The 72,089-nt window shown below is 41.1% G+C and overlaps 1 protein-coding gene across 1 annotated transcript; it reads right to left on the bottom strand.

Annotated features, from left to right (window-relative positions):
* Positions 1-42,370: 42,370 nt before the first annotated feature.
* Nrep (neuronal regeneration related protein) lies at positions 42,371-68,462 on the bottom strand. The gene is made up of 3 exons (XM_035439055.1): positions 68,399-68,462; positions 48,639-48,716; positions 42,371-44,118 (listed from the first exon to the last, which is right to left on the bottom strand). The coding sequence occupies exons 1-3, from the start codon at positions 68,399-68,401 to the stop codon at positions 43,993-43,995; spliced, it is 207 nt and encodes a 68-aa protein (XP_035294946.1). The 5' UTR covers positions 68,402-68,462; the 3' UTR covers positions 42,371-43,992.
* Positions 68,463-72,089: the final 3,627 nt, after the last annotated feature.

Genomic DNA, 72,089 nt, shown 5'->3' with positions numbered 1-72,089 from the left:
AATCCCAGTGTAGAAAAGGGGATTTAGGCAAGAAGTCCCACCCATAATCAGGAAGCTATTTGTAATTAATACCTGCTGGGAGAGGAAATATCAATTTTCATTTGGCAGAATTGTAGTAGTAAGGTTCAAATTATACTATTGAGCTATAGCAATAAACACAGCGTGATACTGGTATAAAATGCCTTTTGATCAATGAATTAAAATTGAAGGCTCACATATAAGCTCACACATCTATAACCATTGATTTCATAGTGAAGTGGTTCCCAATACTGAGTTCTGGATTTTTCAAGTCAGAAACAGTTTAGTTGACAAGGGCTTATTCATCTAATGTGCTGATTTTCCAATTTTTTTGTTTGTTTTTTTGAGACAGGGTTTCTCTGTGTAGCTTTGGAGCCTATCCTGGCACTCGCTCTGGAGATCAGGCTGGCCTCGAACTCACAGAGATCTGCCTGCCTCTGCCTCCCGAGTGCTGGGATTAAAGGTGTGCACCACCAACGCCCGGCCCTATTTTCCAATATTAACCACAAAAGTTGATAGTTAACACATTTGTTTTGCCTTACCTCCCAAAGTTCATGATCTTATACTGCAACATTCCCTACTATCACCTGGATGCTCCGTGGTTTCCTTAACTGAAGATGACTCCTGAGGGTTTGATTCAGCAATAGTCAGGACCACAAGAATCTGCTTAGAGACTAGGGAGGTGACTCACTCAGGAAAGTGCTTATTGCACAAGCATAGGAACCTGACTTTGATTCCCTGGCACTCAGGTTAAAGAAACCAGGCACAGCAGTTCATGTTTGTGATGCTTTTATCCTCAGGGTTAGAGATAACAGGATCCCTTCAGTTTGCTGGGGAGTCATCCTAGCCTGCTCTAGGGACTCCATGATCATGTAGAAACCTTGTCTCAAAAAAAGGGGGAACGGAAGATAAAGATGGAGGAAAGACATGCCACTAACCTCTACTTTCATATTCAACACCCATGAGAGCAAGCGTGAGAGCAATGGGGAGAGAACTTTATTAAGTCTAGGAAGGCTGAAAGCAGCACTGGCATGGGAATGATTTCCTAGAGAGGAAAGAAAGGGTTTTCCTTGTCACCATCTGAAGAAAGGCTTTCCTTTGTCAAAGCCCATCCCCCACCAATGCCTCAACTTGACTTTACTCCAAATCTTACCCAATCTCCTGTCTCATCCCCAGTGTCAACATTTTCTAAGAAAATACACAAACCAAACTCTTGAAAGTGACCTTGAGTCATCCTTGAGATGTTTATATCCAAGATTAGTCATGGCCACATTTGAAGAGCACTTAGCCTATGGCTAATACAAAAATTCTTGTTTGTTGATGACTGATATGGTCAGTCCTCTAAAACTTGGCAATTAGCGTTGGTCATAAATGGGAATTTCTAGGGTAATTCCTCCACAGGGTTTTTTGTTATTGCCATTTTGGTTTGGTTTTGAGGTCCATTTATTTTTCTACTACTGTGTGAGAATTTTAACTGATTGTTCACTTTATGCTATTTGTTTATCATTTTACTATGTTTCTGTATGGGTGGACCACCACATTTTGCTGTATGCCTCTTTTTTTTTTTTTTCATCTCAGTTTCTGTTTTCCTTCAGTTTCTAAGTCTTCAGCAAAACCCACATTCTAAAACACCCTCCACACAACAGTGTCCTCTATCCCACCTGGCTACTTAGCACTGCTATCTGTTGGTGCTGGCTCTGAACTTTCCTCCCAGTTGGTCTGTTGTACCAAATGACTGTATGGTTGGTTAGCAGTCTGCTATTTGCAAAGAAACTAAAGCTTACAGTCACTTAAGAATGGGTGATTGAGGAAAGAATTGGGCTTGTAAAACCCAATCCATGTGGAAATGTTTCCAGAATACTACAGAAATATATCTCCACCACATTAAAACTATGCCTTATCTCACTCAGTAAGGGAAGAGTCTGAGAACCATAGATGACATACGTGATGCTCATTGCAGAAAACTGTGGAACCCAGGTTCCTGGCTACCAGTAGCCCAGTGTTACATTATACTCTGGCTCTCAGGTATCGTTCTGATATTCTGCACATCCCACAATGCTTTCCTACTTCAGAACCTTACGAGTCAGCTCTATGAGTGGCAATCAAATTTTTTAGGGATGTGCACCTATTTTACTCATCTGCCAGCCCCTGAGGCAGGTGGATGGCAGTCTACAGGGAGCACAGAAACACACACAGCATGCTGCCTTATCAGCCTCTTCCAATTCCTCCAGTGTTGCCCTGTGGAAGTTCAGGCACCTTGGCTCAGTGCCATATTCTTGCCCCCTTCGCACTGCATTGCTCTCAGAGAGCAAGTCCTTCCCGTTCTACCTCACAGGACTCTAGTTGAGTCTTTGAGAGCAAAGCCTCTTTCCTGGCTTTGCCGATGAGTGACCTCCTTGGCTTTCACTCCGAAGCCATCTATAGTCAATGTGTGCTTAAAGTCGGGTTTTGTTTTTGTATGTCTCTGCTTCCTGGGATCCTCCTTTTGTAATGGCTGCTGTACTTTTAAAAACTTTTAAAAACCTTGTCTTTTCTCACCTCTGTGCCTTTTTCCTTGCTTTCCTGTTGCCTGCAAGCCCATTTTGCATATCTACCTACAGAATCCTGTGAATACATCAAGCAAAGTGCCCCTAAAATCCATTCCTTAACCATCTCTAATCTTCTTATTCATTTTCTGTTATAATAAATCATAAGTGTAGTGGTATAAAATATGTTTATTAGTGTATAACTACGGAAAATTCAAAATTAGAGAAAAATCATTGCTAGCCATACATGTGACAGTGGAATAATGTCTAGTATTCACATAGAACTGAAAAACTAAATAATAAGAAATAAAAGACCCAACCAATAAATAAGCTAATGAAATGAGCACACAATTTTTAAAAGGTACAGCATGGCCAATAAGAATTTAAAAATATATACATCCTTAGTCATCACAGAAAAGATGAAAAACTACCTTGAACCGGGCATGGTAGCAAACACCTTCAGTCTCAGCACTCAGGAGGCAGAGGCAGCTGGATTTCCAAGTTTGAAGCCAGCTTGGTCTACAGAATGAGTTTCAGGACAGCCAAAAAAGGGGGATGAAATATGCCACCAGTTGCAGGAAAATGAATGAAACTGAAGATGATGAGACAAAGCAAATTTAGTCAGTCTCAGAAAGGTGCTGTTGCATGCTTCTCTCACTTGTGGATCTTAGACATTATAGACACATATCAATATATATGTACTGATGATATGAAAGGAGAGATGAAGCTGTCTGAGGAACAACAGGAATGTTAAGAGAGAGAGCAGCAAAGAATAGGGGAGAACATGCTTCAGATTCATGAAAACCGTGTGAAAATGACTTTATGTAGTGTTGTATAAGAAAAACTAAAATCTAAAATGGCTTTTAGTGGTTTAGCATCCAAGCAAGCATATCTGTGCTTCCTCCAAAAGTTATAGAGGAGAGATCATCTCCCAGTTTTTCCATTTTCTAGAGTTCATCTTCATTCTTTGCTTAATGGCCCCTCTCGACCTTTAAACTTAACAGGGAAATATCTTTAAGTATCACTCTTTTTCCATAGTCTATGCCTCCCTACCCCACTCCCACCCCATTCCCCCTACCTTCCTATTTCAGGGGCTCCAGCAATTATGCTGGCCTCAGACAGACAGTCCAAGGACTCCCCCTCTTTCAAAATCCTTAATGGTGTCTAGAAATCCATTTTGCATTTCAAGTAACATATTCACAGACTCCAGGAGTTAAACCACAGACATTTTAGGGGATCATGACTGGGTCTACCATATCACATAATAGTGAATTTACCATTCTTTCCATTACCTCATAGCATTATTCCTGTATGTAGTTCAGAGATCACCAGGGAATGGTTCAAGTCTGTCTGCTTCCCTGTAGCAGGACAAGCTCTGTGAGGGCAGGAACTGACCGTCTTGTCTTTCTGGTCCTACAACAGGGCAGGTTTCTTATGTTGAACAACAGTAGTTTTCTATGCTTTGCTGTGTCTTTAAAGATGACCACTGGAGAGAAAGTGTCCACACGATATATGGAAATGAGGGTGTAGTGAGGAAAGAATGTCTGGCTGCCATTGGTGATGAACTTCAAAAGTCAGTTTGAGATATAGTTCCATCTCTTTCACTTCATCTAGCACAATGCCTAGCACATATCAGTCTAGAGAGTGTTTTTTTAGATGAGTGTGGATAAGTGAATGAATGCAAAAGGTTTAGAGGCTATTTGTGTATGTGTGTGTCTCAAAGAGTTTGGAATGTGAAAGTCAATTAAGTTAGTTACATTGCCCAGGGATGCTCAGTCATGACCTAAACAAAGCATAAAACTTCAGTTTCTGGTTTGCTAGAGTAGATCACATCACACTCTATCATACCCTCTTCCATCTGAGAAACAGCCTCCTTCTCCTGATATGCCAACTTTGGTAGCTCACCATAGATTTGAAATGGGTCTAAAGACTCTGAGTCAAAGCTGGGAGTTAGCTAGTGGAGCACTACTGCTAAGAAATACCCTTCATTAGTGGAACTGCATATTGCTGTGATGAAATAACTGACAGGAAACAATTTAAGAGAGGAAAGATGGCTTGGCTCAACGTTTGAGAGGTTCCAGTCCATCATGATGGCCAAGGCACGGTAGCAGTATCACTAGACTGCTTGCTCCCATCTGAGTGGATCAAGAAGCAGAGAGAGGTGAATGGTGACATTTGCGTGTGGGTGTGTGTGCACACGCACACACACACCCCCACACACACCTGCCCATTGTACATAGTCTAGAATACCCACCTTCAAGGTGGATCTTCTGTCCTCAGTTAAACCTCTCTGGAAATGTTGTTGAAGACATGCACAGGGCTATGTCTCCTTGGTGATCCCAAATCCCATCCAGTTAGCAATGAAAATGAACTATAATACCACAAGCTGCTGTTGACTTGAAAGCCTTGCCAAAGAAATATTTCTCCCCTAATTCCCTACCCCATTTTCAGCTGACTGCCTTGTGTACAGCTGGTATGTATATGGGGTCCTAGGAAATCAGTGGGCAAAGATTTAACTCCATATGTCATGATATTATCCTATAGCATCACAGCTACCAACGGCTCAGCCCAGTGTACCTACACGAGATGCTCATGCAACAGCTTAGCCCAGTCTACCTTCTTGAGATGCCCATGAAATTGGCTTAGCCCAGTCTACCTACATGAGAGGCCCATTCAATGGCTTAGCCCAGTCTACTTACACAAGGTGCCTAAGCCCTTATGCTTGCTGCTGCTGGTGGTAGTATAAACTTCTCAATCTTTCTGGGAGGTAGTTTAATAAAAGGCTTGAAAACTGATTTTTTTTCTGTTCTTATCTATACAATTTCATTTTAAGAAACAGCCTAATTTCCCTCCCCACTGCAACATCCCAAATGGACACAAAGAACATTTATACTACTATATTTGTTGTAAAATTATTCATAATTAATAATTGGAAATAATTAAAGGTCTATCAATGAGGCACTAGCAGTTAAATTGTACAATATAAAACCTCAGAATACTGAACATGAATTTTTAAAAAAGAAAGAGATTTATAACCTGGCATGGAGAAATTGTCTCTATATGTTGCCAAGTTAAAAAATAACAACAAAAGGCAAACTGCATTTCATACATCTGAAACAAGCTGACTTTTGAAGATAAAATTATAAGATAATTCATGTCATCAGGGAGATTTGCAAGACAAAGACATCACCCCTTGGCTATGTGATTTGGGGGATATTTTCTTCTTTGAACATTTGAACTTGTTTTTTTCCGTTGCATTTTGTTTTTCTAGCTGGAAAAAGAAAGAGGAAAACCCTATTTCTGAAAATATAGCAACAGTTGCTACGTGAATTCTGGAAATGAGGGAGGTCAATGTGAGCATTTGGTAAGAGACCAGAACACAAAGCATTTTTCTCTTAGAGGAAATTGCAAGCTGAGAAGGAGTTAGCAACCCCTGTTAACTTTATTGAAATTAATTCCTTCATATTTCATGTCCACAAAGTAACAGCAGTCACATAAAAATAAGCGACAATGACATCTTCAATGCCAAGAGTCTACTGATGCATGCATCTGGCTCTCCCAGGGTGTCTTCAGCTGCTCTTTTACGGAAATGAAGACAGGAGCATGAGTATTGAACAAAAGGATATTTTAAAAGTGGATTTAATTAGTCTGCTTAGAGTTAGAATTTTTTTTTAAAGGGTCCCATTCATGAATGCAGCAGGGTTTAAAAAAGGCTTCTCCATTTTCCTTAAGTCCATACGTCCCAGTATGTGTTTTTCTTCTAATTTTCTACTAATCAACTGAGACTTCTTTTTGCATGCCAATTCTTTGAATGGGATTTGGCCTGCAAAGTAGTAGGATGCAATCAAAATTTATTTTTGTATAGATGATTCCATATGTTTAAAAGTCAACATGCAAATATATGTAAAAATTCTAGACCTTTTCTTTTTTTAACAAGTAAAAAAAATCTCCTTGAACTTAAAACCATTGGGTGATTCCAGGTGTTACAAAATGAAGTAGCTCCTGTACCTGCATGGGTGACATATGGCAGAAAATGGCAGTCACAAACCTCTTTTGTCCTTAGGCTGCTAAAACTCGAGTGCTCCAGGAGACCAAAGAAGTGCAGTAAGGATTCGTTCAACAATAAGCTTTGTATTGACACCCTGCAGATAACCATTCAGTAGTGACTCTAGCTGAATCTACATTAGCCAACAACACTCCCACTGTTATTACTACCATGGCAACCACAAAAATTGCAGCTTTAGAACTTATCTAGTAACATGATGTCTCTACTACTGAATAATAAACCTGATTGTCTGTTTATTCAGAACTCTAACATTCAGAAACATTGGTGAGTTTTTTTTTCCAAATCTTGTTTCATCATTGGCAGCCTTGACTGCGTATGATGCTATGGTAAGATTAGGACTTTAAAACATGGAAAATTTCTGTTTAGTTTTAGAAAAAAATTACAAAATATCTTAGTGTTGTTATTATAGAACTCTTACAGTGTACTAATCAAATCCTACAAGTTTGAGGGAGAAAGAAGGATTTGGGTGGTTGGATGGCTAGAGAATTTTAATCAGAGATATTTGAAATGTTGCATTTCCTAGGTCCATCCTCTGAAGTACTAGCCACATTCCTAGCACCTTCTATCTACCCTCCCTCTTCATATTCGCCTCCTCTCATGTGCCACCTCTCACCTCCTCCTGACCAACCCTTTAGCCATCTACATACCTGCCCATCAATGTGAGCTGATTATGAAAGATTTAGGATAAGAATTAACCTGTCTAGGCAATAAAAATCTTAGCTCATTCTTCACTTATTGACATATTATAAGATCTAAAGCAAACACTCCCAGACTGGACATAATTATCCCTTGTTCATCTCGGGCAGTGGGTGGAATGATTGTTTTAACAAGGACTAAGAACTTACGTTAGGGAAGCAGAGCCAGGATTTCTGATGTTGAATATATTTGAATCCATGCTTACAGTCTGGTCAAGTCTTTTACGGATTGATTATTCAAGTCTTTTCTGGAGGAAATAAAAAGAAAATGGGCTTCTGGATACAGCATCAGTTGGAGTGGTGTATGAACACTGGAAAGAAAAAGATGGGGTTAAAATGAGATCACCAAAGGAGAGGACAAGGATGATCTACCAGGAGCTACACCCATCAAAGGGACACCAACTGAGGCTCTAGGGAAAGGGTCATTGTAAGGAAAATTCAAATTCGTCCTTTTGTAAAGCTTGTCAGTCTTTGCTGCATTGTGTATGTGTACATGTACATGCACAAATGAACTTTAGTATATCATATTGAGGTGTTAGCTAGCACATGTAGTAACTTAATTATAAACTCATAAGACCAGTAATTCCTAATATCCTTATCTAAACATTCACCAGAGAGTTTTTAATTAGGATAAGGTATATTAGTGTTTTCTCCCCTGTTGGAATTGGAGGTTTGTGAATTAGGTGTCTGACCAAGGTGATTTAGAAAGATATTTTTGCCCTGCATGCATTAGGCAGGGTGAGTCTGGTAGCCCTTGCCTGCTTGCAAATGTTGCCTTTGGTAGAGAATGCTACCTGATACCAGGCCCCTGGACACTTAACTGACTTCTTCATGTGTCTAACTGGAAGCTAGTTGATAAGACTATGTGTTGCTCTTGCTTGAGCATAACTCAATCCCATAAAGTATGTGTTTGAAAGGAAGATAAATATGTTGTCAACTTTGCAGACCAAGTTTTCTCACTATTTGTTTTTTTGCTTATAACAGTTTGTTAAGTTTGACAATATTGAGTGTGAGACTATAGTTCATAAATTACATCCATATGCTTTTCTTTATTATAAATTACTAATAGATAGAGAGGACTCTCAGATAAAGGCAGTTGATTCCCACCTACTATCGTAATTAAAGCCAGTGGAGAACATGAAATCACTGGGAAAGGCCAGATTGACTTATGTGAGTTCTCAAGGCGGGGTGGCAGGTAAAGAGGGAAAAAGTAACATTAAAGCAGAATCCTTGTTTGACAACCACAAAACTAATATGAATGGGATCCACCTTTAAAATGTATTTTCAAATTGAAACAGAATTATATCATTTCCCCTTTCCTATTTCTATCCCCTCCCAGCTACTCTCCCTCCAACCTCTCCCATGTCCCCACCTCAAGCTGATAGCCTCTTTTTCTTTTATTATTATTGTTATGCACACACATACACTATGTTGTTACACACACACACACAATTATATAATATATATATATATATATATATATATATATACACACACACACACACTGTGCTGGGAGTGTATGTGTGTACAACCTGCTGAGTCCATTTTATTGGTAGTATTATATGGTTTCAGGGATGACCCATCTCTGTTGGACAACCAATAGAGGGGTTCATCCCTGGGAGAGGTTAATTCTCCATCTCCCAGCAGTCAGTTCGTCTCTCAGCCTTTAGTTCTTCATCTAGGAATAAGTCCTGTGAAAATCTCTCCCTTCAACACCAGTGTGTTGATATTGTTGCTGTCTCAATCTTGTTCATGCAGCAATCTATAGGAGATATTATGACATAACAAACTTCCTGATTTCCTGGTTCTGACTGTCTTTCCCCTCCCTCCCTCTTCCATGATGTTCTCTGAGCCACAGATGCAGAAGCTGTCTTTAGCAATAGGGGCTTACCTTCAACCCCAAGACTACATTAACAGTCTATAGTGTTTTGAGAGTGACTTGAATTACTCTGAGCAACCTTTTGAAAGGAGGTCTCCAGTGCCTGGTACTGGGATTTTTGTTAGTCTGTGGTTTTTGGGGAGAGCATTGCCAGCCTACATGGCTATATCCTAGATCTATTTTTATCTTATGCACTTATACTGTGTATAATTTTGTGAAAATACAAAATAATGTGATTCTTGAAGTTTTATCAAATAAACTTGGTATTATTTGTCTCTCCTTACATTGTCAGCCAGCTCTGGACAAATGTAGGGCAAGGCATATAGAGGTCCCAGAATGAGCCTGGGCAAAACTATAGAAATTTTCTCAGTTCTTCTGCTGGCCCTGAATGCCCAGATTGTCAAACCCTGGAACACTCATGGTCTCCTCCATTCCTGCTAATATAACAAAATGCCTGAGATTGGGATACTGAGCAGTAGTGGAATTTATTTCTTATAGGTCCAAAGGCAGGAATTCAAAGTCAAGGTTCCAGTAGATTCTGTATCTAGCCCCTTCTCACATCTCTTTCATGTAACAAAAGGACAGAAGGGATGAATGCTGTGTCTTCATGTGGAGGAGGGGGCAGAGAAGCTCCCTGGTAGCTCCTTTACAAAGACACTGGTTCCACTGAGTCAGCTGAAGCTTCCTGAAAATCCCCACTTTTAAGGGCCTCAGTAAAACGTAGATGTTGCGGCCCAGCAGCAGGCAGACTTCAACAATGGTCATCAGATTTGCACAGAGCACTTCCAGCTCCCAGACTCTCAGTGAGTCTCCAGAAGGAAGTCCTCACTCTCCTCCAGGTTGAGGAAGTGGCCATTCCTCCAGGCATCTGAGAGTGGTCAGTTAAGTGGGATTTAGAAACTGCTCAGTTAGTGTTCCCATGAGAGGTAAAGTCCCAGTGCCAATATTTTCCCAGGGATAAAGTACATTCTTGTGCAGGATAAGAGCAACCAGAAGAAAGGGGTAGTGGCAATAGGCAGGGTAGGAAAAAAAAAGCCAGGGTTGTGGGAATACTAGACAGGGAAAACAATAGAAGTGGCAGTGATCAGTAGCCACAGATGAGAATCCCATCTCATCAAACTGCTGTTCAGATGAACACTGGGCCAGGTGCTCTTCAAGCATCCAAGACAAAAAGAGCAATTAAGGAATCTGGCCTATATTCACACAAATGTATTATACAAATTTATTTACACAAATGCTCTTTTGCTTGTTCCTTTTGTTTGTTTTGGGTTTGGGGGTTTGCTTGCTTTACAAGAAAATGTTTCTTTTTGTTTCTTCAGGTGTGGAAAGCATACATACATGGCATAGATGCCATAAAGCTGAAAATAATATCCTTGATTCCCACCAAGTAATTGCTGAGACACCAACCACAGACACTAGGGATATTGCCTAAAGATTTGACTGGGAAGAGAGGTGGTGGCTTGAATAGAAGGAAATAACTTCATTTTAAAATTATTTTTATTTTTATTTTTAAAACAATCTTATTTTACATACCAATCCCAGTTCCCTCTCCCTCCCATCTTTCCACTTCCCGCACCATCTCCCCATCCCACCCCCTACCCACTCCTCAGAGCGGGTGAGACCTCCCATGGGGGATCATCAAGGGCTACCACACCGTTTGGAGCAGGACCTAGGCCCTCCCTCGTGTGTCTAGGCTGAGAGAGTGTCCCTCCTTAGGGAATGGGCTCCGAAAGGCCAGTTTGTGCACTAGGGTTCCACGGCCAGTGGCCCCATAGACTGTCCAAGCCCTCCACTGACACCCACATTTCAGGGGGCCTAGTTCAGTATTATGCAGGTTCCCCAGATGTCAGTCTGGAGTCTGTGAGCTCCCACTTTCTCAGGTCAGCTGTTTCTGTGGTTTCCCCAACACGGTCTTGACCCCTTTGCTCATCACTCCTCCCTTTCTACAACTGCATCCCAGGAGTTTGGCTCAGTGCTTGCCTGTGAATCTCTGCTTCTGCTTCCATCAACTACTGGATGAAGGCTCTAGTATGGCATATAAGGTAGTCATCAATCTCATTATAGAGGAAGGACATTTAAGGTAGCCTCTCCACTACTGCTTAGATTGTTAGTTGGGGTCGACCCTTATAGATCTCTGGACATTTCCCTAGTGCCAGAATTCTCTTTAAAACTGTAATGGATCCCTCTTCTTGCTCTCCTCCATTCTTCCCCTGACTAGATCTTCCTGCTCCCTCCTGTCATCCTCTCCCCTCCCCTTTTCCCCTTCTCTTTCTTGTAACTCCATCTCCCCTCTGCCCATGCTCCCCATTAGCTTAGGAGATCTTGTCCCTTTCCCTTCTTCGTGGGACCATGTGTGTCTTTCTTAGGGTCCGCCATCATTCCTAGCTTCTCTGGCGGTGTGGATTGTCAGCTGCTACTTCTTTGCTCTAGTATAAAATCCATGTATGAATAAGTACATACCATTTTTGTCTTTTTGTAACTGGGTTACCTCACTCAAGATAGTTTTTTCTAGTTCCATCCATTTGCCTGCGAATTTCAAGATTCCATTGTTTTTTTTCCTCTGAGTAGTACTCCTTTGTGTAAATGTACAACATTTTTTCCATCCATTCCTCAGTTGAGGGGCATCTAAGTTGCTTCCAAGTTTTGGCTATTACAAATAATGCTGACATGAACACAGTTGAGCAGATTTCCTTGTTGTATGAATGTGCATCTTTTGGGTATATGCCTAAGAGTGGAATTGCTGAATCTTGAGGTAGACTGATTCCCATTTTCCTGAGAAACTGCCATACTGATTTCCAAAGTGGCTGTACCAGTTGGCACTCCCACCAGCAGTGGTTTCTTTACATCCTCTCCAGCATAAACTGTCATTGTTGCTATGGATTTTAGCCATTCTAACAGGAGTAAGATGGTATCTCAGAGTTGTTTTGATTTGCATTTCCATGATGGCTAAGGATGTTGAGCACTTTCTTATGTGTCTTTCAGCCATTTTAGATTCCTCTATTGAGAATTCTCTATTTAGTTCTTTATCCCACTTTTTAATTGGATTATTTGGTGTTTTGGAGACTAGCTTCTTGAGTTCTCTGTATATTTTGGAAATCAGCCCTCTGTCAGATGTGGGGTTGGTGGATGTATTTCCAAGACTGTGGGCTGCCATTTTGTCTTGCTGAATGTCTCCTTTGCCTTACAGAAGTTTCTCAGTTTCAAAAGGTCCCATTTATTAATTGTAGATCTCAGTGTTTGTGCTACTGGTGTCATGTTCAGGAAAAGGTCTCCTGTACCAATTTGTTCCAGGGTACCACCTACCTTCTCTTCTAAGAGGTTCTGTGTGGCTGGATTTCTGTTGAGGTCTTTGATCTATTTGTACTTAAGTTTTGTTCATGGTGAATGATGTGAATCTATCTGCAGTCTTCTACACGCCAGGATCCAATTATGCTAGCACCATTTGTTGAAGTTACTTTCTTTTTTCCATTGTATAATTTTGGAGTCTTTGTCAAAAATCAGGTGTTCCTAGGTGTGTGAGTTAATATCAGGGTTTTCAATTCCATTCCATTGGTCTACCTGCCTATTTTTGTGCCAATACCAAGCTGTTTTCAGGACTATAGCTCTATAATAGAGCATGAATCAGGGATGGTGATGCCTCTGGATGTTCTTTTATTATACAGGGTTGTTTTGGCTATCCTGGGTCTTTTGTTTTTCCATATAAAGTTGAGACTTGTTCATTCAAGGTCTGTGAAGAATTGTGCTGGGATTTTGAAGGGGATTGCATTGAATTTGTAGATTGCTTTGGCAAGATTGCCATTTTTATACTATGTTGATTCCACCTATCAAAGAACATGGAGATCTTTCCATTTTCTGGTATCCTCTTTAATTTCTTTCTTTAAAGACTCAAAATTCTTACAACACAGGTCTTTCATTCTCTCGGTTAGCATTACCCCAAGGTATTTTATGTTGTTTGTGGCAATTATAAAGGGTGTTGTTTCTCTGATTTCTTTCTCAACACATTTATCATTTGTATGTAGTAGGTCTACTGATTTTTTTTAGTTAATCTTCTATTCTGCCAATTTGCTGAAGGTGTTTACCAGCTGTAGGAGTACCCTGGTAGTGTTTTTATGGGTCACTTATATAGACTATCCCATTGTCTGCAAATAGTGAAAATTTGACTTCTTCCTTTCCAATTTGTATCACCTTGATCTCCTTTTGTTGTTTTATTGCTCTAGCTAGAACTTCAAGTACAATATTGAAGAGATAGGGAGTGGACAGCCTTGTCTTGTTCCCGATTTTAGTGGAATACCTTTGAGTTTCTCTCCATTTAGTTTGATGTTGGCTGTCGGCTTGCTGTATATTACTTTTATTATGTTGAGGTATGTTCCTGTTATCCCTGATTTCTCCAAGACCTTTATCATGAAGGGGTGTTGGATTTTGTCAAAGGCTTTTTCAGCATCTAGTGAGATGACCGTGTGGTTTTTCTTTCTTAGTCTGTTTATATGGTGGATTACATTGATAGATTTTCATATGTTGAACCATCCTTGAATCCCTGGGATGAAGCCTACTTGATCATGGTGGATGATTTCTCTGATGTGTTCTTAGATTCCATTTGCCAGTATTTTATTGAGTATTTTTGCATCAATGTTCATAAGGGATACTGGTCTGTAGTTCTCTTCCTTAGTTGTGTCTTTGTGTGGCTTGGGTACCAAGGTTATTGAAGCCTCATAAAAAGAGTTTGGCAATGACCCTTCTGCTTCTATTGTGTGGAATACTTTGAGGTATTTGTTGTTAGCTGTTCTTTGAATTTCTGGTAGAATTCTGCACTGAAGCCATCTGGCCCTGGGCTTTTTTTTTGGTTGGGAGACTTTTGATGATTGCTTCTATTTCATTAGGGGTTATTGGTCTATTTAAATTGCTTATCTGTTTTTGGTTCAATTTTGATAAGTGAAATCTATCCAGAAAATGGTCCATTTCCTTTAGATTTCCCAATTTAAGGAATGCAGGTTTTCAGAGTATGGCCTGATGATTCTCTGGGTTTCCTCAGTATCTGTTGTATGTCTCTCTTTTCATTTCTGATTTTATTAATTTTCATGTTCACTCTCTGCTGTTTGGTAAGTTTGGATAAAGGTTTGTCTATCTTGTTGATTTTCTCAAAGAACCAACTCTTTGTTACATTGATTCATTGTATTGTTTTCCTACTTTCTATTTTATTGATTTCAGCCCTCAATTTGATTATTTCCTGGCATCTACTGCTCCGGGGTACATTGGGTTCTTTGTCTTCTAGAGCTTTCAATTGAGCTGTTAATTCTCTAGTGTGACTATTCTCCAGTTTCTTCATTTGGGCACTTAGTGCTATGGACTTTCCTGTTAGTACTGCTTTCAAAGTGTCACATAAGTTTGGGTATGATGTGTTCTCATTCTCATTGAATTCTAGGAAGTCTTTAATATCTTTTTTATTTTCTCCTGGACCCAGGGATGGTGCAATTGGGCATTATTCAATTTCCATGAGTTTGTAGGTTTTCTGCAATTTGTGTTGTTGTTGAATTCTAACTTTAAAGCATGGTGGTCTGATTAAATACAGGGGGTTATTTTAATTTTTATGTACCTGTTGAGGTTTGCTATGTTGCCAATTATGTGGTCAATTTTAGAGAAGGTTCCATGTGGCACTGAGAAGAAGGTATATTCTTTTGGGCTTGGATGAAATGTTCTCTAAATGTCTTTTAAACCCAATTGGGTCATAACTTGTATTAGTTCCTTTGTTTCTTTGTTAAGTTTCTGTCTGGTGTTCTTGTCTAGTGGTGAAAGTGGGGTGTTGAAGTCTCCCACTATGAGTGTGTGAGGTTTTATGTGTGATTTGAGTTTTAGTAATGTTACTTTTATGAATGTGGATGTCTTTGTGTTTCAGGCATAGATGTTCAGAATTGAGACTTCATCTTGATGGATTTCTCCTATGATGAATATGAAATGACCTTCTTCATCTCTTTTAATTTATTTTAGTTTAAAGTCTAATTTGTTAGATATTAGGATTCCTACCCCTGCTTGTTTCTTAGGTTCATTTGATTGGAAAATCTTTTCCCAACCCTTCACTCTGAGGTACCATTGGTCTTTGAAGTTGAGGTGTGTTTCTTGTATGCAGCAGGAGGATGGATTCTGTTTTTGTATCCATTCTGCTAGCCTGTGTCTTTTTATAGGTGTGTTAAGACCATTAATATTGAAGGATATTAATGACCATTGATTGTTCATTATTGTTTGTTTTGGATTTGGTGGTGGTGGTGGAGGAGGAATTGTGTGTGGATTTCCCCCACATTTTTCTTTTGGCTGTCGGTAAAGTTGGATTATCTATTGCCTATGTTTTTCTGGTTGTAGTTAACTTCCTTGGGTTGGAGTTTTCCTTCCAGAACTTTCTGTATGGCTGAATTGGTAGATATGTTTGTTTGAATCTGGATTTGTCATGGAATATCTTGGTTTATCCATCTATAGTGATTGAAAGCTTTGCTTGGCTGGCATCCTTAGTGTAGGTAGAACATCTATCCAGGACCTGCTGGCTTTCAGAGTTTCCATGGAAAAGTCAGGTGTAATTCTGATAGGTTTGCCTTTATATGTTACTTGACCCTTTTCCTTTGCTGCTCTTAATATTCTTTCTTTATTCTGTATGTTTTGGGCTTTGATTATTATTTGGCGAGTAGACCTTTTTTGTGGTGTACTATTTGGTGTTGTGTAGGCTTCCTGTACTTTCATTGGCATGTCTTTCTTTAGGTTGGGAAAGCTTTCTTCTATGATTTTTTGAATATGTTTTCTGCACCTTTGAGCTGAGCTTCTTCACCTTCTTCTATACTTATTTTTATTAGGTTTGGTCCATACTTCCTGGATATTTTGTGTTAGGGGTTTGTTGGACTTAAGATTTTCTTTGGTCGATGAGTCTATTTCTCCTGGTGTATCTTCAACTGCTGAGATTCTGTCTTCCATCCCTTGTATTCTGTTGGTTATGCTTGCATCTATAATTCCTGATCATTTACTCAGCTTTTCTATTTCCATCATTCCCTCAGTTTATGTTTTCTTTATTGTCTCTATTTTAGATTTCAGGTTTTGAACTGCCGGAATTGTTTTCTTCACCTGTTTGATTTTATTTTCTTGGCTTTCCTTTAGAGATTTGTTGATTTCTAGTATTTTTTGTTTTTTTTTCTCCCATTTCTTTAAGGTATTTTCTCATATCCTCTTTGAGGCCCTCTATCATTTTCATGAAGATGTTTTTAAGGTCAATCTCTTCTGCTTCATCTGCAGTGTGATGTTCAGGTTGTGCTGGTGTAGAGTCCCTAGAGTCTGGTGGTGTCATATTGGTTTTTCTGTTGTTAAATGTGTTTTTATATTGTCTTCTTCCCATTCCTTCTTCCAGTGGGTGTAGAGGGAGTCTATTCTTCTCCTGGTGGGTATGGGACCAAGGCTCCCTTCTGGTGGGTGCAAACAGGTCCAATACTCTGATATCTCTCAGTCAGGACTGATACTGGGGCCTAGGCAGTCTCTGGGTGGGACGGATCCCACTGGGATGGGATTCAACCTGTGAGCACTACAATAGAGACAGCCATTCTAGAAGCTAATCTTTGGACTAGTGCTAGAGAAACTGCTTTCTAATCACTCAGGGAGCTTATGTGGCCCAAGATTCCTGTGGTTGAGCCAGAGGTTCTATAGTCAGTGGTCAAGCTCTGGAAGTGTTCCAAATGAGCCCCAACCCAAGCTGATTTACACATCAACGAGAAACTGTAGAGGGAGTGCTGTGCAGGGTCCAGTTCCAGGCAAGACTTTCTTCTCTGCCTTAGATAAGCTGGAGGCTATGACAGGACCCCAAGGTGGAGAAGAGAATAAAGTTAGCTTTTAAATGGTCTGGTAGATCAAAGATTAGCTTAACACACACACACACACACACACACACACACACACACACACACACACACACACTCAGAGAAAGAGAGAGAGAGAGAGAGAGAGAGAGAGAGAGAGAGAGAGAGTAATATTTTCATCATCATTGTGGCTTTTTGAGAAACATGGGAAACATCCATAGTTTATTTTAATATTTGTAATGTTAAAATGTCAACAAAAAGATCATGAAAGCCACCCACGATGATCAAATCTTCAGAACATGTATTGAGAGACAGAGAACTAATCATTTATCCTTGTGGCTAGAATGAGGGAGTTATAGATTTCCATGCTTACACTTAAATGAGAGATGATGTGTATGGCTTCAATGCACTGATATAGGCCTGGGGGCATACCTTCCTTGAATCCTGGAATTAAAAGTATGAATAAGATGTACTAAAACCCCTCAGGTCAGGCTATGACCTTTGGTCTTGAGAGCCTAGATTAACTAGGATGGGACTTGATTCTTAAAAGGGTAAAGTACCTTTCTGTCTCAGAATTGAAAACAAGAAGGGATGAATAATTTAGAAACTTAAAAAGCAATAATATTAGTATTTTCCAGATTAAGAGAACCTTATAACCAATGTTTTATTTTCCTTGTAATTCTTAAAAATTACATTATAATTATAGTTCAATGTCAATTTAAAACATCTAATCAAATAGTTAATTTATATTTACAGTTTACAATGAAATTTTTATTTGTATACAATATTGTAACAATCAAAAGACTTAGGGATCTAAATATTTATATGCTTAATTTGTTAGGTTTATGTGAATTACATTGGAAGGTTTGCCAATCAAGCAATCAAATTACTCTAGAAGGAAATAAAATATATTAAACTTACAGGCATATTTCAAGATTTGTGAAAGTGATGAGTTTCCTGGGCTTTAAATAGAGTCAAATTTTATTCAGAGGCTATGACAGTGACCGCTGACAATGCTTTGCAAGAGAGAGTTGAAATTGAAATATGAGCTCATGGGTGAATGAGCTTAGGAAGAACTGATGAGACTGAAAAAGTAACACCAACTTTTAAGAATGATATAAATGTCCCAAAAGTCTTTTCTATATAAGACAGTCATGTTTGTGTGAAATAAAACCTCACAGCACTTGGCCCAGAGAGGAGAGAGGCCTGCAGAAGGTGTGAATATGGCTGGAGATGGAATCCTAACACTGTTGGCAGTTGTAACAGAAAGTAGAGCCTGTCCAGAGACATTACCACCTCTGCTTCCCCAGAGCAGAGGAAGCTGAAGCCCACTTGGTGTGCTGATGTCCCTTGATTAATTACACTCCTTCCTGCAAAGGTATCCTTAAGACCATTGCTGCTAACTGTCCCGAGAAGTATGTCCTTCCTCTCTCCCTCCCTTCTCTTCTCTATTCATTTATTTCTTCTAGTGGATAATGGTTGAAAGTAGTGGTGGATGAGACTGTGTCTCTCCTTCCCTGCAAAATCTGTACTGAGTTATGATAAAAAGCAGCTCTCCAAATTCTTCCAGGTGTTATTAAACAATAATTATTACCTCTAGATTCCTACCAGATGTTTATTAAGCAATTTCCATTAACAAGTAGACCCTGAAACAGTTTGTACACTCTGAACCCCAGTTCTTCATCTTTTAATGTGAACTCACTGTGATGTCATGGAGACATCTCTAGTGGCAGATGTGACTGTATTTTAGTGACAGAAATCTATAACTCTACAGAACAGCTTACTTCCAAAACCAACACAACTCAAAAGGACACCAGCTTAGACTTGTGAGATAGCTTAGCAGAATTCAACAAAATGCTTTTCAAAAAGGACTGAGACAGACTGGCCTGAGCTGTCCCTGACACTGACTAGGAAATGTTGCACACTCCCTTTGGCCTTTCACTTCTTTGTCTGAAGGCCAGGGTAATAAAAACTGACCATTGTGAAGGTTGTAGTAAGAATAAAAGCAAATGATGTATATGTTACATAGCAAAATGCATTAAATGTAAACAGTCATTGTTGTTTTGTGTGGTTCTAGAGGGTGAGAAGTGAGAATCAAGACTAGGAACGAGACTGTGTTCAGAGACAACACAAGAACTCCTTACAGGTCCTAGGAGCACTTCAGAGGAGATGGAAACTTTGATGTAGGGGGGTCTCTCTACATCACACAGATTCTGGATTGCTGGTTCATTTCCCTTCCTTCTATTACAGTTGGGATTCATATTATTCATTTCTTTTCACAGGAGGGGTCTGCAGTTCCATCAGTTTATAGGTTGAATGTGTTGGTCCTATGAACATAGCCTTCTCTTTGACTGAGTTTTTATCCCAAACAACACTCAGACAGTACTCCTGTATCTCTCTTTCTGTCAGCAGCAGTGTGAGTGGCTTTGTGGTTATCTTTATCAGCAGCTCTGCTGCTGTGGCCGAACCTACATACTTAGAATGGAATCCCCCTGACTGCAATGATCTGAATACCTTTTGGACCAATATTAGTACTGACTCCAAAGGATATGGTTTAATTGGATAATCAAAGTTTTCTGAACCTATTACACTCCTGAAACCTTGGCTTGAGCTTGGTTCTCATCTTGACATGCTCCTGAGTCTTCCTATCTTCCCCCAGTATACCGAAATACCTCGTGGAAACTGCCTCTGCTTCTCTGTCTTGCATCATGTGCAAGAAGCTGGATGCAGCAAAATCTTGATTCCCTGTATGGCCTTCTTTCTTCATCTCCCAAACATCCCACTTTAGTTCACAAACAATGCAACCTACTCCAAGCCTTTTTTTTCAATTTATATTTTTGTAATTAATTTTTTTATAAATTCAAATTAGGAACAAGCTTGCTTCACATGTCAATCCCTTCTCCCTCTCCCTCCCCTTCCCCCCAACTCTCTCTCCCCAACCCCCCACCTGCCTCCCACCCCATCCACCCTCTACTCCCCAAGCAGGATAGGGCCTTCTATGGGGGCTTCCCAAAGTCCAGCACATCATCCTGGGCCGGGCCTAGGCCCTTCCCCATGTGTCCATGCTGAGAGAGCATCCCTTCACATGGGATGGGCTCTCAGAGTCCTTCTTACACAAGGGAAACATACTAACCCTCTACCAGGGGCCCCCTAGAGTGCGGAGGCCTCCTCATTGACATCTATGTTCAGGGGTCTGGATCAGTCCTGTGCTGGCCTCCCAGACAGCAGTTTAGGGTCGATGTGCTACCCCTTGTTCAGGCCAGCTGTTTCTGTGGGTTTCACCAGCCTGGTCCCGGCCCCTTTGATCTTCATTCCTCCCTCTCTGCAACTAGGTTCCAGAGTTCAGTTCAGTGTATATCTGTGGGTGTTTGCCTCTTCTTCCATCAGCCACTGGATGGGGGCTCTAAGATGGCATAAAAAGTAGTCATCAGTCTTGACAATCTAGGCAATGGTGGAGAGGATACACCAAGCCTTTTAAGGCTTCTCTCATCCCTCCACAGAGTCTCCCTTCTCAAAGTTCCCTGTAGTTCATTCTGACCCTGACTCTCATGATAACTGCCACCAATCGCCTACCCTATACCTGTCCTCAATTATTTCATTCTCTTTTAATGGTTCCTTTTCTTCAGAGATTGTCAGGTACACACAAGTGCATGAACTCACACATGCATGCAGACTCCTGCAGGCGTGCACACACACACACACACACACACACACACACACACACACACACACACCTTACAGGACATGTGTTTTTCACTGTCAGAGCTTCTCTTTACAATATACAAGATAGGTATGAGTCTTTATACATAACAAATGAAACCGCTCAGCCATAGTTTGATAACTGTGTAGCTGCATAAGAATAGGAACAGGGTCTGAAAGCAAGATGTAGTTTTCTTTCCACCTGAGTCATGTGGCATCTGCAGAAAGAGGAAAAGCCTTTTTTGTATTGCTCATGCTTCTCGTGCTCTCATTATAACTCCTGTCTTATCAGATGTGGTCTACTTGACCTTCAGCTGTGGCCTAGTTGTCATCAGGAAGCTTTACAACATCTATGATCACATGGACAGAGACAGAACTGGGAGGTAAGTCTCAGGATGGCTTGAAGACATTTAGAGAGAAGAAACACCTAGGCCCGGCCCTGAGAAAGGAGGAGGAAGAGTCACTTCTGAGGTGAAGTTAATCACAGAAATTCTTTTAAGTTTTCCCAAGCAAACCTAATATGCAGCCAAGGTAGAAAGTTACTGGATGAAAATCATTCTTAATGTCTCACTTACCCCCATATTTCTTAAAATTGTACCATAGCAAAGCCCTTGACTGTTTTGAGTACCTTGAACTTGTCAAAGCCGTATGATCACTTCCTGCTTTTACTCCTGACTCTAGAGCAAGTTTACAAGGACAAGTAAGATATGAGCTGTGATACTGACGGCAGTGTGAGAAGCGGCATGTCAGTCAGCCAGAGCAGGCGAGCATGGGTGTCAGGCCATCCACTCGCATGGTGCAGGCGGACTAAGGCTCCAGATGACGCATTGTCAGGGATGGAGTCAGCTGTGAGTCTGATAAGAGTCTTGCCATCACCCCTAGCGTTCTGGGAAAAACGTCTCCTTCCAGGAAGTGGTTACGGTATACGGCCAAACAAGATCATTCACATCAACTCCATCCTCCTAAAAGCAAATTGTTATTATTTTTAATTCATTGTTAGTTTTTTGCCAACAGATTAATCAGGCCATAGAAGTGTATCTATGTGTTCCTTGCAGGTGTCACTGACCAGAAATGGTTCTTCTGTCTCTAATTGCCACATGGCTCTGGGAAGAAGACTGTGCAGTAGTAAGAGAAGAAGGGGACGGCTACCCAGGTAGCCAGGTCAGCTGATTCAGGCCTGGGATCTGCATGGTAGCAGGTGTCTTAAGCAGATGGTGTGCAGATCTTGTCAATGTACCCTAGAAACGTGGAATCCAAAGGCGAAATCCAAAGTATTTCTGTGCCAGGCGGCTGTCCAAATACAAATGCACGGTGTCAGGCTGCAGAAAGTCAGGCTAATCGGAAAGGGTCTTCATGGGGCATGTGTAAACTTGCTGTTTGAGATTTCTCACCTTCCACTTTGACTGTCTGAAATCTCTCCACTAACACACCATGGTTTTATGAATTTCTACTACATTAAAATGCATATAACCTCATGAAAACCATGGCAACAACTTTAGTCATTTTACTTGTTTGAGAATTCCATACCTGTACACAACGTACTTTGATTATATATACCCCTACTCTATGCTTCCAACTCCTCTTGGACTCCCATTATTCCCTCTACCTCCATGTCCTCTTTTTATTTCTTTTTCTTCTTGTTTATGACTTACCAAGTCCATGTGAGCATGAATATTAAACCATCCCCTGGAGCATGGGCAACCTACAAGAGGCCACACCCCTCAAGAAAACTGACTCTCCATCTCCTAGTAACCACCAACTGCCAATAGCTCCTCAGTCAGGGACATGGCCTCCTGCACCCCTCCTCCATCCATGCTGGATCTTGATCTTATGCAGGGAACCAGAGCTTCTGTGAGCTCATGACAGCAGTGACTCTTATGTCTAGAAAACATTGTTTCCTGGCAGTATGGTCCCAACTTCTGGCCTTTAAAACCTTATTGCTCCCTCTTCCACACTGTTTCCTGAGCCATAGGGGTGGGAGTGACATAGAAACCCCATTAATGTCTGTGCATTTTACAGTCACTTATTTTCTGCGTTTCCAATTTCTTGATTAAGTGAAAACTACTGTAGACTTTTTGAGAGCATATTTACATACAAGTGAAATATGGTGACTGGTTTTAATTTGTCAGCTTGGCTGGGTTACAGGATAATTAGATAGCTGATTTAATGCTATCTGTGTGTCCTTTCTAGACGGCATTAGCATTTCAGTTGGTGAATAGAGGAAAGCAAGTAGACCTCCCTATACAAGTAGCTTCCCATCCATTGAGGGTCTGAATACATTATAACAGAAAAGCAAAGGAAGCTGAATTTGCAACTCCTGGAACTAGAGATTAAGTTGAGTGTGGTGTCACATGCTTATACTCCTACCTCTCAGGAGGCTGAGGCAGGAGAATTACCATGAGTTCATGAACAGCTTGGACTATGTAGCAAAACCCTGTATCTAACATTTTGGCCTTGGCATTTGTGGTACTCAGGAGTTCGGGTCAGAACTGGGATCTCTGCCATTGGCTCTCAGGCTTTCTGGTTACATCCGAGGTCTCTCTGGGTTGAAGAAATACAAGGACTTTCCCAGCGGGGATGATTTGTGAGCCTATACCTTACAATACATATCTTTAAAACTAGATGCATATGCATCTTTTGTTTCTCTGGAGACAATTTCCAGTTCTTCCTCTTTATTAATATGGGAAATAAGAAAGATCATGATTTAGAGGAAGTTATAAATAGCAGAGTTAGGTTCCCTAGATGGCCCCACAGAGAAGGTAAACAGCTTTGCCATTTTACAAAGGCACATCACTGCACAATGACTTACCCCTCAGCTGACACACTTGCTGCTGCCTTCATGGTGATGTGGAGGGACCATTTTGCACCATGATATCTGGGCTGATGTCCTACACATTCAATGAGCAAGTGGCTCTTTCCACACTCTTCCCAGGGGCTGCTGCCACTCACTTTTTAAAAATGTCCTTCTGAGCTAATCTTGCTCCACAGGAACACAGATCAGATACCCCCTCATTATCACGTTTGACAAAGCAGATCCCAACTGTTAGTGACAAATAAGAGCTCCAGTTGCCCCTCTCCTAGAAAGCAGTGCCCCTGAGCTCTGCAGGGAACATTTGCTTTTCAGAAACTAGTCTTGTAATGGCCAGTCACAAGTCAGGGAGACTGGCAGCCCAGAGGAAGCCGGAGGAGACTGTGGGTTAACTTCTCTCCCAGATACCAATGGCTTTTCAGTAAAGCTCAGGGAAGGAGACAATGGGGAGGACTTTAGAGTCTTCAAGCAATGAAGTGACCATCTCACCTTGTAAGGTGTCACTGAGGAATGCAGTGGACACTTGACTGGGGCTTGCCCAAGGCACAAGGTGGAGCAGAACATGGGAAGGCCCTAGCAGAGGAGCTTAGAGCACCAACACTCTATTTAGCTATACCATAGAGCACCCTAGTAGCCTCGGCCATTGATTCCTTCCAGATGGTGGCCATCGTTTAAAAAAAAAAGAATCTGGGTTGGTTGCAGACAAGGGTTCCTATAAGAAGTCAAAAAAGATGCCAAAAGTCCCAGAAAAAAAGGTGCAAGAGAGACTGGTTAAAGGATCTAAGGCTTTTCATCCCTGAGAGGGAGGGGAAAAAAGGAAAAGCAAGATGAACAAGATGGGAGATTCATGGCATGAAAGGGATATAGCTCTGTCGATGCTGCCTGGGTGCTCAGCTAGGACCAGTGTTTTGAAAGGAATTAATAGGAGCCTGGGGCTCAGAGAGACCCCAACTAATTATTCAAGCTGCTCAACTTGAAGAACTCAACAAATTAACACATTCCTCAAATTCCCTTTCCACAAAGCTTTCACACAGCCACGTGGGCCTGAGTGACACAGTTAAGCATAAGCAAAGCTTTTCTAGAACTTTTCGTCATTTGCTCACTTGTATCATTTGCAGGGTACAGCCATGTTTCCTGACAAGTTCTTTATTACATTTCTTGTATATTCCAGAGGTCTAGATGGATGATCACTTTAATGGGAGAAGGAGGACAAAGCAAATGGGAGAAATGAGGCTGCATTAGTTAGATTCCAATCTTTAGTCCTCAGCACTCCTAAGGTAGAGTCGGTGAAGAAAGCAGCTCATGAGTCTGGGCCAGAAAGGAGGGCTGGCTTTTCCTTCTATCATTTATGTTCATTGCACTGACCTCAGAACATAGAGTTACAGTCAAAGATAATGCACCCTGCTGTGGTCTGCCACTACCATTCCATGTGGTTTACTGGCCCATCCAGGTTGCCATAGTTAAGCATTAATAAGTACTCTGGACTTCTGTTTCCTTTCTCTGCCAAGAAAATACTGGTGCTAGACTCCCTTGATGTCTTCTCCCCCTCACACTGCCATAGCTAGTGGACAGTAACTGTCAAGGGGAGAGGGGTGGGAATTCAAGCATCGTGACTAGCTAGTAAGGATTTCTGACCAAGAATAAATTCCCCAATGCATTAGGCTGGGTGTGGTGGTGCATGCTATTATTCCCAACACCCTAGGAGGCAAGGGTAGTTGTCCCACGCGCTCTGTATTTCTCGCCAGCAAGAAATCATATACGGGACACTCGGATCCTTCTGCAGACAAGCTTTAATGCATCTTGAGAGTGAAAGAGCATAAGCTTCCCAGAGCGGAGACACTAAACCAAGAAAACCATCCCTTATAAAGGCTGACCAGCCGCCTGGGACGTGTTACCCTATGAATGGCTTCAGCTCCTCAGGCAAAAATGAGCCACGGGATAGGCAGAGATCAAAAGAATGGAGATTACCCAGCGCCTGTGAAGTAATTTACATCTTGGTGTCTTCAGGCACCTATTATTGTAATGGATAATGCAGGAACCGGCTTCCTACATATCCCCCTTTTTTATTAATTAATGAAAAGGCTTTATATTATTACAAGCAAATAGGTCACCCATATGTTGAGGGATAGAGGCAGAGGTTGTACCTTCCCAAAATCAAACATTAAGACTGTGTACGGGAGTCACCATCAGGCTGTTAGCTTGACCCGAAGTACTCTCGACCTGTCCTCTGCCGTTTTTCTGGGAAAGGGAAGTCTCGGGGCAGGTAACCCTTATGCAGGTCAACGTACCTCCCAGAGAAGCCTGTATAATAGGCAACTCTGTGTGATGCCTTTGCTCAGCATCCCTCTTTGGGCTGCCCAGACCAGACACTCTACCCTGTGTAATGAGCCTAGGCTCCGGGTGTGCAAGAGCTGTCTGGCCGGCGGCCTATTGCTTTAGCCAAAATATAAGCGCTTGGGTGATCTCTTGGTTTGAGCCCTGGAGCTTACAGACCAGCCAAAGAAATAACATCAATCCGCAAACGGCTGCATCAAACAATTTCACCCCCACCCCTTTTCTCACAGACCAGCCAAAAATAACAGCAATCCGCAAACGGCTGCATCAAACAATCATACCCCCACCCCTTAAGCAGTATCTCTCCGCCAAGGGCAGGAGTTAATCTGGATAACAATAGCGGCTCTCAATTCCCGGGGGGAGGGTGGAGTTCCGACTTTTGAAGGTCCGAAGAGGCTCTTTAGGTTGAGTCTTTCTGGGATCCACAGGGGATTCTCTTTATCCTGTGAGAAAACACAATATCGCTCCCCTGGATCTTATGAGAATAGGATCCGGGCCTCTCCAAAGATCAGTTAAGATATCTTTCCATTTTACCATTTCCTTTTGGCCTTTTAGGTTTTGAGGTGAGACGCTTGGCCCGAGCGTCAATGTTTATGAGGCTTTAAAGCCCCAGGCATTCCAGGCCTTTAAGAAGTGTTGAATAGTAGGCATGGCCTTTTCCCCTATCAAAGACTGGGAAAGCCATCTGTAATTTTCTCCGCTCCTCTGATGGTAAAAAGGAGTCGGTACCAAATAGTGGGGGTGCTGATGGAAGCACACCAGCTGGCATTTTTGGCAGCCGATATCTATCGGGGTGGTATCGTGCTGCTTCTTTCTCTAGCTCTGCTTCCTTGCTAGAGTCTAAAATCTCAGAGTCTGAGCTGCTCAGCTCCAAGGCTTCCAGTTTCATTGTAGGGCAGAGGCTAGGTTTCGAGTCCTCATCTCTCCTAAATTTACCGGGGTGTGACCGGCCATTCCCCATTCTCTCTCCCTCCTTCTCTGTCTCTCCCTCATCCAGCTGAGCTGTTCCTTCCAAAACCCCATCTCTTGAGCTTTTAGAGTCATTAGAGCTATCAAGATTTAAAGCTTTAAACTTATTTATAGAATCATCTAACAAATTATTCACTCCCTTGTCAGTAGACATCCCAGGAGGTCCTTTTTTCTTATTTATTGTTGTTGTTCTTAACAAATTATTTACTCCCTTGTCATTAGACATCCCGGGAGGTCCTTTTTTCTTATATTTTATTGTTAGGCGCGCCCCCTCTCTCATCACATTCGGTTTCTGATATGTAATTCTGGACTTCTTTAAGATTGTTACAACAGTGAGAAAAGTCAAAATAGCTCCTAGTAAAAGCATAGAAGCCTCTATATTAACCTCCCATAATAGCAACATTCCCAAGCCAAAGTCCAGAAAAATCATACCTCTCCGAATTTACCATCCTGCAGTTCTGAATCCGCCTCGTTAGAGGGGTCTCCGCGGTGCTGGAGATGTTCATAGGTTCCCGGGTTTCGGCACCATATGTCCCGCGCGCGCTCTGTATTTCTCGCCAGCAAGAAATCATATACGGGACACTCGGATCCTTCTGCAGACAAGCTTTAATGCATCTTGAGAGTGAAAGAGCATAAGCTTCCCAGAGCGGAGACACTAAACCAAGAAAACCATCCCTTATAAAGGCTGACCAGCCGCCTGGGACGTGTTACCCTATGAATGGCTTCAGCTCCTCAGGCAAAAATGAGCCACGGGATAGGCAGAGATCAAAAGAATGGAGATTACCCAGCGCCTGTGAAGTAATTTACATCTTGGTGTCTTCAGACACCTATTATTGTAATAGATAATGCAGGAACCGGCTTCCTACAGGTAGTCAAATCTCTGTGTGAAGCCAGTCTAGTCTACATGACAAGGTCCAGGCCAGTCACTGCAACATAGTGAGACAGCAAGATACTGTCTAAAAGATAAAATAACCCAAAACAAATAAAACAGACCAAGCTTAGATTGTTGTATAGTCAATGGTTCTCAAAATGTGTTGCTCCGATCTTTTTGCATGTTTACATGATGCATGTACAGTGTGCATATACATGGGAGGGCATGGCAGGAGGGCATCCATGTGTCATGCATGGCATGCATGTGAAGGTCAGGAAACAATTTGAGGTGTCAGTCTTCATCTTTCACCTTGGCTGAGGAAGTTCTTGTATTCACAGCTATGTATGCAGGTTAGGTGGCTTACAAGGCCCTGGGGTTCTGCTCTCTCCATCTCCCATCTCGATGGAGGCTCTTGGCGGTTACAAACCTGCACAATGGCATCTGGCATTCCATGGATGCTGGGGATCTGTACTTCAATACTCAACTGGCACATCAAGTGCTTTGAAGATCCCCCAGCCCAAAATATCCTTCTTATAGAAATCTTAAGGAAGAATGGTTAAGTTCACACTTTTCCAAAAGGTGTAATTTAGCCTCTGCTTCACCAGAGGCCACACTGGCATCCAGAACCCCAGTTAAGCAGCCCCCCCCCAAGACCACCAATATTCCCTCAGAGTCTGCCCAGCCTGTCCAAAACAGCCCCCACTCTCCTTGTCATCATATTCTGGCCACAACTCAGGTGGAAGTCCCCTACCCAACCAGATGGAATGCCAGATGCCAGAACCCCAGGTAGGATGGTTGTCTGAGAATTGCTCCCACTTTCTCAGTGCTTTCCCAGCCCACTCCAAGCCGCCCGCCCCCTCCTTCACCATATCTCAGCCCCAACTCCAGTAGAGGCACCAGAAACATAGGTGACCTGCATGCCCAAGAACTGTCCCCTCTCAGTGCCTGCCCAGTCTATATCCAACCACCCCTCATCACCATATCCTGGCCCTCAATTCCTCTGGAGGACCCCCAGATGGACACTAGAACTCCAGCCCCCAAATCAGGTAGAGACCTTCCACTCAACCACAGAGCACTCTGGCCAGAAAAACAGCAGAAACAGAAACTGAGGGGTGGGGATAACTATCCAACAAAGGCAAACTCACAAATTGGGCACTTAGTCCTATAATTGCCCCAAATACAAATGCCTATACACCATTATAAGAACAAAATCAACAGAAGCCAGGGCAATATGTCACCACAAGAATCCAAATATACTACTCCAGCAGGCCCTGAATATTCCAACACAGCTGAAGCACAAGAAAGGGACCTTAAAACCAAATTTACGAAGATAATAAATGTCTTTAAAGAGAAAATAAATAAATATTTTTTAAAAGCCAAGAAAAAAACAAACCATTGAAGGAAATGAATAAAACTGTTCAAGACCTGATAATGGGAATAGAAACAATAAAGAAAACACAATCTGAGGGAATCCTGAAAATGCAAAATCTATGTAAGTGAAAAAGAACTGCAGACATTAGTATCATTAACAGAATAAAGAGATAGAAGAGAAATTCAGATGTTGAGGATACAATAAAGGAAATAGATACATTACTAAAAAAAGTTAAATTTAAAAACTTTCTGTCACGAAACACCCAGGAAATCTTGAACACTATGAAAAAACCAAACCTAAAAATAATAGGAATAGAAGAAGAAGAATAGTAGCTCAAAGGTCCAGAAAATATTTTTAACAAAATCGTAGAAGAAAATTTCCTTAACCTAAAGAAGGACATGTGTTGTAGAATATTATTTTAAGATGTGTTACATTTGTTTATGCTGTGGAATTTTTGTTTAATGATGCAAAGATTGAGGAGAGAGAGAAGAAAGAGAGGAGGACTCCAGGGGCTAGCCACTCAAGTATACAGAAAGCCACGGAGTAAGAAGTAAAGAAAAATATAAGGAAGGTAAAAGCCCAGAGGCAAAATATAGATGGGATATTTAAGAAATGCTGGCTAGAAACAAGCCAAGTTAAGGCAGCACATTCATCAAAAAGAATAAGTCTCTATGTGATTTATTTGAGATCTGGGTGGCAGCCCTCCACCCCCCAAAAAGCAGAGAGTAAAGAGTAAAAATAATCAACAACAGACATACTTATAAAAATACAAGAAGCTTATAAACACCAAATACATTGGACCAGAAAAGAAAGTCCTCTTGCCACATAATAATCAAAACACTAAGCATACAGAACAAAGAATGTTAAAAGCTGCAAGGAAGAAAAGCCAAATAAAATATAAAGGTAGACATATTAGAATTACACCTGACTTCTCAATGGAGATCTAAAAGCCAGGTGGGCCTGGACAGATATCCTGCAGACTCTAAGAGACCACAGACGCCAGCCCAGACCATTATACCCAGAAAAACTTTCAATCACCATAAGATATGGTGATAAAGTCAAATTTAAACAGTATCTATCCACAAATGCATCCCTACATAAGGTACTAGAAGGAAAACTCCAACCCAAGAAAGTTAACTACACCCATGAAAACATTGGAAATAAACAATCTCACAACAGAAAAACCAAAAGAATGGAAACAATGCACACACACACACACACACACACACACACACACACACACACACACACACCACCACCACCACCACTACCACCACCATTACCACCTCCACCACCACCACCAGCAGCAGCAGCAGCAGCAGCAGCAACAACAACAAAAAACAGGAATTGACAACCATTGGTCATTAGTACTTCTCAACATTGAGAGACTCAATTCTCCAATAAAAAGACACAGAATGGATATGAAAACACAGAATGGATATGTATGCAGAAGAAGGATCCAGCCTTCTTCTGCATACAAGAAACACACCTCAACAGCCAAGATAGATATTACCTCAGAGTAAGGGTTGGACAATGATTTTCCTAGCAAATGGTCTTATGAAACAAACTGGTACAACTATTCTGATATCTAACAAAACAGATTTCAAAATAAAAGTAATCAAAAGAGACATGGAAAGATGCTTCATAGTCATCAAAGGAAAGATACACCAAGATGATCTTTCAATTCTTAACATCATTGCCCCAAATACAAGGACACCTACATTTGTAAAGGAAACACTACTAAAGCTTAAGTCACGTATTGGCTCTCATACAGTGATAGTGGATACTTCAATACCCCACTCTTATCAATGGGCAAGTCATCCAGACTAAAACTAAACACAGAAATACTGGAGCTAATAGATGTAATGAAACAAATGGAACTAAAAGATATATACAGAACATTTCACATAAACACAAAATAATATAGCTTCTCCTCAGACCTCACAAACATTCTCCAAAATTGACCACATACCCAGTCACAGAGAAAGTCTCAACATACACAGTAAAATTGAAATAACCCTGCAACCAACCCATCAGACCACCACATATTAAAACTGGATTTCAACAACAGAAAATCTGCAAACTCACAGAACCTGAACAATTCTCTACTGGATGACTATTGGGTCAAGGCAGAAATAAAGAAAGAAATTAAAGTCTTCCTAAAATGCAATGAAAATGAATTCACAACACACCCAAACTTATGGGACACAATTAAAGTGGTGCTAAGAGGAAAGTTCATAGAACTACATAAATGCCTACATAAAGAAATTGGAGTGATCTCATACTACCAAATTAGCAACACACCTGAAACCTCTAGAACAAAAAGAAGCAAGCTCACCTAAGAGTCATAGATAGTAGGAAATAAACTGAAGGTTGAAATCAATATGATAGAAACAAAGAGAGCAATACAAATAATCAATGAAACAGAGAGTTCGTTCTTTGAGGAAATCAACAAGATAGATAAACCCTTATCTAAACTAACTAAAAGACAGACACAGAGAGAATATCCAAATTAACAAAATCAGAAACAGAAAGGGTGACATAACAAGAGATACCTAGGAAATCCGAAGAATCACAAAGTCATATTTTAAAAACCTAAACTTCACAAAATTGAAAAATCTGAAAGGAATTGATAGTTTTCTTGATAAATATTACTTACCAAAGTTAAATTAAGACAAGATAAACTACTTAAATAGACCAATAACGTCTAAGGAAATAGAATCAGTCATTAAAAGTCTACCAACCAGACAGAGCCCAGGGCCAGACATTTTTAGAGCAGAATTCTACCAGACTTTCAAAGAAGAACTAATACCCATACTCCTCAAATTATTCCACAAAATAGAAACTGAAGGAACATTACCAAATTCATTTTATAAGGCTATAGTCACCCTAATGCCACAAAAAAATTCATCAAAGAGAATTGCAGATCAATTTCCCTCATGAATATAGGTACAAAAATGTTCAATAAAATACTTGCAAATTGAATCCAAGAACACAAGAAAATCATCCTTCACAATGAAGTAGACTGCATTTCAAAGATGGAGCAACATATGAAAATGTCATTGTAATCTACCATATAAACAAGCTGAATAAAAAAACACATATTAAGCACTTCATTTGATGCTGAAAAATCCTTTGACAAAATCCAACACCTCTTCATGGTTACATTCTTAAAGAGATTAGGGATACAAGGAACATAATAAAGACAATTTACACCAAGTCTATAGTCAACATTAAATGGAGAGAAACTCAAAGCAAGTCCACTAAAATCAGGAACAAGACAAAGCTGTCCAGTCTCTCCATATCTATTCAATAGAGTAACTAAAATTCTAGATGGAGCAATAAGACAACTGAAGGAGATCAAGAGGTTACAAATTGGAAAGGAAGAAGTCAAAGTATCATTATTTGCAGATGATATGATATATACATAAGCTACCCCCTAAATTCTATCAGAGAATTCCTACAGCTGATAAACACATTTAGTAAAGTGACCAGATATAAGAATAAATGAAAAAATCAGTATCCATCTAATACACAAATGACAAATGGATTGAGAAAGAAATCAGGGAAACAACATCCTTCACAATCACCACAAATTAATTATATATATATGGACAACTCTAAATAAGCACATGAAAAACCTGTATGACAACTTCAAGTCTTTGAAGAAATAATTGAAGAAGATATCAGAAGATGGAAAAAATCCCATGCTCATGAATTGGTAGGATTAACAGAGTAAAAATGGTCATCCTACCAAAAGCAATCTACAGATTCAACGAAATCCCCATCTAAGTTCCAACAAAATTCTTTGCAGACCTTGAAAGAACAACACTCAACTTCATATGGAAAAAAACTCAGGAGAGCTAAAACAATCCTGTACAATAAAATCTCATCTGGAGGTTTCACAATCAAGCTGTACTACAGAGCTATAATAATAAAAACCAATTGGTATTGGCATAAAAACAGACAGGTTGATCAATGGAATTGAATCAAAGACCCAGACATAAGTCTACACACTTACAGACACCTGATTTTTTTTAAAATAAAGGAACCAGAAATACACGATGGAAAAAAGAACACGTCAACAAATGATACTGGTCTAGTTGGATGTTAAGTATGAAGAAGAATACAAATAAGTCCATGTCTATCGCCATGCACAAAACTGAAGTCAGAGTGTACCAAAGACCTCAACATAACACCAGATGACTGATAGAAGAGAAAATGGGAAATAGCATTGAATGCATCAGCACAGGAGACAATTTCCTGAACACCAATCACACAGGTACTAAGACTGACAATAAATGGGACCTTATGAAACTGAAAAGCTTCATTAATGCAAAGGACATTGTCAATAGGACAAAATGACAGCCCTTACAATGGGAAAAGATTTTCACCAACTCCACATCTGACAGAAGGCTAATATCTAAAATATATAAAGAACTCAAGAAACTAGGCATCAACAAATCAACAATCCAATTAAAAGTGGGGTTTAGATCTAAATAGAGAATTCTTAACAAAGGAATCTCAAATGGCTAAGAAACACTTAAAGAATATTCAGCATCCTTAGCCATCAGGGAAATCCATATCAAAATTACTTTGAGATTCCATCTTACACCTGTCAGAATGGCTAAGATAAAAAACACAAGGATGTGAAGCAAGGGAGACACTCCTCCATTGCTGGTGGGAGTGCAAACTTGTACAGCCACCATGAAAATCAATGTGGTGGTTCCTCAGAAAATTGGGAATCTACTTCAAGACCCAACTATACCACTCTTAGGCATATACCCAAAGGATGCTCTATCCTACCATAAGGGCACTTGCTCAACTTCATTGCAGCTTTATTCATAATAGCCAGAACCTGGAAATGATATAGATATCCCTCAGCTGAAGAATGGATAAAGAAAATGTACATTTACACAATGGAATGTTACTCAGCTCTTAAAAACAATAACATACATCATGAATTTCAGGCAAATGTATAGAACTAGAAAAGAGCATCTTGAGTGAGGTAACCCAGACCCAGAAAGACAAACATGGTATGTACTCACTTACAAGTGGACATTAGCTGTTAAGTAAAAGATAATCGTGCTTCAATCCACAAATCCAGAGAGGCTAAGTAACAAGGAGGGCTCAATGTCGGTGTGGTGGTTTGAAAGAAAATGCCCCCCACAGGGAGTGGCACTATTAGGAGGTGTGGCTTTGTTGGAATAGGTGTGGCTTGTTGGAAGAAGTGTCATTGTGGGGGTGGGCTTTGAGGTCTGTTATGCTCAAGTTATGTACAGTGTGGTACAGAGTTGCTTTTGCTGCCTGAAGATGAAGATGTAGAACTCTCATCTCCTTCTCCAGCACCATTTCTGCCTGCATGCCATCATGCTTCCCACCATGACTATAATGAACTAAACCTCTGAACTGTAAGCCAGCCCCAATTACATGTTTTACTTAATAAGAGTTGCCATGGTCATGGTGTCTCTTTAAAGCAACAACAAAATAAAGAACCAAAAGTCAAAAAACAAATAAACAAAACAACAAAACCCTAATACTCTTAGTGCAATGGAAACTCCCCGGAATCTTCAAAAGTATTCCAAGCAAAGTCTCCTAAGTAATGTGGCATACAAAGCCTTAACTTGTCACCTTCTGTAACCAGGCAAGGCTCCTAGCAGGAGGCCTGGGGCATCACCCCAGCTACAAAACCTTCAACCTACAACCTGTCTTGCCTGCAGGTAATAGTGGTGCAGAACTTGTGCGAGTGGCCAGTCAATGGCTGGTCCAACTTGAGGCCCACACCTCAAGAGGGAGCCCATACCTGACACTGCCTAGATGGCCAGGAAACAAAGCCAGCACAGTCCAGGGACCCAAGACAGAAGCAAACACAACTGGAAACAAAATGTCAGTGAAATGATTCCTAATGATATTCTGCTATATTCATATATTAGTGCCAATAGTCATTGAAGAGGCTTCACACAGAAACTATGGGAACAGATACAGAGACCCACAGCCAAACACTAGGTGGAACCAGGGGAATCCCCACAGAAGATGGTGGGAGGAAGGATTGTAGGAACCAGACAGAGGGTCAAGGACTCCACAAGAAGACGGCCTACAGAATCAACTAAGCAGGGCTCGTAGGGGCTCACAGAGACCGAAGTGACAAACACCGGCCCTGTATGGGTCTGACCTAGGTCCTTTGCATATACATATGGTTGTATAGCTTGGTGTTCCAGTGGGAATCCCAACAGTGGGAGTGTAGTGCTATGTCTGACTCCTTTGCACTTGGGGCCTTTCCCTCCTACTGGATTATCCAGTCTTATTGTAATTTGTTAGGTCATGTTTGGTGGATGTGCCCAGGTTGCCAGCCCTTTTTTATGAGAGAAGGAGGTGGCATAGATCTGGGGAAGGGATTGGGAGGAGTGGAGGTAAGGCAAACTGTGGTCAGGATGTACTATATGAGAGAAGAGAGAAAGAGAAAAAGCTGTTATTTAAAGAATATTGTAATAGTTTGCATTTTAAAACGAAAGTTTTAATTATTGTACAAATACAATGGAATCTAAACATCATGGTATTGAGTAAGATACCATCATTTTGTTTTCAAAAAAATACTTCTGCAACTTTCAGAAATTTGACATTTTTTTCTTTTTCCTGCTGAACTAAGTCTTTAAGAACTTTATGTTAATGACATATTATTTTGATGGAAAATTTTTATCTCCTTACTGTACTTATCCATAATTAAAATGCACCTAAACTTTCACCTTTTTATGTGACCTGTGACCACAAATCTCCAAGTAGAAAAAGAAATCTTTGCAAAGTGAATTTTTTTAGAGGCAATGCTATAGATGAAAACATGCATACCTTACACTTAGTAAAACAAATGCAAAATCACAACCCAGAGAAGGTATTAACAAACTGTCAAACTTCAGTCATTAGTTCATGCATCTATCAGTGAAGATTATTTACTGCTCACATGACACAGGAGGTTTACTGCACACATGACACAGGAGGTCCACACAAACTACTTCTTTGTTTATATATGTGCTGAATACATTGAAAATGTCTTACTACAGCAATAAAATTCAATTCCTTGAACTTCTAATGTTATGTGGCAAAATTTATAAAATAATTTATAATTAAAATACATTTGCTTCTCTGTTGCTTGACAGCTTGGGAAGGTTCTTCTACATCTTTAACGCACTGAGAACTCTGAGTAGCAGAGATTTACTCTCCGGTTATTTTGGATAATTCGCTTTTTCCATTTCTGGGAAGTATACCAAGACAAATTCACTCTGACTTCTCAATTATTGCTAATTATGCTATAACACTTGCATTTAGAGCCACCTTTTAAAACCCATCTCTTTAGAAATGGCAGGAATAAAACCACATTTTTTTTTTAAAGCTGATTAAACACTTGACAAAACAATGTTTTCTGATGAAATACTTCGATCTGAATTTTTGCTTTAAGTGTATTGCTTCTACTTTGGAGCCGTGGCTTTAACTCAATTATGGAAAATGTCTTTCAAAAATACTCATCCGTGAGGCATCCTTCACCATCAAATAGCTAAATCAGGTACAATTTCTATCAGAGGAAAAGTTGGCTTTCTTTATTTTTTTTTTTTTTAACTCAAATAGCCATTTTAAATTCTATAAAACATAGTGAAACTGATCACTGGAAATGCAGATGAGGGTAATGCAGCTATAACTGTTGCATGTTTAAGTACATTATAGTTCCAGATGATCAACATGCTCTGACACAAAGCAAAGAAGTGCTGGCAAGGTTATGTCAATTTGACACAAACTCAAGTCATCTGGGAAGAGGGAACCCCAAAAGAGAAAATTGCCACACCAGATTATCCTGTAGGCAAGCCTGAGGGACATTTGATGGTTGTCTTGGAAGGGCCCTGTTCACAGTGGGTGGTGGCAACCCTGGGCTGGCTGAGCAAGCCTGGACAGCAAGTCAGCAACATCCTCTACGGCTTTTGTATCAGTTCCTGCCTCCAGGATCCTGCCTTGAGCTCCTGCTCTGATTTCATGGGATATTGCCAGGAAGCATTAAATGAAAGAAACCCTTTCCTTCCTGAGTTGCTTTAGGTCATGGTGTTTCATCACAGCAAAACCCTAAGACAAAACCCAGATCATATGTGTTATGATTTGAATATGAAATGCCCTTCATAGGCTCTATTTCAGGAGTCGCTGAAACTTTTTTGATGTAGGGTTTGACTAGTAGAGGTAGGGCCCTGGGTTTACAGATTATAGTTGAACCTAGTGCAGGCCTGGCTTTCTGCTTCCTGGTCTGGAATCTGAGGATTCATAGCCATATGAACCTATCACCATGGGCTCCAATGTGCCTTCCCCACTATGAGAGACTGTAACGTCTCAAACCATGAGACAAATTAAGTTCTTCTTCTAAGTATTTGTAAGGTATGGTCCTAATGGCATCAGTAACTGACATACAAGGTAGGTCATTTCTCCAGCACACTTGTATACAACTTTTGAATAATGTTGACTAGTTTCCAAGGATAATTACATAAGAACTCAAGATCAAGAATACCACTAATAATGAAACGTTTCTTCCAGGCTGCTAATTGATCTACCAGCACAGAAGTTTTGTTCCAATTAGGAAAAAAAATATTAAACATTTTATATGATAATGTGAGGAGAAATTATTATAATTGAATAAACATTTCATGTCACAATTTGTATAATAGTTTTGACAATGTTATTCAACAATGTACATCATCTGAAAGAATCCTCTTGAAAGAGTCTTCATCTTTGGATTTATCCACTTGGTATCTTCAGAAAGCATTATACTTCCATTTAAAGTATTCAGCAAGAGACACAACCACATGTACCTGTAGTCCTAGCTACTCCAGAGGCTGAGACAGGACTTTGCTTGAGCACAGGTGTTCAAGGCCAGCCTAGGCAACATAGAAAGGTCTGGTTTCAGAATGAATGAATGAATGAATGAATGAATGAATGAATGAATAAGTCAGTCAGCATTGCCAGTCTGTGATGTCTTAACTGTTTCTTGTTACTTTTCTTCTTAGTCAAGTAAATCTATACTCTGGATAAATACTAAGAACAGTAGAACATGATTCTATACAATCCCTTGCAGAAGCCATTTTTTCCTATTTGATGTCTCTTACTATTTTGTTGTTGTTATTGTTGCACCTTCTCCACTGTCTCTCTCAGAAACAAGGTAATCTTTGCTAAGAATCATGAGGAGGAAAAGGAAGAATTTTTTTTGCAAATATTGTCCTTATTTCCATCATTCCACTTTCCAGACATTGAAAATCTGAAAATCCATATGAGTCAAAAGACCCCATTTCTTGCTCATTAACACTGCAACCATCATTAACACAAATAGGAGAAGGAAAAGCCTGAGACTCTGTATTCACAACTAATTAGAGGAAACCTTCTGTTCCCTCCATATGGGGTTTGGTGTCATGTTAAGGGCCATGTGTCATCTCTGAGATAAATGAAATCTCTCTCTTTAAAAAGAAACAGTGTGGAAAAGTATTATTATGAACCCAGAGTCATTTTCCACAGATTGACTTTTAGGAAAAGAATACAGAAGACCTTAAAACAAACTTCCTTAAAGCTACCACAAGCATATAAGCACACACTCTGTGGAAAGCTGCCACAAACCCCAGTTTGAACTTTATGAATCTCTTCAGCTCATAGATAGTCTTGCCTGAACCAATCCAAGACTTTTTTTTTTTCTTTTGTTAATCATAAGATCTCAGTGTCTGGAGGAGAATTACTGGGCATTTCCAAAGAGAGCCTGAGGAAATGCAGCTAGTAAAGCAGGCTGCTGGATAGGATGGAGGTGCTTGCTGAAGTCTGGTTAGTGCTACAAGTAGTTCCACTGTCAAACAAAAACTCGTGATAAAGGTCCCTGGCCCTTTGTTAGTTAAACAAGGGTACCACTACTCCATAGACCTGGAAGATGAATGTTGACAACTGCCTTTGCAGCAGAGACAGGTGACAGAAATGAATGAGGCAGGGAGTGAGGACAGAGGTGGTAAGGAGCAGATGAAAGAGGAGGCATGCTTCATCCAAAGGCTGAGTCTGCTATTCAGCTCTGTTCTCCATTGTTATAGCTTCCATTTTTCTACCTAGATGTTTATGTGGAATCTCTCAATTTTTAAGCACTTGTTACTAATCAACATTTTTTTTTTTGATTTTTTGAGACAGGGTTTCTCTGTGGTTTTGGAGGCTGTCCTGGAACTAGCTAGAGCTTGTAGACCAGGCAGGCTGGTCTCGAACTCACAGAGATCTGCCTGCCTCTGCCTCCTGTGATTAAAGGCATGTGCCACCACCACCTGGCAACTAATCAACATTCTTAAAAACACATTGTAGACAAACTCAAGAGGTCAATAGGCTATATCTGGTCCACAGTTGGTGGTTGGCCATCTGCACTCCAATGCGATATGGTAATGCTTTCTTGCCACTTGTGGGAGAACAGTCTTTAATTGAAGTTTGGGGCTCCTGCTTGACCCCAGCCAGCCTTCAAATTCAGCCTTACCCTACCACAACAGCTATTAACCACTAACAGTTTAAGGGCTGCTCCTGGAATGATTCTTGTAGGCATACAGTGGAGGACAGGGTCAACCACCAGTCACTGTAAGCTTTATGGAGGCCAAATGAGCCATCTTCAGTGATCTCCCAGAACACCATAGGTTTTTCTCAGAACTGTAAACATCATGTAGTCCAACTTCTGTGTTTTTACAACTGCTGGTAACTATTTCTTGTGGGGGGAACAGCACTTCGATTAGTAAATGGAAACTCAGCTGCTCTGGTTCTGTTCTAGGTATGTGCCTCATAACCATGCTCTCCAGGGCTCCAAGAACTTTCAGTTGAAGAAGCATCTGTAATTCCAGGTTTCAGCTTTTCTTATATATACCTCTTAGCCTACAATAAACCCTGAGTTCTTTTACTAGAGATGATATATTATTTCAAAAATATGTCCCCAAATTCTTCAGTTTTCCCCATTTCAAGAGCTATAGCTTGATTTTCTATCCCATAGAGTACACCATAGGCTATAAAGTTAATGGCTAGTTTACTTGAACAGTATGATGCTTTTCAGACTGGGGTTTTTGCTTGTTTGCTTGCTTTCTAGTTTCTTTCTTTTTCTTTTTTTCCTGGTCTCACATTGTAGACAAGGCAGGCCTGGAATTCACTATGCAAAACAGGCTGCCTCATAAACTGATGGTAACCCTTCGGACTTAAACTCCTTAGTTCTATGATTATAGATGTGAGCCAGCATTTCAGCATGATGGTGAGGTTTACACTCAGTCATACTGTGTGTGTGTGTGTGTGTGTGTGTGTGTGTGTGTGTGTGTGTGTGTGTGTACATGTACATGTTGCTGTGGCTAATATACAAGGTTTTGTGCATACAAGGCAAGCTACTCTACCAACTCAATTATATCCCCAAACCTCTCAATATATTCTTTAGCAAGGCAGAATGTTATTGGGACATCTAGAAAGTTCTACATAGAGTCCTATGAATAGAGGTACTGAGGTGCTGTGGTGATTTGAAGGAAAATGGCCCCCAAAGGGAATGGTACTATTAGGTGTGGCCTTGTTGGAGGAAGTGTGTCACTGTGGGGGCCAGCTTTGGGTCTCTTTTTCTCAAGCTTCTTGAAGTGTGACAGTCAGTCAGCTTCCTGTTGCCTCAGAGTCAAGATGTAGCACTCTCAACTCCATCATCATGTCTGCCTGCATGCCGCCATGCTCCCCTTCATGATGATAATAGACTGAACCTCAGATACTGTAAGTGAGCCACCCTCAATTCAGTGTTTTCTTATGAGAGTTGCTGTGGTTATAATGTCTCTTCACAGCAATAGAAACCCTAACTAAGATAGCCAACAGCCAAGAGAGTGGGCGTGGTTCTCCAACCTCAGCCAGAAGGTCAAAAATCTGGAGCTCCATTTGACATCTTGGTTGTAAAGAGATACTAATAACCACCAACCATACTACTCCAGAAATCCTGACCTGTAGAACCTCATAGCTGTGACATACTTCCAAGCAAAGGGAGCTTGTTGAGTAGGAAAATAAGGATTGCTTTTAAGCAGAAAGGAAATCAACAAAGGCCTTCCCTTATATGCAGAGGTATTAGCCTCTGGGAGTATACAGGTGAAGGGATGTGCATTAATTTCAAGTTAAACTCAATAATTTCCAATTTATGAGCTACCTTTTGACAGGTACAATCAGGAACCAGGATCTCCCCCAAATCATCTTCTGTCTACCCTACTTAGGACACACTTGCAGTGTGGGGATGGTCAGACTGCTTTCTCTCTCCTTCCTCTCTTCCTCCCCTCTCTCCGTCTCTTCCTCTCTCCCCTTTTATTTCAGAATTCTGTTTTTATTCTCTGCATAGTTAAAATCTCAGTATCTACACCACACCAGTTGATTGTGAAGCTGTTGCATAAATCCAAGTGATTCTTCAGCACCACAGTGAATGGGTAAAGCAGAAGTGTCTCAACAAACAAGATGTCAAATGGGGCTAGAACCATCTGATGCTCTGGCTGGGGGTTGGAGAACCATGCCAACTCCCTTGGCTATTGGCTGGGAACCTCAGTCCCTCTAATGATAAGTCTCTCTTAGAGCTATCTAGATGTCCCCATAACTTCCGCCTTCCTAAAGAATATATGAAGAGAGGTGTGGGAATATTATTGAGTTGGTAGAGTAACTTGCTTTGCATGCACAAAACCTTGGATTCTGTCTATAGCCACACACACACACACACACACACACACACACACACACACACACACACGAGCTAGGAATACAGCAAGTACCTATGAAGTATGAATCCCCCAATTTGGTTTTCAGTCACTTGAGATCTCTAAAAGGCTCTGATGATGGCATCTCATCACTCACAGGGTTTTGAGTGATTACACACCTACACATTAATGGCTTACACTTTTACTTCAGAGTTGTATCCTCTTAAAAAATGTAAGCCTTTTGTCTGGGTGAAGGTGCAAAACACTTCAAAGTGGGTCTTAATGACAAGGAAGGGGTGAGAAAGTACATTTTGAGGTATGTGGGAATGCCCTAGAGAGAAAATGGCTAGTAGTGAAAGGACTTGGATTTAATTCTCCTTTGTGACCAAGGCAATGTTAATACCATCTTAATAAGCCCCTGCCTTGCCCCTAGTCTCATAAAACCCTCAAAGATAAAATTCTCTGGAAAGGTAAGTCTTCTCTCCCTTATGACATTTGGCTTGACTTGAGGGGTCCTGGGAACACAAAGCTGCATAGGCATTAAAAAGTATGACTCTGCAATGATGAACCAAATCACAGTTATCTTACAGCTTGCATATTTATTGAACAAATACTACTAAAATAGCTAAAATACATTGGGTACCTATGAGAGCAACAGTAAAGACCACATGTTACAAAGCCTGTATTTTCAGCAGTGCACAACTGCAACTCTACATAAATGCCACAAATGCACAATACTGTTTTCTTGCTCTATTTACATAGCTGATATATCTATCCTAACAAAGGTAGGGGAAGGAGGGGGAGAATGCACAAGAAACTCAAGCCATTGGGGGAGCAAGAAGAGAAGGAAGAAGGACAGTGCATGCGTCACTGGTGTTTAACAGTCAGAAGCGCAAACAGTTCAGAACAAGGCCTGCCCTGTCAAAGGAAGAGCTAAAGACATTATATAAAAATTAAGGTGGGCTTTCAGTCTGGCTAACACAACAACATTCCGTGAAGAGATGGCGTTATCGGATTTTATTTTTGTTTATCCGTTTCATTGGGAGCAAGGACAAAAATGTAAAATCTATACCTTGCTTATCAAAACTGCCAAATAAAGGTGTTTTATCTTTTATCATCATCACCATAATCATCATTATTTTATAAAGACATTTTTCCAACTTCAACTTTGGAAAGGTATAATTTTCAAATTCCTACTGAGATGTCAGTACTTTGGATTTTTTTCCCCACATGGCACTTATTAAAAAAGAGTGGACCTTTACCCCCCTAAATGTCCAGTCAAACAAAAAAGAATCCAAAGAGATACCTCAAAATGCCTGGGGAATTATTGCTTTTCTTTTTCTAAGTCAGGCAGGTGAGGCTGCAGAACGGAAGAGTTCTGGTAGGTACATTACAGTTTTGTGATTGCTCCCGCTATTGTGACTGCATATCCACCAGAGTCAGCCATGAGAGGACAGCCCCTCACACTCTTGGTAGCATCTGCTCAACCTACAACACTGAAGAAGAAAGCCACACTGAAGACACAAGGAAAACAGGACAATCCAGTCTGGAGAACAACATTCGGGGAAACAGAGTACCAACAACACCTTCTCAGAACATGGAAATAAAAAATAACTCCATCAGAGCTACCTCGCCAAGGAGCATGTTGAAAGTCCAAAATAGCACCATTCATCAGTGTCTCAGGTCCTGTGGCAGCATCTCAGTCACTTACCACAAGGAAACAATGAGTTTCAAACTACTTCTATACATCAAAAGAGTACATGGATAAAATATAGAGATATACAGACAATTGATGAACATAAACTACTAGGCTTGTTACATCTAAGTGAGAAAAAAAAAAAGTGGGGGGACTCTCAGCCTCTGCAAGAAGCAGTCGGGAGCCATGTGATGAAAAGGCGGGAGTGGACCAGTCATGTGAGCGCAGTGGGAGTTTGAGTTGTGGAAGACATTGTTGTAGTGAACCAGGCCTGAAGGCCCACCTGTAGGGGTTGTAAACGTGGATTCACAGTGTGAAATTCTGAGCATTTTCACTTGAGTCAGAATGATTAGAAACTGTTTTGATGATACCTATTTGTCCACTGTAAATTCTCTAAATCAAGGCTTAGAGTCCCATAGTTTCTTCTTATATTTGATGATATACACAGAAAAAAAATCCCATATATGATACCAAGACCTCATCAAAACCCCATACACCATATGCAATACAAATGGAGGTGTTACAATTAAAAAGAGTAGAGGTAACTGATATTTGGGAAGCAGAGTTCATGGCTGCCTGGTGGAGTCATGGAGGCAGCTCTGGCCTCCTCCAGCTTCTTGCGGTTCACTTCCTTTGGCACAGGAAGTCTTCCCTGCAGGAAACACACAGACAGAGAGACAGACAGACACAAAGAAACACTTAGTCATACTTTTTTAACCATTTGAAAAGTTTTTTGGCTTTTTGGTTTTTTTTGTTTTGTTTTGCTTTTTCTACCCACTTCTTATCCTTGAACTTCTGCTATTTTACAAACAGTTTATATAATAACAGTATTCTCTTGAATGTAAATATTAGGTCAGTGGCTGGTGAAGCAATTAAAGACCATCTTTCCTTTGCTTGTGTAGAGGTAAGTGTTTCTTTCATGGTGGAGACACCACTCCTCAAGAGTCAGATCTCTGGGAGAGTTGCTACTATTAGACAGGACCCAGGATCAAGCTGGGTTGGGAGTACACATAGGAATGTCAATATATTTTAAAAGATTTATTTAATGTGTCTAAGCATTTGCCTGCCTGGATGTATGTATGTGTACAGCATGTATGCCCAGTGTCCAAGGAGGCCAGAAGAGGGCATTGGATCCCTAGAACTGTAGTTGCAGATGGTTGTGAACCATGGTGTGGGTGCTGGGAACTGAACCCAGGTTCTCTGCCAGAACAGAAAATATTCTTAATCACCGAGTCATCTCTGTAGACCCATATATTTTTATTTTTTTTCAGTGAGTGATGTGATGGAGTGATGAGAGTAGCTACTTTCCATTATACAATAAAATACTTTAAAATATATCACAATGTGGAAATCTTTCTCTGTGAAGTTCTATAAGCAACTGGCATACTTCATACAAGCACTGATGCCAGAACTAAAATGGTACCCAAGACGGAAGTGTTGGAGATGTACACAATGTAAAGGAATCTCAGATGGCAGCTGTTGGAAAGAAGAGGAGAGTGAGAACCCACATCCAGAGGACAGTGAGATCCAGGCAGCGTAGAATTAAGTCTCTCCTTACAGAGCTGGTGACTAAGATGATGGCCTGACTGATGACTGATGACCACACTGTGCTGCTGCTGCTGACACACAGAGGAGGCTGACAGAACCTAACAGCAAGAGAGCAGGACAAGGGGGGTCCACTGAACAACTGACAGGGAAGTCTTAATTAATTAAATAAGAAAGACAGCATGTTCCATCAAGACACACTCACAAAAGAGACAAAGCTCTCTCTTAATGAAACCATTACCTATTGGTATTTTCTTAGTGTGCTTCGGGGGGATAGGCTTTGTGGGTTTTAAGAATTTCTTTTCTTTTTAAACCACTTTTTGCTCAGATTACAGGTACTAGCAAGAACGTTTCAATCAATGAAGTTGACTGGGTGGAAGTATTTGGCTTGCAGTAATATTCTTATTTTGTGACTTGTAAATTATCACATTTGAATTTATATTTGGGATGAATTTGGGTGCCAGGAACTTCCAGACAACCTGAAACTGAGTACTATTTCCAGCAGCCTCAGGGTAGGTCACTCAAGCTAAAGAAGCAACACCTACTAGGAGGGACACCTGATGTGCCTACAACTTTGAAGTCATTTCCACATGAAAGCCCTACATGAAGCCCACACAGTGTCCCTTAATAGTCCCATCTAGGTTGTGATCTCAGAGGGTGTTTTGGTGTCAGTAAATAGCCATAAAAGTGTAATTCTTTACACACCATTAAGGATCTAAACAACATTCCTCAGAGCATATTTTTGGGGCACTCAATTAATAGTGTGTAAACACAGTAAAAATAGTAGTTGTGAAAACAATTTCAATCTTGAAATTTGGATGCAATCCACAAATTTTAAAAAAAAAAATCCACTGATACTTTCCCAGTAATGCCATCACCTCATCTGACCAGTTAGTGTGGCCTTGAAACTGTCCCAAAGTCAGCAGGCGGCTGTGTCTTGCTTGGTTTTATGAGACTCAGCCCCACTAACCTTTGACCTCCATGAAAAACACTATTAACTGAAAACTGAGAGCTAGGGAGAAGTTCTCTCCTGAAACAAAAAGTTGGAGTGTTTCAGATCTGATATAGCACTTACTTCTACTATGTCCCCGTAGAGCACTTCAGCATTCCTTGTCTGCACTCATTGCTGGATTTTAAGCCTACAGAGGGAAACAAAAACAATCCCTACCCAGTCTGCCCTTAATTAACTTGTTCTACGGGAGACACCCAAATAACTGGATGACAGAAGACCATCAGTAGGTCATGTAGAGGCTTGCCACTGAAAGACCTTAAGGGCCAATAAACTAAAACGCCTTCACTGGGAGCAACTCCCAAAGAGACAGCTCTCTGCACCTCCTCTTTGGAGCCTGGCTTTCCTAGATGGCAACCAACACTCTTCCCTGACTCTGACCATTCTGTTTTAAAGAACTGTCTGTCTCCAGTATACCTTGTTTGCCCACATGTCAGGTCTTATGATTGTTGAGGTCAAACAGTCACCTTCCTCCATCATTCACTCACAAGGGTTCTTGTGAGACCTGAGGAATCTAGAAGTCTGAGGGTGGAGGGCAAGCAGAGGTGCTCAATGTCCACTCAGGCTTGCTCTGATGGAAGCCACATCTAGATGGATGGAGTTCCTTTCTCTGACTGCTAGTGCAGTCCTATCACTAAGTAATATGCTTTGGACCAAGTAAATTGACATTATCTTTCATGCAGGTATGTAAAGGTGTGCTTTTCCAGATGCTTCCTTCTGGGAAAAGGACAAGTACATTATGCTTAAAATGCCACTGCACATGTAGAGAAGAGCTAAGAAAAGAGCTGAAGGTGTGGCTCCTACTGCCTAACCGTGCCCACCCTAGAGCATGCTTTGGTGTAGCACAGAGTAGAGAGACGCACCACTGACCTCACACCTCACTGGGGAAACTCACCTAGTCTTTCCCACTTGGTTGATATTGCCAGTATCAAGGGGTGCTGTGAGGAGGGTGGACTGGGACAAGAATTAACTATACTGCTTTCTTTTTCACCCTCAACTGCTTCAGGGGAGCTATGCCCTGATATGGCCCAGAAAAGAATGTCCAAGGACAAAAGTTTACGTGGATGTGTATTAATAATTTTAAGGTGTGAAGCATGTAGCCCAGTGGCAGATTATGTACCTAGAGTCCTACCTCTAGGACCATCAAAACACCACCACAACAATAAATAATAATAATAATAATAACAGTGATGAGGAGGAAGCGGAAGAGGAGGGGCAAAGGCAGTCGTAAATAAGGCTTAAGTTGCTACTTGAGTCGTGGGATGCAGTTGAGTCTTGTACTTCAGTTTTTTTCCAGTCCATCTCTATAAGACTAGTGCAAATTTAGTTCCACCAGGCCCCATAAAATTTTGTTCATCTACATTTCTGCCAAAACTTTCAACTTGACCTTCAGAAATTCTCTGAAAGACTAAAAATGACTTTGGGTTGTTTTCTTTCCATGCCAACTGCCAGGTGACAGGACTTGGATTTCTGGAGATTCTGTCAATAATGGATGGGAACTGTTTAAACTATTTAGTGCAAATAAGGTCTTCTCATGCAGGAAAATGTCAGCAATGTCACATCTGGGGTGGCACCATTATTCAATGGCAGGAAACCGATATTTTTGAAAAGAATTATTATTGTATGTGTATGGGTCTTTTGCTTGCATGTGTGTTTGTGTACCATGAGCATATAGTGCCCAGGAGGCCAGAAGTGGGTTTTGGATTCCCTGAAACTGTAGTTAAAAACAGTTGTGAGCTACCATGCAGACGCTGGGAATCAAACAGTCACCCTCTGGAAGAGGAGCAGAGCTCTTTCCCTCTGAGCCACGTCTCTAGCCCCATGAAACTCCCGAATGGAAATTTCATTTTCAATAGATTCTTTCTTTCTTTTTTGTGAATCCAGGAGATCAGCGCTAAAAGGCACAATCCTTCCCTTTAAGGTCAAATTGATGTTAACTGTAGTCCAAAGTATCTACAAGGAAAATTGGTAACTTACCTTGTTTCTCTTTTTGTTTCAAGGACAGTACTAATTAAAAAAAATATTCCCAATTCTTTGTCCCAATAAGATGTCACACCAAAACCATATTGATAAAGAATGCTTCCTAGGTCTATAAAAACTAGAAGAAAAAAATCATCACCCACTTTTAACCTACCTTTCTTGTTTTATTTTTGGGTTGATCACTAATATTTCAATTTGCCTAACTCAGATGGAAAAAAATTCAAAATCTGTAAACTACAAATTTAACACACTGATTGCATGATTCTTAAATGAAAATTTGTATCTGAGTTACGTACCACTACTGGCTATGATGATAGTTTCCTTGTTGTATTCTTTTGGCTGTTGCCTTGTTTTGAGATAGGATCTCACTATGTGGTCCAGGCTAGCCTCAAATTTTCAAGAGTTCTCCTGCCTCAGCATTTGGGGTGCTGGGATTATAGGTATGCACCACTAAGCTCAGCTCTAGGTAATGTTTTTAAAAATGTTATTTCCAGGACCAGCATAATCCACTAGTGCATTATTATGGGAGCATATAATAGATATTAAGATGAAAATGAATAAACCTTATTTATTTCCTTATGTGTGTTTACGATTCAAACTTGAAAACATTGTTTACAAACAGCAGGTAGGGCTCTTACCTTAGTAAGACTTCCCTCCATTTCCTTGTATAGAAATGGCTCTTGGCTGACCCAGACCAAAAGTCCTGGGTAGTAAACCTATGGAGATATAGAGGCACACATTCAGATCACAAACAAGGTCCATCCACAAACCACATGGCCTAACCCACAAGCTCAGTTCCCCACCATTGTTCTAGATTCTATGTTCTCCTCTTTCCTGTCTTCTCAGAACACCAGGAAACTCATTACATGTCTTCCTAATGTGCACTGTACCAGGAGCACTTTGGCTAGTCTTCCAAGATGGAGTCCAGCAGAGCACAGACATCAATCACTGTTAGCTATAGCAGGCAAAGTGGCAACTTAATGGCACGTCTGGCAGGGTGTGCTAAGCTGTGGTGGATAGCTTTCAAAGCATCTTACGTTCCATGAGTATCCTTGCAAGTCTCCATGCTGATGACATGAATGTTCAGGTAGTGATCAACACTGTTAGGAATTATCCCTCCTCTATCAGAAGATTGGAGAATAGACACAAAGCAAAGGAGGAGGGCAGAAATGTCTTATATTCTCTCAGCTCTACTGGGTCATTCATACCACACTGTATCCAGCTCCCTGGAGCAGCCGAGTATCTGAGAGAGGGGCAGGGATCTGGCAGCTGTGCAATGAATGGTCCAGATAATACGAGTTGATGAATTCTGAGGGTGGGCGGAGGTAGAGGGAGGGAGGCCAGCTGAGCAAGTCTTCCTTAAATATACAAAGGGTTGTTAGCATAAGGTTGCTGGCCAGCTGTTCTCTATTTCCAGAAAGCAAGATGGAGGGAGTATGTGTAGCGGGGAGACTTAAAACTACAAATTACAGATTTAGGTCAGCTATAAGAAAGAACTTGGCACAAGAATTGTTAAATTACTGAACGAATTTAGAGTGGAAAACTGTGAAATCCTTAAAAAAAAAAATTAGAAACAGACTCCAACAGCCGTCTGTCAGAATGCAACAGCCATCTGTCAGAACTAATTCACATTTGGTACCACACTGCCCGAAGTGAGGGGTGAAACAAGAGGAGATGGTTCCAGATCTACGTTTTGTAAATAAGCCTCCTATACCATAATGATTAAGAAGCATATCTCATTAACAGATTAACAAAGAGACTTGCATGCCATTTTCAGTTTTGGAAGCACTAATTGTTGAATTAGTGGTTAATATTTGGTCTGTCTCAATCAATCTAGTTGGTTGGGGGTCTGAAGAGGGAAACATGGATGCTTGTGTGTTCCTTTTCTTGGATAACGTAATGATAACTATCTTTGCTGTTCTATCAGCAATGTTTATGGCACCTCATAGCTCACAGAGTAACTGTATACACTATTTAATCTATTACAGCAGTTGGCCTATGAATAGGAATATTTTAATTACACACATGGGAAAAGGAAAACTCATGAAGGTCAGGACAACTTGCCCAAAGTAACACATTGTGGATCAGGACTGCAACTCGAATTAGGTTCCTAGACTGAAGCTCTGTTCTTTCCAGTATGGTGCTGGTATCACATTTCCTCTAAAGCAAAACATCTATTCTCTACCACCCTGCCTCAAAACAGTGCCAGCCCACCACCCACTTCTGGCTCTTAAGGACCCGAGGGCTCATCTTGTCAGAGGGGAACCATTTCCTCTCTTTGGGGTGCAGCTGCTTTCTGAACCATGTGATTCCCTCAAGTCTTCCCCATTTTCCTTTCATAGATTTGTCCCTCCTCTGCCCTGCTCCTTCTTAGAGAATGACACCATCTGCCTTGTTGGGGACAGGCAGCCAGTCTTGGCATTCTCTCTACCCAGACAGGAGGGAATCAAATTACATTCTAAAATAAATAAGCTATTTTTTCAAGGCATATAACAAAATCACAGCACATAAAATCCCAGTTTAGCCTAAAAGCCCAGTGTGACCCCAAATTGAAATCAAGAGTAAGTTCATGTAACATAAATTGACCTCAGTAACTGATCACTTTTCAACATTATCACTACAATTAAAAAGTAAATAAATAGTGAGAAATATTTTCCCCAGGAACCAAAGGCAAAGTCAAGAAATGACATTTGTGATTGTGTGCTTCTCTGGGGACACTCCATTTTAACAAAGTCACACTGCTTTAGCATTTAGCATATCAATGTGACTACAGCATGTGTCAACTAAGAACAAGCAAAACCAACATGCAGTGTAATATTCAGAGATTCTGGCAGGAGAAGGGCTGGTTGGCAACAAGAAGTTCTGGGAAGCTAGTTAATATTAGATGCAAATCCAGGAACAGACTGATGGGTAAATTCAAGGGTAATGTGCTCCAAGCAGGAAGACACCCCTGTGCCCACTGTAGCTCTCAGGACCCAACAGTGTCACTGGCTGCTGTACCCTTCCTGGCATTCTAGACTCCTGATGAGGACCTACAGATATTGATGGGAGTCAGACAACAGGAATACATCATGGACCAAATTGGAGTCCCTGTATGTATGCCCACTTAAAACCCCTCTTCCTCCTTGGTAAAGACTGCTTCATGCTACACAACTACGAATGTGGCTCTAACTACATGCATTTTTCTGAATCCAACTTCATAATTTTCATGAAAACTAAAGTAACATTCTTTTTCACACTTTATTGAGTTCTTACTTTGGGGGATGGTGGCTCGAAGCCCAGAAACCCAAATGTTCTGGGTAACAAACATGAAAATACCTTAAGACTGTCCTATTAAACAAGTAAAACAAAGGCCTTTATCATCACAAGCACGTGGTCTTTCAAAACCTTCTTCCATGTGGAAAAATCAACAGAAAAATTTTCCATCAAATCCTTGTATAATATTACTCTCTTAGAATCCAAATAGGGGCCCAGAGATACAAGCTATATTTTTGACAACTACAAAAACGTGAGTGTTTACTTAAAAAATATACAGAAGGAAGAATTTAGCATTTTTTATTTGATTTTGCCTGAAAGTGTGTTCATAGTTGTCTCTGAGCCTGCTAACACACCTTTTCCCACAAAGCTATATTTACCTCACTGATGATTAGATTAGGAATAGGGTTATATGAAGGTGTCTTAACATACTTAAATCTATGATATACATTTAAATATGGCTTATGATGAAAATGTACGATTTCCCATTCTCTGAAGATTTGATTGCTGGGCCTTAAGTTTAAATATCCCAGCACAGCATACACATTGAGAATAAAATGCTCACTTTTTTTCCCTTTCTTCCTTTCTACCTTTTCTCCCTCTTTTCTCCTCTCTTTGAGGACTTACTTTATTCTGTCAAGTCCCTAAAAAAAATAACTTCAATTTTTAAACCTATAGGTAATTAGCTTGAAAGCCATTTGCTATCTGGTAGGAATTATAACTGATAACTAGTATTCTAAATTAGAAAAATAAAGTATGTGTGTGTGTGTGAGAGAGAGAGAGAGAGAGAGAGAAAGATGGAGGGGACTTAAAAACCAGTCTTTCATGTTTCAAAAGAAAAAGAAAAGCAACCTAGAACACTGCCTAAATTCTTTCAAGCTTTTCATTTGAAAGCTTGCTGCTTTGGGTTTTTTGTTTGTTTGTTTGTTTTTTATTTTTTTTCCAGTAGTCTTGTGGTCCACATTTAGGGGAATGAAAAAGTCCTTTGTCCTATTTCCTATCATTCCCATATCCCACAGCAGAATTTGATATCTATGTATTCCCAACTGGTAATTTTGAAGCTTCTAAATTTTTCCCCATTTGTTTACTGCTTTTATCAATGTTTCTTTGAAAAGACTGTTCTGAGATAATGGCCAACAAAGGCACCATTATATCTTTACTCTGAGCAAATATATGCCACATAGCTAATAGTCACTTACTTAGCTGTTTAACAAACAAACCTTCACAGAAATCTGAAGTATAGGCTGCTGCATGGCTTAGTTATTAATGACCATAACTGTAATGCAATTCTTTACCCTTGGAGGGGTCCATTGTGTTTCAAGGATGTACACAAATGGCCTGTTCAGGACTTAAAAAGATAGATACCCACCCCTTGCCATTAGAAAACAGAGTAGTGTAGCAGGTGGCCAACTCCATAATTAACTCTTTGTATAGCAAAGGGGTGTATTTCATAATTTAGCTGCCAATTAAACAGTGTGTGCCTACATATGTACATGTTCTACTATGCCTAATTGGCCAAGAGGTTGTGAAACCTAGTCCTATAATTTGAAGAGAATTTACATACATATTCATACACCTCATTTTGGTTAATATCCTCTGAAGTAGTGCAATTATAAATCTTCCAAAAAACAAAACAAAACAACAACAACAAAAAAACACTGAGTCCTGAGTGTAGCTGGCCCGAAGGAGTGAAGAATGTCAACTGAAACCATAAACGAGGAACAAAGATCATTTTTCTCTATGCAGCATCACACCAAAGACCAGACGGTGCCAAAAGATGATGCCCTGTGCTGGCTCTCTAGAGCCTTGATCTTAGAGGCCTGCATAATCCAGACAACTCTTCTTCAAGGGAAAGCACATGGGGAGAAATCCATTGCCACTGGAAGATAGAAAGGAAAGCATGAAAAACACTGGGCCACCCAAATGATGTATAGAATCCTTGCAAATTTCAGAAAGCAGCATAAAGGTGCTTGTGCCTAAGTTGGCAAACACTCTGTGTTGGGAACTAAATGAAACACACACACACACACACACACACACACACACACACACACACACACACACACACAGGCTGTTAGAACAATGAGTAATTAGAGAGAAAACATTATGAGTCTTCCTGCCAAGAAGGAGTGGCTGGCCCGGGTAACTGCTGACACTCTCAGAGTCCCCATGGTCTGACAAGTCCCTAACATGGAGAAAGTTGGTGGTGTGGGGAGGGGGGATAATCCCAACTTGGTCAGACCCATCGGTGAGTGTTCCTCTGATGGGCCAAGAAAATGTTCATGTCTGACTCATGTCTTTCGGCAGATTGTGTTAGCATTCACACTATGTGCTGGACAACCCAAAGACTGGTAATTCTTTGCTGCAGCAGTTGGAGTGCCTGAAACAAGCTTTGTGGACTTTAATAGTATAATCCTCTGAACTCTTTCTGCTCTTTGTAAAGCCGCCATGATGAATGTGTGGGAACTTGACAGCTGTGGAATTTTATTTCTAGACTTCAACTAGCAGAGAAAGGAAATGAAAATATCCTTGCTGGCAACAAAATGAAAGTGTTTACATGGGAAATTAATCGTCAGCCCAAAGAGCTTTCACAGCCCCTCTGTTCCACAATGCAATAGTCTGTTTGGCTGCTGACTCTTTTAGATTTTGTTTTCTAAGAATAGCAGCAAAGACTTTGAGGGTAGCAACAAAACAAGGCAGGGACAAGCCACAAAAGGTTAACATGTGTGTCTGCCTTTTCTTCTACACCATCGTTTAAACCCATTCATTACATGAATTTTCTAGGCTTTGATGGGGCATGGTTCAAATCCAGGTCAGCAGCACTGGCTTGATGAAGCAGAGTGGCACTGATGTCACCAGAAAACACTTATACTGAGCAAACTCCCTCTCTTATCCCAACCTCACTCCTTCACAGTGAACTTGCCTAGCACAATAAAGTCCACCTAAACACTATAGACACCCAAAACTAAGAACATGCATGCATCAGGGTTCCCAGACACCCCAAACTGAGAGCATGCGTGCATCGAGGGATTCCTAGTTCTCTGCCAAGACACCTCCCCAGGACTGGAGGTCAGTCTGGTACAGAAATCAGAGCCAAGTGTAGTCTGCACTCAAGGAAATAAGCTCAGTACTTCAAATCTGGACTTTAATGGGTGACTTTTCAGTAATGAAGACAAAACAAAGACTAAACAGCTGATAACAGCTCAAAGTGAACCACGAGGAAAAGCACAAGACTAAAGCTTTGGAACAGCTCATCGAATCTGAGAAGAGACTTTCTGAGCACAGAGCCAAAAGCAAAGGAAGCTGTTTAAATTCTGACATTATGGAGTCGCAGCTGAATGACAAAAAAGTAGAGTTGGGTGGTGAGATGCCTCAGCGAAAGGCTGATGGCCTGAGTTCGAGCTGCCTCTTGTCCTCTGACCTGCACAACTGTCCTATGTAACAAGTGCACACATATGTGCATGTGTGTTTGTGTGCATGGGCATACACACAAATTAAGTAACTAATTAACAAATGTGATTAAAATTGTCTTAAAGCAGAGGCCACAGTATATTTGCCTTTTCAGCAAAGGGAAAAAAATGAATGAGAGAAAATAAAAAAGGAAAACAGCCTTTGTTATGCTGAAGCCAAAAAGCCCTTGAGGCATGGAAGCACAGCATAAGCTTGTCTTTACCCTTATGACTCCAACAAATATGTTAGTAAAATCTTCTACCTCTCTGGAGTAGAACCAGAGTAAATATTTATTTAACACATCTGAATTTTAAGTCTGGACCACCTTATCCCATTAGATGAATTTGTTTGCATTTGTTAGCAAGAAAGGAGAAACATCACATCTTGTGGGATTTCTCCAACTTTGAAGGTCCATTGAAAGGAAAAGAATACTGGGCCATCGGATCTGTATTACATGCAGTGTGCTGAAGTACAGCTATATACCTCAGGACAGCACTCTACCACAGGAAGAGGAGCACTGCTGTTCTCTTCCAAACCTGCAGTCCAGCACCTCAGAGCTCCTTCTACGGACATCCCAAGGCTAGCAGGAAGCTCAGACTTCATATTTTTTAACATTTAAAATTTCATAAACTTTATTATGTAAAAAACTTGCAAATTAATAAAAACATCACACAGCAAAATTAACCAGCCTCCAAGTTTATATAGACTTGATATTATGGGTGTCAATCACTTTGGGTAATGCTTTTCCAAGTTTTAGTCTTCAAATAGCTATCAGAAGTCTTACTTCTCTCACCAAGGATGCTATTTACCCTCTTCTTTGTTCCAAAACACTACTATGTTACCCGTTAAGAATTAAAATTAAAAAAAAACTTTACCAAATGAAAGAACAATTGCTTAAAACTGTATTTCTTTTGCTAAAGCCTTCAGTCAAAGACTAGTGAGATACTTAATAATCTAGACAGAGAATGCTGGATCAGAGAATGCTGGATTCCCATGGTCTGGGCAGATACCGAGATAGACTGCTGCCCTGAACATCTGAAGACATTCTGGAACATTCATCTGGTTGACTTTTGTTAAAGACCTAAGAATATGCTTTCCAGAAGACCTGCATTTCCTCCACAAGAGTCCATTCTGAAAGGAAATATTCACTCTTTCCATCAGGGCACTGTCCTCTGCTGGCGGCTGCAGCCACCCTGCCTGGCATTTGGCAAAAGTCACCTCATAGGTCAGTGCTTGTGGAGTGAGCGCTGTCCTGTTGTGTAGACTGAGGTACCCTCACAGTCTCATCACAGACCTTCAGGTCTGGAGGGAAAGTTGTTTCTACATAAGACACAGCTTATGAGAAGCCTGGCCTTTCCAGAAAAGGCACAGTGTCTACGGATCTGTATGTCAAAGAGAGGCCACTAAGCAGTTTCCCACAGCCTGCCCTCTAGACAAATCAGCACACACCTAGATGAACAAGAGAGATGGGCTAAGTTCAGAATGGATGTGCTACAGCCCTGGACACTGCCCGGTTTTCAGCTTCCAAGTGAAGCAGGGGCTGAAGACTGAAAACCTGTCTGTTGAAGAGTCCTGGAAGGCAAAGGAACAGAGGAGGACCTACCTCCATCCCAAGCGGAAAGAGCATTTCAGAACAAGGCATCAAGAAAGAAGCAATGCCTTAAGAGTTGTGAACCTGGCTGGAAAGGGAACTCTAAGTTAGAAGGGAAAGTGCCCAACCAAAATCCCACCTGTATTCTAACTACTATGAAAACCCTGTTTAAACTTAGACCATCACTATAAACCCTGAAGTTACTCACCAACCTTGTTTTATCCCCCATCCTGAGTTTTCATTCCACTGTTAACCAAACACCACAAGTATACTAGAGAAGAAACTAATGAGAAACACGTGGGCGTTGTGGAAACCCACAGGGACAGAGTGTATAAATTCACAGATGCACAGTTATATGTAGTAAGGTATCATGGAGTCCATCATAATGCTTAGGTTTGTTTTGTTTTGTTTGCTTCCCTTTCCCCTTACAGAAAATGAGCTCAGTGCTAAGTATTCATTCTATCATTGAGCTACACACTCCAATTTACATTTGTGTTTTTAGAAAACAAGTTGTAGGCATATGGATTTGTTTATTTATTTAGTGGTACTGGGGAGGGAACCCAGGACCTTTTTTTTGCATGCCAGGCCAGCACTCCACCACAAAGTTTCACCCCCAGCCCTGGGCAAAATTTATCCCTACCTCTATAAGGATGAAATGAGCCGATCCACAGTGTTTGCACCAAGGCCAAGCACATCGGGAGGCACTCCTGGGACCACTCTCCTCTCACCATTTTATAGATGAAAACACTGAGGGAGAGTTGGCGGGTCTTTCCCAGGGTCACACAATCAAAACATGGAGTAGTGACTTACCTGTCACTACTGACACTGTGCTTTCCCTAGAGTCACCTGGACTGTCTCTCTGAGGCCCTCCAGAGAATAGAGAGGCCTGATTTCAACCCCCAAGGGTGCCCAGCATCCCCTCTTAGTGCCCTGGAGATGAAATGTAGACAGATTTCTGATACCCACTGTCAAAAGCAATTTTCTCAAATTATTTGTTGTTCTAAAACCTATTTCCAGTAGATAGTCACTCCTTCAAATAGAGAGAAAATGAAGCCGTCTTTGAGGACACAAGATTCGTTCCACAGTCCTCAACTGCTGCTGTGGAAATCTACTACAGAAGCAGAAACTTCAACACGGCTACACTAAGATTTTGGAGGTTACTGAACCCAACCTAAGAAACACTGGCAGGCTCTGTCTTGTCTTTCAGTTTTCCTCTCCCTTCCTCACTTTCTCTCCCTCCCTCTCTTTCAACTTCCCTGGAAGGAAATGATCAACACAGCACAAATGTATCTAGCAATTGCTGCAGCAAATGACAAAGACCATTTGCTGAGAAACCACATTGTTTTAATATGACCCCCAAATGAACTCTCCAACAGCTCCTCCTCACATGGCCTACAAAGGCCGTTCTAATTCTGCATATTGTTATCTTTCATGGAAAATATTTGAAGTCCTGTTCACTATAACTTTGCTTTTCAAAACTCTAGTCAACTTTGAAACAAACTGCTAAGAGAATTAGAATCTTATCTATCTTTAGAAGTGATATGTGGAGACAAACCATGCACTGCATAAAATAGAATGTGATCTTGACTAAAAAGGAAGAAAATAAACATGAATTAGAGCAGAGAGGTGGTGAGAAAGCTACTAGACATTAGAAATTCAGAAAGAAAATAGATTTACCATGATTTAATTTGGAAACTTTTAATTAATGTAGCAGAAATCCGGACAGTTCTAAAGACAAGCTAATGAAAAGATGGAGAAGGATTAACAAGCCAATTACTAGGTGGCCATGGTCTAAGGACACCAAATAACAAGCATTAAAATGTGTCTTATTTCATGTTCAGACCACATGGAAAACTACATTTGACCATAACCAAAGTTATAGCATAAGAACAGCTGGTGATTTTAGTAAAAATTCACAGCATCAAATAAGATGCTTCTATGAGGCCAAAGAATAAATTTAATTGAACCTCTGATTGAATTGATTATGACAGTGTAGACAACCAAGCCTCATATAATAAAATTAAAGTTTAAAAAAAACAGACCTGAGGAAAAAAAGAGGGGGTAGGGAGAGTTAGTAAAGATTAAATAAAAAGATGTGGAGACCTGCCTCCCAGACCACTATAACAAGATTTGAATAATTTAAGATTCTATTACCAAGAACTAAGCAAACTGCCAGGCCAAAACACTGGATAGTGTGTAATCATACTTTACAAGAGAGCAAAGCTCGGAGACTTGGCCTGGTACAGATCATTGGGGCTTCAGAAAAATCAAATACAGATAATCAAGATATAAACATATGAAGACAGAGGGCTTAAGGATACAAGCAGATATGTTGGTTCTGTATTAACTAATTGGTTAAGTATGTAATTTCAATTGTCCAATCAATCCATGAAAAAAATATTACAAAGTCCTTACTTTCTGTGAAGTGGTGGGTATCTGGTAGGCACTTTGTAAAACAGAATGCACATTTTTATCAATAAGTAATGTCCCATTGATTTAGACTGGGACCATCCAAGAAGCAAACACAATTTTCCAAAAGGCTTTTAGGGGATAGAGGTGCTGATGAGATGTTTCAGTGGTAAAAGTGCTTCTGCATAACCAGGAAAACCATAGTTCACACCCCAGAACTCATGCACAATCTGAGTGTGGCAGCAAGTGTCTGTGACCTCAGTGCTGGGTGGAGACAGTGGATTCAAGGGCTTGCCGGTCATTCTCCCTGAAATGGCACGTTCTAGCTTAATAAGGAATATGGTGTCAAAAATCAAGATGGATACCAACTAAAGAAGACAGTGAACTTCAACCTCTAGCTTCTACATGTACATGCAAGGGTGAACCACACACACACACACACACACACACACACACACACACACACACTACAAATCAAAGAAAGTCAGTTCAGGAAAGCAGTGGGCTGGTTAATACAATTCACCAGTTCAAGTTCTAATTACCTTAGTCATCAGAAACCCTCTGATGCTGCACAACTTTGAACCACGGCTGTGCCTTGTACAGTGTTCTTTTTTTCATCTGGTTCAACTGAGTTCCTACAGCGCATTAGGGTGCCTGCTCAACCATATGCTGCCAACCCCACACCTGCTGATATGCCCACTTAGCAAGTGCCTGACTAACTTTCAGACTATGGTCTCAACAAGCCTTGGGATCACTTTCACAAGGATGACCTAGTGAAGGATATGAAACTCCCCTGTGGTGGAGTACTGAGGAGTTAATACTAAACACTTACTGGGGCAGGGCTTTCCCTTGCTTTTATCCATCTAACTACCGACTACAGTTTTTCCTTCACAGAGAATGTTCAAGAAGCAGTGATTTCCCTTACTTTCTAACTCTTGCCTGTCCAAAAAAAACCAAAAAACATGGTCTCCTTTATTAGACACCAACTTTACCCAATAAAAGTGTCCTCAAAATGCCTGGGCCTATATTAAACAAAACAACTTTTGTAAAATTCTCCCTGTTCAGCTTGTGGTATTTTTCCCCACTGGAATTGTATCAAACCCCGTTCCACCAGGAAGGCTGTTACCTGCCCCAGTAATCAAAGGATAGCTGTGTGATAGTGATCTGAGTGCAGGACTTGCAGGGCCTGAGCTGGCCAGCCACACCAACACTTCTTTGCACTTTCTGAAACTCCCTCTGTTCTAACCACCCATCGGTAAGGCTCTGATTCAGTATTTTCATTGGCAGCAGCTATTTGGCTGTGCTCTCCTCTTTTCCAATCAGTGTCCCTAACTGTCCATTTCAGCCAAAAAGGAGCAAATAGACCTTCCTTTCTTTAGCCACACTCTCTTACATCTTTTCCTTCATCTCAAGTTCAAGTCATTCTTGTATTATCCTCCATAAAAATTAGAAGGGACACTGAACCAAGCATTCTGGAATAAGGGCTTTGAAATGCCTCCAGCTATATAATCACAATACCCTGAAGGTTTTAGAAAGCAGCCCAAGGAAATACTCAGCAATAATTTTGTCTTAAGAGATTTCACCACTGTGAAGCCAGAGGAGATTCTGCTCCACTGCATCCATTAGAGTACTGAGAGGCAATCCCTGCCGCCTGCTGCAAACATGTCACTACTAACTGAGTGCACAAAGGTACTCCACAGCCAGCATCCCGGAAACGGCAAATGGAACAAATCTAGCATTCTGAGCTAACATGTTGCCACTCTGCTTAAAGGGGTGTAAAAAGAAAAGTGCATAGAATTGAGTTTAAAGAGTTGTGCTTCTAGGATGGCTAGTTCCAACATAACTTTTCCCCTACCTCCCTAACCCCAAGGCTTCCAAAATGTTCAGTGCTAGAGACATGGTCAATGAATGCATCATTTGTCTAGATTTATCTTATTTCCTGGACCACAAGATTAATAATCTGAGCGACTGCAACTCTGCACAGGGTCAGGCTGTTATTGGTTGTAAATCCTAAAGTAGGCCACCTGGTTCTGGCCAGAAATGTCCAACTGTCATGTATCTATGACCATTGACTCATTTATTTATTCCACAAGTCTTGAAGCATTTATTAACCACTGGGGACATGCCAGATTCATGTTGCGTATTATAGCAGAGATCAACCTGGTGTATGGATATAGGCTCCATTCCAAGGTCCCATCAGAACATGTTAAGGTTAGGGTTTGCTTCCACTCTATGTAATGACAATGCCAACTTGTTTTACTAGCTGTTCAAAAGTTCTGAATTCCCATCTCTAAATTCATCACCCTACCCACAGAGGAAAAGGGGGGAGAGCAAGATGTTACAGCCATTACTGCTACCAAGAAGGGCAGGCTTACATGAGGGTCAGGGTGTCAGTACTTCAAGCTCACAACCTTAGCGGTTTAGGAAGACATGCTTTAGTGAGTTAGCACAAAGAAGAAGGGTACTGATGTGACACCTGGACAAGGCACATGAGATTACTCCCACCAGGGATACTAGGATTATTTCGGAGATCACTCTGTCTTGAAGAACATCTTTATTTTGTTAGGTGGTGCATTCCATAATAGATCAACCGCCCCCCCCAAAAGACACAGAATGAAGGAGTTCTGTGACAGTGACCTGACTAATCACAATCATAGCTACAAATAAAGGATATTTCAAAGGTTCCTAGCAAGTGGTTTCACCCCAGAAATTAAAATTAGGAAAATCTAGAACAAGCACTGAAAACACACATATTTGTGAAAATGATGATGGAAGGCAGATAAACAGTCTTAGAAGCAATGTTCATCTATGTTGCCCTCACTGAAGGGTTTGGAGAAGAGCCCAATTCACATGAAGGGACTACAGGTGCTGGCCTCTACTGCCCTCACTGAAAGGCTCTGGATGGGCCCACCTCACCTAAAGAGGCTTTGGGTGCTAGTCCTGTCACTTCCTGTGGCGATCTTGAAGCTAACACCTCCCAAAGTGGGGCTCTGAGAAAGTCCCTGACGGACAGACTTGGCTCTCCCCAACTTTGGTGAATTATGTGAGGAGATTTCCCTCAGATACTCATGGCTATTGATTACACATACAAGTTTACAGGACTCAAATGGCAACAATTTTATTAAGATGCTGCTTGGAGCTGGCTTGCACTTCTAAGTTTGTCTTGTTAGTCAGGAAGACCTGAGGGAGACAAGGGGCTGAGTCCCTGAGCATGCACCTAATCTGCCTAACTGGAAGGAACTCAGTCCTTCTAGGCATCAGGAACAGCAGGAAGCCCCTCTGGCTCTGTGGACACCACTAAGGGACTTGTCAGAAAGAAGGGTTGCTGCTGCCTTGGGAGGAATAAGAGGCAGGCTTCCTTTCCCCTTTCCAGATCACCAGCCAGAGGTATCCCTTTTCCCATTAGTGTGACCCTCGGTCCAAGGACAGTAAAAGGCTGCAATAAAGTCAGCTGTACCTTTAACCAGAAAGTATGTGAGTGGGAGACACGCTACTCAATCGGAAGACAGAACCTGAGATAGTCTGGTAACCTGAGTGAGTGCACTCTGCCATCTGGAAGATGCCTGCTCAGTGGCTTCTTATTGCTTAGCACGTCGAGTACTTCACTTCTAGGTCTAATTTTTGAGGCCCATCCTTGACAGCACAGAGGTCCCTAACAGGGAAGAAGCACAATTGCAAGTATAACGTCTTGATCTAACCTTTTTGTCTAGAACTCTCTTCTGCCTCCTCTAAATCTACCTGGACATACTTAATTCTTTGTGTGCCCAATGTTTAGTAAAGACTAATTTCAAGACTTTAGAATGGAAAATGTAATAAGACATATTATTCTCTCTTAAGAAGGAAACAGTTCACTTCTAGCGCTTAAATTTTGTGCTAACATCAGGCAAGAGTGCATACTACATTGAGGATTTTGATACCACACTCAGGATGGACGACAGATGTGGAAGCTGAATGATACAGTCAGCCACAGGTGCAAGGAGTCAGAGTTGGCATGCATGGTAAACCTGCCATTTCTAGCTCTAGATTAATTTCTATTTCATCAATAAGAGAGATTTCCAATGGTACCATCCATCCTCATCCTATGTGTCTGTCTCTGAATCTTACACTTAGTCCTGGATTATGGAGTCTTGCAGTGTTTGTTAGATTCACTGTGTATGCTAGTCTTACTTCTATAATTAGAATATGCATCCACTGAGGCTAGGGGCCAGGTTTGTGCCTTCTGCAATCTAAAGAACTATGCACGGTGCTTAGGTGAAAATGCTATTCAGTGGTGTATATTCCCACTGTGAACTCCTCTTATTCGTGTGTTTTCAGGCATGCTGCCTTTGCGTCCTTGCAACCATAGATTCAGATTATACTGGAAATAAATGAGTGCTAAAGTCACAAGGCTGACAGTGGAGCTCTTCCTGGACTCAGGAGAGGATTTTTACAGCTGTAGGATAAGCTACTGTGAGCTTTGAGTACCACAGCCGGATCAAACCCTGACTGCCAGACCCTCACTGCCTACTCAGAGCATGGCTCCAAATACTGGGAACCGAAGCAGTCCAAACTACTCTCTTTTGGCAACTGCCATACTTTATGGTTTAACCAGAAAGTTTCTTGCCCTTATAAGAAGTAATGGCAAATAATTTGTTGTGTTAAATGAAAGTTACATTCATTTTGGATTCCTGGGGCTTTACAAGGAGAGGTTAATGATACAAATTACTTCTACTTCACAAGAACTAATCATGGTAACTCATTAGAGCTAAATTTTAAAACATCCAACTTAATAGATATCAGCAAGCACACACAAAATATTTATTAGGCTTCTACTACATATTTACCATTTCTAAGCATGAAATATGATCTTTGTAGGCTTATAATCAATTGGGCAATATGAAAAAAGCTTATGAGCTACTAACAAGTTATGTCATTGGGGTTAGTAGCATGTCATCACTACTAATGAATAGATTGATACCAAGAATTTAATGGAGAGAGATTTAAATGCTTAAGTCACAAAGTAATGGCTGGCAGTATTCATGATGCAGTAGACAGAAGCATTGTGATTTTCTTTCAGCCAATGAGGTGAAATATTATTGAAACTCTCTCAAGGATAATAATGTACCTAAATGTCTACTTTGGATAAATTTAGAGCCAGTGCTAAGCTGTTTGCTAGTTCAAGCCAAAAGAGCAGTTTAAAGTTGGAATCTTGCAACAACATACCATCAGACAAAATACCATAGTCCAAGCACTCTTGAATCTTTTCCCCTTTGTGTATCTGGATTGGATTTGCTGATAAGAGTGCCTTGTCTCTAGCACAAGAATTATATAGATAAGGCAAGCACATCCTTCCAATTCCACATCACTCCAGCATTTGAATTACCAAGGTGAATCAGATGAAATCAGAAGTTTTTTAAATCCTGGTTATTCAGACAATTATTTCAGTCTTCCATTTCACTGGAGCTGTAAGGATATGGTCTTTAAAAACTTCCCAGCTATGAACAGCACTAATGAGAAAGCATGGTGTCAAGGACATTGCAGCGCCACCTTTCAAGGCATCTGAATGCACTCAAGGGCTATTAGTGACCACATAAATGGATATTGAAATATTCAAAAATTTTATTTGGGGATTACTTATTCATCAGTGCAAAATTTATATTTTAAAAGTGCATTTTTGGATTTTGGAAGAATTTAAGATTTAAAATGAAGTGAATTCCCTTTGTATACTTATGATAATCTGACCTATATCTAACTTTTCAAGAAATACATAGAGTTAAAGTGGAACACACTTTGAATAGCTATTTATTCCAAGATTTGCTAGTCCAAGATAGTAGGTGCTCAGGTACCACCTCCAACCTGACTATCTCTGCAGCTCAGGAGGAAGCAGGACTGGATCTAAACCCAGAGAGACTGATTATCTCTTCTGTCCTATTTCCCCAAACAATCACCAGTTCTCCCTTCGTGGGCACAGGAAGACCTGGTGAAAGACAAGATGGCACCATATGAAGTTACCTCCCAGCTAGCACCACAAGTCACTGCAGCAACTTGTCAATTTACATCCCAAACCTAGCGACTTGACATGGGCTACCAATAGAATCAGCCCTTTCTAATCCTTGCTGTTTTTTTTTTTTTTTTTTTTTTTTTTTAACCAGGAAGTTGACATTAACAGGGAACTGCTGAAGGAGTCTTCTGAGCAGTTGATGGATCCTTCACAGCTTCTATGGAAGCAGAGTGCCATGGATGCTATAAGAGTCATCTCATCTGTCTTAACGCCCAGCAGCAGCCAGAAAGAGAACTAAAACTGTTCTAGTTCCTAGGTCTCTGTTAAGACACTCCAAGTCCATGTTCATGCCACTAGGAGTCCATGGCAAACACATACCAGGAGGCAGGTTTACTCCACAGAGGGTAAAAGCAGGACTATAACTTTGGCAGTGGCTTAAAAAATCTGGTTTTTCAAGGTAGTTTCAATATATGTTCTGAGATGTTTTCTCCTCATTGACATATACAAGTCATATTTGTATGTGCCATGCACTCAAGGGCTTTTAGTGACCAGGTAAACAGATATTTAAATATTCAAAATTCTTATTTGGGGATTACTCATATAAGTCTCTTCACTGACATATACAAAATAAAACCCACAAATCAACAACACATCATAAAATACAGGTCTAGAAATGAAAACAGCAAAAAGCTATATGAAATGAAAAAATCCCAAAGATCCCTGTAGACTTTTAGTAATTAAAAAACTATGTAAAACTCTACAAATTACAAACAATAAAAGCAAGGGCATGTTTATGGGAAGACTAAAAATGCTGATAATATGATGGTCAATAAGATGCAGAAAACTATGCTTAGAGTTAACAACTTGACAGAATTCTTGGGTTGTTACCACCTCAGGCATTACTGCCAACACTTTTATGTGACTGTACCCTCTGTGTTTGTACTCAGAGGCCCATGTACAAAATGTGCCATGAAAGGTGCCATAGAGCTGAGGATCATCATATGTATCATTCTATTTATTTTAATAATGTAAACAGCACTCTATGACACTTGCATGCCTCCAATTTGCTATTGTGAAACCCTAAGTTCTAGTTTGGTTTCTGATGCTATAATAATATTATAACCTATTCAACCTGGGGAGGAAAGGGTTCATTTGGCCTAGAAGTGATAGCCCATCATTGAGGGAAGCTGGGACAGAGGTCAACATAGGAACCTGAGGGCAGGAACTGAAACAGAGAAGATTGCTCCTCACATCTTGCTTATCCTGCCTTGTTACACCCAGGACCACCTGCCTGGGGTGGCACCACCCACAGAGGACTGAGCCCTCCCATATCATTAATCAAGAAAAATAACCCACAGACATGTCTACAGGCCAGTAAGATTGAGGCCATTCCTCAGTTGGTGTTCCCTCTTCCCAGGTTACTCTAGTTTATGTCAAGTTGACAAAAACTAACCACTGCAACTAACCTACCAACTCAGGGTGTGTAAAAAGACCAGATACTCTACCACAACCTGTAGGATTCTAGAGCTTACTGACTCATTTCTTACATTGGGCTGGCTAGATTATAAATTTGGATTTGAAATGAACCCTTATAGTATATGGAAATTAGATTCTCTGTAGTGTTTTATACTATGTAGATAGAGATGTATGTTTAAGAGAAAAAAGCAATGCTTTTACATATTCCAGGGATGGCCATCAGCTAAACACCCTGCTTCCCATAAGTAATTTCTACTGTATGTGAGCAAATCTTTAAGTAAACTAGAAACAGAGTTCTACAAAGTAACCCCAGTTTTAATCAAAGAAAGGAAATTAACTTCATTTTACTAAAAAGGTAGAGAGGTTGAAGATATCTCTAGTATCAGGTTAAAAAATATATTTGAAACTTTTTTTTTAACTTTACTATAAACCAAGATTTTTAATAGCTCAGACTTTCCAGATACAAGGATTTCTAGAAAGTGACTTGGAATCCCCTTCAGACAATAACTGCTGGTGGTTTTATTTCAGGCATGGGCTTGTGCCAGAAGGGCCTGACATCTTGATGAAAGGAGCAACAAAAAGTTGTAAGATTTTTTTTTTTTCACCAGTAAAATCCTCCCAAGAGAAAGAAACTGTGACTGTCCATTCTGCCACCACACAACATGGGCATGTAAGGGAAATTATCGTTTAATATTAATTTGTCTTTGTTTTTCTGCCTCTGAATGGCCCCAACTTTCATTCTCAGCTTGGCATGCAAGTCTGCCTTCACAAAGCACACTCCACCCCCTACTACAGAAATGTGGTGTTTTGCTTTGACCTTGATCTATAGGACTGGATCTGGCAGGGTTCAATGGTCCTATTTATGTTTAACTAAATCTGTCACTTGATACATTGCAACACCCAGCCTTTGTGGTCTATCTCCGGTGGCACAAGGTGAGTAGGGGGCCTAGGATAGAGGCGATTGATGCTACTCCAGTTAAAGAGCTGAATAATAAAAACGAGACTGCACCACCACCTCACAACTTTACAAAGATGGCTAACTGGGAAGGTAAGATGAAGGGAACTGCCTGCAAGGAGCTCATTGATTAGCTTGATTTTATGTTCCCTCCTTTTGTCTTTCTGCCCCAATTCTTTAATTTCATCATTAGCAAACCAGTCCTAGCAAAACCTACTTTGCTCAATGCTCTGACACCCACTTGTTGCAATGACAGGCAAGACATATGAAAAAAACAAAACAAAAACAAAACAAAAAAAAAACGAAAAGGCTCCCTTCTAAACGAGAGCCAATCTGAACTCATTTAATTGCCTCTGATTCATCTTTCTCCTGGGAAGCTAATTCTTGGTTGTTCTCAAAGAAAACATGAACTATATCAGATCCAATTTTAATTCACTAAATTCCACCCTCGTTTAAAAGAAAAAAAAGGAAAGAAGAAAATAAGAAGTAAGTTAGGAAAGCACACATTTTAAGTAGGAAATAGGTATTGTGAGAGCCATCAACATCTTCAGGAAGGCATGCTGCCCAGAGACCTGCACAACATTTTTGTCTTTTTTTTTCTCCCTACAGAAGTTTAACATATGTATTTGGCAGCTTTTGTGTATTTTCTGTTACTTTATTTAATCAGAAATTTAACTATCTTCTCTGTGGATCATACTCCTTGTGAGAAACTGATACATTTTAATCTAGAGGTTAATATGCCTGCCCTCTAAAACTGAAATGTCTCTTTTAAAGGAAGTTGTAAGTCAGGAAAAAAAATACATATTTGAATAACAATGCATGATGTATTCATTAAAAATCGTATCAACTGCTATTGAGGACAGCACATGCTATAGCTTGTTACTTAGACACAGACTCACAGTTTTGGGGTAAGTTCAGGCTATCTGTAATAAAAGACCCATTGCTTTGCTTGAACCCTACTGTCATTCTTCATTCATGTATGTCACAACATGCCAATCTTCATAAGAACAGAATACTTCTTCTCTTTGAGTTAAAACATCCTAGCTCTGAAAACAGGAATCTTAGTTTTCTATTCAAAATGACTGCAAGTCAACAGATCCAATTCACCACATCCAATTTATATAGATGCTGTACTGCCAAGCTCCCACATGCTGGAGCAGAACCTCTGAAAGGTCAGCCAGGGTAGGAACAATAGAGTCAGGCTGGATGAGGGTGGGTTGATACTCATATGTAATCATTGATAGGAAGCTACTGAGAATTTCTTCTGGTGACCATTTCTTACCATTTTGAGAATCTTAATAGTCTTGGGCTTCTATTCTCCCTTTCTTCAGTCCAGGGAGACCAACCTGCAAAACATGTTTAAATACAGTAGACACATTGCTTCGACACAGGTCGGCAAATGCAAAAATGCCTCCTCAGAGGTCACAGGCAAATAACCACTTTGTGTGTTGAACACAGTTCCATGCAAATTATTCTAACCACTGGAGTCCCTGCTAGAGCCTTCCAAGTGGTCTACAGGTTTACATAGGGGACAAAGGAATCCCAGGTGGCTCTGCAGTCCTGGGCTATTCTTAGTGTCTGGTTCATCTTTAAATTGCAGTTCAAAAGGTTTAGCAACTTAAAAGTAGACCCAAGTGATAAAAATAGATTGTTTTCTGGCGGCTCTTTGTTCCCAGACATACTACTGGCAGTATATTTGCAATCAAGACAGCAGAACAAGAATCAGCCTTCCACCGTAGTGTAATGCCTCAGAGTGGATATTTTTGGAAATGGCACTGCATTACATAACCTTCCGTGTTAAAAAAAAAAAAAAGAAAGAAAGAAAGAAAGAAAGAAAGAAAGAAAGAAAGAAAACCTACACAGGGAAGAAAGTCAGGAATATACACCATAATGCCCTTCTCACGAAACCAAATAAACATTCATGTACATGCTTCAGTGGTTCACCCTCCACCTTTACTCCATTAGAGCACAACTCTTGTGTTAATGTAAGTTATGGCAAAATTAAGATGAATGGAAAAACTAAAAGTTCTCCAAACGGGTATCAGAAGCACCTAGAGTTTCTATAATGTTGTTATAGAAACATAAATGCAAATCAAGTTATTAGCAGCATCAGAAAAAGTAGTCATTTATTTTTAATGCTCCCGAACCCCAAGTTCAACTGCTTTATAAGCAAATACAGAGAAAAGTGTTGCAAGAGCAAAAACATGAAAAGACCCACGGCCGCAGCAGCAACATTGAAAGAGTAATCAAGTGTAAGGATTTTATACAGGGAGGGAGAAGCTTGCATGCACCAAAGTGCATTTAATGCAAAGGAACAAAACAGCTCCTAACAATGAGCAAGAACAAAATTAACCACACCAGCAAGCAACACCCCACCCCTTCACAAAAGAATTCATTTCTCTCAACTTGTGCATTAAACAAAGGAGTGGGGAGGTCAAGTCAAATTCCAGCCTTAGTGCAGCAGGAGCAAAATGACATAATTTCTCCAAGGTGTCAGCTTTAGCTCTAAAATTCGGAGGGAGAAAGCATGAACTCTGCAAGGTTGAAGGGTCCAGCTTCGAGCAAGGGCAAGGAACCAACACAAAAGAGAAAGCAGCGCTCCCAGCTGGGGATGAGAAAGGCATATACTTACAGACAAAAGCCCCGCTCCCTGTTCACTCTCTCTCCTCTCTACACCTGAAACACAAATGTGGATGAAAAAGGGCATCATGCTAGAAAGACAGCTGGGGGAGGGGAGGGGGAGGGGAAAGGGGTGGAGGAAGGGGAGGGCGGAGGGGGAAGGGAAACAAAACCCCAACCCGTTTCACTTCCAAGAAGTGCAGCCTCGGAAAAAGGAGGGGAAGGGTTCCCTGCCTTGCGCGCTCTCTCCAAGTGTGTGTGCCTTGTGTCTCTTTCTTCCTCTAAACCAATCTCTCAATCTCAACTCTCTCTCTCTCTCTCTCTCTCTCTCTCTCTCTCTCTCTCTCTCTCTCTCTCTCTCTCTTTCTCTCTTCCTTCCTCCCTCCCTCCCTCCTTCCCTCTCTCTCTGCCCCCCTTCTCCTCCCACCTCCTCCCCTCTCTTCTGCTAGTGTACTAGTGAACAATGAGCTAATTCTGATGGAGCTGGCACGCCGCCAGCGCCCCAGCCTTGCTGCCACCGCGGAGCCAGACTGCTTACTCGGCAGGAATCGGCGGCTCGCGGCCCCGTGGGCGCGCGGCCAACACGCGCGCGCTCCCCGGCCCCCGCACCCGCGCCGTCGCCGCCGTAGGGCACTGGGCCTCGGGGAGGTGGGGGGGGGGGGTACCGCGCCGGGCAGCCCGGGGAGCGCAGCGCACACTCTGGCGGGTTCTCCGCCTCGCCGCGCGGCGGCTTTGCAGACAAATAAGGAGGCGGAGGCGGCGGTTTGGGGGCGTGCCAGGCGCGGAGGCGGCCCGCCAGGGAGAGGCGGTGCAACCCTACTGTAATAATAAACCTGCGGCCGGGGCATCTGAGGGAACCGGGACAGCCACGGCCCTGCCGCCATCCCTTTTATGTGCCTGTCCAGAGCACAGCAGAAAATGGTGCCCACGGCAGCAGCGGGGCGCGCACGAAGGTCCCTGTCCTAGCGGCTGCGGGCTACCCGCGGCGCCCGCCCCCGCACTGGGGAAGCCCGAGCCAGGAGCCCGCCAGGCCGGCGCAGCGGGTCAGGGGCTGCGGGCCGGAGGACGCACACGGTAGCGTGCACAATCTCACGCGCGCACTCGGACACCTTCAGTCGCGCGCACGCGGGCACACATACTGCAAGAGCTGAGGCCGGGTGGGTGCAACCAGAGAAGCTCGGCCCCAGAGCTTTCTTCTTCCCTCAGGGATTTCAAAGTTCTCGTGCTCAGACACTGTAGAGCAACTTTTCTTAAGTTGTGAATTGCTTGGGGTGGTGGTAACCTGTTTTGTTTTATTTTTTTAATTCATGTTATAAAAAATCGACCTTTCGTAATAATGTAATAGCTCAAAAATGTTGCAACAAACTGGTGATGTTGCCAAGACTGCAGGATGTCTCCCATACTATGGCAATTGTCAGATGTTTCATGGCAAAGATTAGTTCCTAATTGTTTTTCCAAGGTGTGGGGGAGATAAAGGTTCCTAATATCTTCTAAATTTTCTATATTTTACCCCTACTCATTAAAAGGAAGGTTTTCCATTTTAACAAAGAAAAGACAGATTTACAAAGCTCAATTTTAAGCCATATGTTTACAAAATGTCTTTTTTTTTTAGAGTTAAGCACTGGGTACAGAAATAGTAAGCATAATTCTAAAATAATATAAGCTTATTGGAAGACTGGAGTGCTTTTCAAACTACAAAAGCCACTATAACAACAAGTACCTTTCAGAAGGACATGAATATGGTGCTTGGGAAGCCCGGAAGATGGCTCTTCATTGAAAAATTGACTGTCCCTGCGCCCCTCACTGCCACCACCACCACCACCACCAGGAGTTTTGGGGAGGGGGCAGTGGGAACTACTTGGGAAGGATGACAAAGAACAAAGGAAAGAAACATAATTCGTTGAACTTCCCCGATGCATTCATGATCAATGTTTTCCTGTCAGAAAAATATGGAAAGAAAATGTGGAGAACAGTAGTCTAGCTGTGGAAGAGGAGACTGTTTACCTGGTTTGAACCCCTGAAAGGCTGGTCAGGGGGATTTCACAGGACACCTTTGCCATTCAGCCCACAGTCACTACCACACCAAAGATTACCAAAACCCATGCCAACAACTTGTCAGAAAGTGGATCTTGTACAGGAGAAATGGCTCAGTGGATATGCCACCAAGCCTGAGGACCTATGTTGATACCCAAGACCTACCTACGCGGGCCAGTGAATGATTCCCTCCACATGCACACTGTAGTGGTACCAGTCTGCAGAGCCCTTACTGCAAATCGTGTGGACCTGAGCTCAGCTCCTTAGGATGGGTGGGAAAAGGCAGGTGAGGCAGTGAATGCAAACTCAGTGCTGGGGGA

The sequence above is a fragment of the Cricetulus griseus genome, chromosome 2 (genome assembly GCF_003668045.3).
Source record: "Cricetulus griseus strain 17A/GY chromosome 2, alternate assembly CriGri-PICRH-1.0, whole genome shotgun sequence".
NCBI lineage: Eukaryota > Metazoa > Chordata > Mammalia > Rodentia > Cricetidae > Cricetulus > Cricetulus griseus.
The sequence above is the reverse complement of the archived record's forward strand: the minus strand, read 5'-3'. Positions and strand labels throughout refer to the sequence as shown.

Bases quoted from the DNA above. Each gene is read 5' to 3' on its own strand.
- Nrep (XM_035439055.1), bottom strand. The intron at 44,119-48,638 runs GTAAGAGCCCTA...TGTTTCCTGCAG, and splicing joins TGGAGGGAAGTCTTACTAAG to GGAAGACTTCCTGTGCCAAA.